The sequence below is a fragment of the Neoarius graeffei genome, chromosome 4 (genome assembly GCF_027579695.1).
Source record: "Neoarius graeffei isolate fNeoGra1 chromosome 4, fNeoGra1.pri, whole genome shotgun sequence".
In the NCBI taxonomy this organism is placed as follows: domain Eukaryota; kingdom Metazoa; phylum Chordata; class Actinopteri; order Siluriformes; family Ariidae; genus Neoarius; species Neoarius graeffei.
In genome coordinates, this window is record NC_083572.1 from 113819745 (window position 1) to 113891833 (window position 72089).

General features: G+C 41.1%; 1 pseudogene; it reads right to left on the reverse strand.

The window, feature by feature from the left end:
• Positions 1–1593: 1593 nt before the first annotated feature.
• On the reverse strand, positions 1594–45455 carry LOC132885516 (intermediate filament protein ON3-like; annotated as a pseudogene).
• Between the last annotated feature and the right edge of the window lie 26634 nt (positions 45456–72089).

The following is a 72089-nucleotide window of genomic DNA, read 5'->3' on the forward strand; positions in this document are numbered from 1 at the left end:
GGTGAATGTGTCCATGTTCTGTTTGCTGTGCACACTGTGACATGCATTTTCCAGTCTGGAGATTGCATTAACATCCATGCTTTCTTTAATATTCACCTTAACAGCTCCAGTTTCACCAAATGTCTTTACATGTTTTTGGCACAATTCACTTGCATGGCAAACCTTGATGGCTCCTTCTAATATCAGCTCTGCGTCCCTTAGCAGTCTTTCTCTAATCTTTTTATCTTCTATGCCGAACACTATTTGGTCCCTTATCATAGAGTCCCTCAGTGTTCCAAAGTTGCATGGCTGTGCTTTTATTTTCAGGTCCGTCAGAAAACTATCAAAACTCTCTCCTTGCTGCTGCATTCTAGAGCGGAACACACATCTTTCATATATCTCATTTTTCATTGGAGGGCAGTGAGCCTCAAACTTCCTTAGTACTTTATCCAGTTTTGTAAGTGTCACCCTCCTCATCAAAAATGAAAGTATTACTTTCACGGCTTGCAGACCAGCTATTGTGAGCAGTAATGCTACCTTTCTAGCAGCCTCCATGTACAGTCGAAACTGCTGCTTGAAAGTGCGCCAATTGCTGTCGACATTCCCGGTCAACGTCAGGTGCTCCAGCGGCTTCAGTCCGTCCATCATGTCGCTCGTCACAATCTGCTTCACTCTTCAGATTCTGTGTTCGCAGTAGTTTTACTCCTGGTACCATGTTTTGTTCTCTTCAATAAAGAACTTCATTTCTTGCATTTTGGGCGGCACGGTGGTGTAGTGGTTAGCGCTGTCGCCTCACAGCAAGAAGGTCCTGGGTTCGAGCCCCGTGGCCGGCGAGGGCCTTTCTGTGCGGAGTTTGCATGTTCTCCCCGTGTCCGCGTGGGTTTCCTCCGGGTGCTCCGGTTTCCCCCACAGTCCAAAGACATGCAGGTTAGGTTAACTGGTGACTCTAAATTGAGCGTAGGTGTGAATGTGAGTGTGAATGGTTGTCTGTGTCTATGTGTCAGCCCTGTGATGACCTGGCGACTTGTCCAGGGTGTACCCCGCCTTTCGCCCGTAGTCAGCTGGGATAGGCTCCAGCTTGCCTGCGACCCTGTAGAAGGATAAAGCGGCTAGAGATAATGAGATGAGATTTCTTGCATTTTCTTAATTTATTAACAAGAAGGTTTAACTTAACATTGTACTTCCATGCTTTATTCTACATGTTCTTCTTCTACTACATTCTTACTGTCCTAACTCCTGTCTGCCGATACGACAATACTGTCACCTGTGGTCTGGAGCAGAATACCACAAATCATCACACGCCCTACAGCTGCAATACCGTATCTGCCAGAGGTCCTTCCAAGCTAGAACAGGGCTACGGCGTCATAGAGCACACAAGAGACAAGATGGGAAAGGTCACTGTCGAGCTGATGGACAACCACAACTAGTTACCGTAAACCACTGTATATACATGCACTGTGGTTTCTACTGCAGCTGTCTTGATCGTGATCTGAAATACAGGCTTGATCTCATTCATCCTAGAAACTCGGATTTCCTGTGGGACCTTTATTGCCATCTGGAGGTAAGATGATCATCATTAAGAAGACATGTAAAATGATTATTACAGAAGTCCCTCTAATAAACTAATCAAATCCAAATAGGACTTTATACTAAATTAATCATAAGTAACTAATATTACCCAGTTTGCTAACATTGCCATAGTTTTAACCAGCTTCCACTTTATTGTTTCACACCAAGAAGACATACAGGAATCTTCACTTCAGTCATTTTTTGTAAGACATTTTTTGTGCCGGTGTAAGGCTATGGTCACACTACAGCTTGTGATGGGTTTGCGAATACTTGAAGAGAAATTGGTAGCATCACCACCAATCGTGCGATGCACAATTAATGTACTTCAAGCTGCACAAGTTGTTTTTTGGTGTGTCTCTGCCTCATGAGTAGCCAAAAACATCACAAAAAACTTCAATGCATGCATTGAAAATTGGTGGTGATGTTTGCGTCAGCAAACTAAGCAGCAAGTACTTGGAGATGGGTTTGGAAATACTTCCTGAAGCTCGGGGAAGCATCACCATCAAACATTTAATTTTCATCCATAACCCAATGCAAAGCACCACGAGCTGTAGTGTGACCATAGCCTAAGTAGCTAATGAGTGCTTAAAAAGTTACTAAATTACATTATATACTCATTTACATATGGATTACATCACCAGGATTATTTCCATATTAAAATGTTACATGAAATTGAAAGATTTCCTGCAGACAGAATAGAAAATATCCTGAATTGATGATAACTGTCTTATAGAAATACATATTCTTATGGACCACAAATCCAGCAGGCCATAATTTGGACACCCTGCTTTGAGAGATCATTTATTACTTGGAAATACTATATGGAAAGTAAAAATTCCAGGTAGGAATGTATTGATTTTATTATCCACGTGTTGAATATGATCATTTCTTTAGGTCTTCGGTTCTTCTTCCCAGTCTTGTGGAGACCCTGTCTTGCTCTTAAGACCAGGACTGTAGGGGTTGAATTGGTGTGAATGAAAGCCCTCTCATTGCTTATACCAGCACCACAAGCAATGGGGGACATGATGATGATGCTGTCCAGCAGATGAGGCTGTTTAAGCTATCACTGAGAGAAAACGTGAAAGTGATATCACAATTTAATATCACAAAAATATCAAGTTTAAACAGCACAAAGAGGTTTAGAGAGAAATATACACTGACACTCACAGGTCTGTCTGGAGATACTGACCGACTTGACTCTACGCACCAATCTGTGGGGAAAGTAGTTTATTTTTTTAATAACACATTTTTAAAGTATAATATTCAAGACTTGAAATAATGATTAACCCTAAATTCAGACTAACAAGTTTCAGGTTGCTCATATCACTTGTACTTTGTCTCTTCTGAGTGTGTAACAACCGCTACTGTCACAGGCATGGCCTGTCCACAATTTTGTTTTTATTTCAGATGAAAATAATTGTGGCTGTACATTAACTCTTACTGGTAAAACAGAGTAAACAATGCTCTAACCAGTGTGGAAATTGGTTGCTTGATTTATATAATTAGCTTCATTGGTAGATTTAGATGAGCAATTGGTGATCTCTACTACTTCCTTCCAAGCTTTATTTTTCTTTGGAATGTCTTTAAAGGCATTTAATGAAAAGTCATACAGTATATATGACAAAATAAAACCATGATGATAAGTTTGTATTGCATTTTTGCAAATCAGACTACTGTTGTAGAACTGGAGACTGGTCTCAAGACAACTTTTTGAAGGTCTCGGCCTCGTCTCAGAATCCACCGCATTTTTACTCGGTCTTGAATATAAACACTCGATTTTATTTCAAGACCAATCAAGACCACAGCTATGGGGATTTCAGTAAATTACCTGTACATTGTCTGATTTATTTGTTAACATCATTACTGTGACAAATTGGATGTAAAACTTCCTGCTTCAAATGCAACCTGTTCTTCGTTTGCACATGACATCATAGCTAATTACGGATGAGGCTTTGAACCGGAAGTGGGCCATGTTGGAGGATATACACAAACTCACATGGTGCACATTTACTATAGAAGATATACCCGAGAGGTTGTTATGCTCAAGAATTCCTTTAGTTTCTTTGCTATGCCGACTCTGTGTTGTAAGTGGATGTGGGCACAACTCTATTTGAGACAAGGGGACTTATGTTCTTTAGAATTCCAGCAATTATAAATAAATCAAGGAGAAAAAAAAAAAAAAAAAAAAGTTGTCCACGGAGCGTAGACGTCACTGACTGTCCAACATAAACTGGGCTGATCTAAGCCATGAGAAAGCAAAACCACATGGAGTCTGCAGTGAACATTTTATCAATGGTAAGTGCTACAAACAAGTTATTAATGAAAGATCGTAATATATAAGAAATATTGTTTGTTTGATCTGTAACCGCTTATCCTTGTGGGGTCGCAGGGCAAGCTGGAGCCTATCCCAGCTGACCACTGGCAAGAGGCAGGGTACACCCTGGACAAGTCGCCAGCTCATTGCAGGGCTGACACACACACACAACCATTCACACTCATGGTCAATTTAGAGCCACCAATTAACCTAATATGCATATCTTTGGACTGTGGGAGGAAACCCATGCAGACATGGGGAGAACACGCAAACTCCACACAGAAAGGCCCTCGTTGGCCGCTGGGTTCGAACCCAGAACCTTGCTGCGAGGTGACAGTGCTAACCACTACACCACCGTGCTGCCATATAAGAAATACTGAATCGTTTAATACCCTGGTCGTGTCGAAACTGACCGCTGTCAAATGTGTCAAAGTCATGATCATTGAGTGTGTGAGCCAACAATCAAATACAAATTATTTCATTTTAAAAACAGCTGTATGTAATTTTTGATACTGCTGCTTTTATTTTGCTTTTTCTGTCCATTAGGGAAACCAGCTGATCTTTTCAAGTTTACGGATCCAGACGGGACTCCAACACAAAATACAGGCCACAACAAAATCAAAGATGGTACTAAAGCAGTAGCTCGAAATGCTCGGCTTACAGAGTGCAGAAAGAAATGCAAAATTATTGAAGAATCTTCCCAAATGATCACAGAGTCAATTGAACAAGATTCATGTCAATCCACTACCTCACACCCTGCAGCCTCGTCACCCGGTGAGGGCTCGTTTATCACTAAATATATGTTATATAATGTGTTAGATACCGATCTTTTGAAGCAGTCAAAATGATTGTTTTTAAACAGATCTGAGAAATGACTACAAGCTTCTAAATGTAACTCTTGGAAAAGCCATCGAGTGAGTTAAAATAAGTCGAATAAGTTATCTTATCACTTAGAACACTGTTTACAGACACTATATTATTTGATTGTATATCCTCCAACATGGAGGATATCTTCCAGTCTGTACTCTTACCACTGTGTCTCTATACAGGGTGTCCCAAAAAAAAAAAAAAAACTACTCACATTTTGACTCCTCATAATTTAAAGAGTGAGTAATATTTTTGGACACCCTGTATATATAGTATATTGTATATCCTCCAACATGGCAGCGGTCAATGCCGCAAGCAGTTTTGGTCACATAGTTGCAAACAAAGAATAACGTGACTCATTGCTAATTAAAAATTTTTTTCTTCCTGTTAATGGCTGTCACCCCTCCTCCAGACACACTGGTCTCGCCCTGGTCTTGATTTGACCTCAAGCCCTCAAAGTCTTGATTTTGGTCATGACTTGCTTTCAGTTTAGGTGGTCTTGACTACAACACTAAATCGAACAGCAAATTATTTTTTTTGTTAAACTTGTAAGCGCCATTATGGCTGTATGAACTCGACTGCTCCAGCTTTTTTCTTATTTTTCATGGCAGCTATATCTTTTTTTTTTTTTTTAGCTGATTTGAGGTTATATTTTCAAAACTTATTTATTTTTCCTTTCTTGGATGGTGGAGTATTTTAAATTTTGGATACTTTTGGAAGAAATAATTTTTTTGGTCTGGTCATCTAATCATGCCTGATTGTACCTATGGTTTTAATTATTCAAGCCTTGTCCAAGAGTCACTACAGCCCCATTCTGGTCTCTCTTCAATGTCTACATTAAGTGTGTCCTGGTTTAAGCTGTTTGCTAGTAATCGTAGAGGAAAAAGAGCTGGTTTGAAGGTGAAGAGAAATTGCTAGTAGAAACAATATACATCCTATTGTTACGCTACATGAGCAGAGGCCATTTCAACATCAAAGAGGTGTGAATCAAAATAAATTAGTGCAGATTCAACTGAATCCACCACCGGCTAAATCGACGCTAAACGAGGAAATTCTACTTGTAGCATTAGTGAATAGTCATTAGCTGAACAAAAATGGTATTAGAGTAAAAGATCATGTCGTGGAACATGGTTGTGATCTAGTAGCGATAACTGAAACCTGGCTGCCCCGTAATGAAACATTAGCTAACCAAATCGTTGGTGACTTATGTCCAAGAGGATATAAAATGTCACACATTCCTCGTGATAATGGTCAACGAGGTGGTGGAGTTGGCATTTTGTACAAGAATTGCCTTGATGTTCGCAGTGTCTCTAGAGATTGAGACTGTGCTTCATTCGAATACACTGAACGTCTTTTAAAATCTTTTAAAACATCTTCGTGAACCAGAATAATTGTCATCTATCGTCCTCCACCCTCTACAGCCAACGGTCTGACTGTTGCGCAGTTTTTCAACGAGTTCTCTTTCTTAAGCATTTAGTTCTACTACCTGCTGAAATGCTTATCCTAGGTGACTTTAACTTTCACGTTGACAATACGGCTGATCGCAATGCTTGTGATTTTACTCATCTTCTGGACACTTTCAATTTGGTACAATACGTGTCAGGCTCAACACACAGATCAAACCATACTCTGGATCTCCTGACAAGACAAAATTCCTTCCTTGTTAGAGATATTGATGTTTTTCCTGCTTGAATATCTGATCGTTGTTTGATACAAGCTTCTATCAACACAGCAAAAGCAAAGTCTACTGTGAAAAGTGTTACTTACAGGAAGTGGAAGGACATTGATGCAGACAAGTTTGGGCAGGATTTGACTGAAATTACTGCTAAGTTGGACTCATACAGCTCTGTTAATGACCTAATCACTGGCTACAATGAGTTGTTCCAAGATCTTGCTGTTAAACAGGCCCCCATCAAGCAACAGAAAATAATATCACATCCCCATGCAGAATGGTTTACATCTGACTTGCAGTTGCAAAAGCGGGAGAAAAGGAATCTTGAAATGGATCTACAGACGTATGAAATCAGCTGAGGATGCCAAGCGGTTTAAAGAACACTGAGTTTTACAATGACAAAATTCAGTCATGTGCTGGAGATCAGCAGGCCGTCTTTAACGTGCTTAATAAGTTGCTTCATCATAACGCTGAAACTCGGCTTCCAGTGCATGACTCTTCAACTGAGTTAGCAAATAGATTTGCAACTTTCTTTATGGAGAAGATCGATGGGATTTGTGCTGGATTCAGTAATGCTTGTTCATCCACCTTGGTTCCTGATGAGAACTGTTGTATTGCCAAGCTGGAAAATTTCACATTCATCAGTCAAGACGATGTAAAGCAAATTATACAATCAGCCAATAACAAATCATGCAGACTTTATCTTATACCAACACGTATTTTGAAGCAGCATTTGTCACTCTTGCCAGTTATTACCAAGGCTAATAATAATTATAATAATAATTAATGTCATTGAATGAAGCTACCATGCCAGCTCTCTTTAAAGAAGCTATTTTAACACCAATTTTGAAGAAACCATCATTGAACCCGGAGGTTCTGAAGAATTTCAGGCCAGTATCTAATCTTCCCTTTATATCAAAGCTGATCGAGAAAGTTATTGACAATCAGATCTCGAAACATATACAGATTAACGACTTGGATGAAAAGATGCAGACTGCTTATAAACATCATTCTACTGAAACTGCTTGGGTCTGTCTTCATAATGACATTTTACTCGCGTTAGATGACAAGGCTGTACTGTTGGTCTGTTTGGATATCAGCTCTGCCTTTGATACCATTGACCATGGTATTCTTTTGCACCGACTCGAACATCGGTTGGGTATCACTGGCAAGTGCCTCCAATGGTTTGACTCTTATCTGTTGGAAAGGAAGTTCAGAGTTGCAGTTGGTGGAGAGTTTTCTGAGCTTAAACATCTGAGATATGGCATGCCACAGGGCTCAGGTGTTGGGCCCAAAGCTGTTTACGTTATATATGCTGCCTCTTGGGGATTTGGCTCGTCAACATGGAGTTGATTTTCACTTGTACGCTGATGATTCCCAACTGTACATTGCTTTTAAGAGAAACAACTACTTGATGACTGCATCAAAGATAGAATTACTCATTAATGACATTAGATCATGGATGACCTACAACAAGCTTAAATTAAATGATGAGAAATCTGAGATCATTGTTTTGAATGGCGCTCAAAGGCCCGACATCGATTTCCCTCCATTTAAGATAGGAACTGAATCTCTTTTGACATCAAACTCAACTACTCTCCTTGGTGTGGTGCTTGACAGTAATACATGCCTTAAAAATCACATTCGCAATGTGGCAAAAGGAGGTTTCTACAAGCTTCAAAACTTGTTTAAGATCAGAAGGTGCATTACGGAAGATGCTGCTAAGATCATGGTCCACTCAATTATTACATCAAAACTGGACTATTGTAATGCTATCTTTTTTGGTTTACCAGATTGTACCCTTAAGAGCTTATCATCTGTCCAGAGGACTGCCGCAAGGTTAATAACAGGAACCCGAAAGTATGATCATATCACTCCCATTATGCACAAACTGCACTGGCTACCAATCAGAAGAAGGATAGAGTTCAAGATTCTATTGCTGACCTTTAAGTGCATTCATGGTATTGCTCTTTTCTACCTTACAGAACTGATTCACAAGCATCCCGACAAAGGAACAAGAGGGGATGGGAAGAACTCTCTTAATATTCCAAGTGTAAAGAAGAAATAATTTGGGGGAAGAACATTTAGTTTCTCGTCTCCAAAACTCTGGAATGACTTAACAGAAACCGATGCATCATTTAAAGAAAAAAAATTAGGTGATTTTAAAAAGTCATTTAAAAAAGGACTCAAAATATTTTTATGTAGTAAATAATAATTTAATTATTATATAATACATATGGGGCATTCCACCGAATGGGTGCCATTTGCTTGTTGTACCACTCCCAAATTAAACTTAATTTGTTATATCTTTTCAACACCGATTATAATAACACACATATTTAACTATTCAAAATGTGTATTGGTCAACCTCAGGCTACGTTTTTTTTTTTTTTACAAGGTTTGGAAGTCAAAGATGGCTGCATACTCTTTATATGAGTAACAGGACTGAAAGTAACATGACTGAGTTTTTAGCCTAGGATTAGCTAATACATGGAATTAAGCCACATGGCGTCATCGCTAATAGCATGACCACACTTAGCACATTCTAGTGATTTACCAAAAATCTGTATTTTTAAAATAAACAAATATCTAAGAAATAATTTAAGTAACAGGACAGTATGTTGACATTGACCTTATCAGTCAAAAAAAAATCATCAAATATACAGAAAAATAAATGAGAGAACTAACTTTTGGTCTTCCCATGGCCTTCAGAAGGCATGACTGATGTAACTTCCTGTTGAGCATATGATTTATGGAATGTTCCAGATTTGTCAGATGGGGTAATATGTTTGGGTAACAGGACTGAGTGAAAACCCAGGGACACGACTAAAATGTGTATTTTAACTAAGATATTGTGGATTTCTTATGAAAAAAATATATTTAAACCATGGATAGGATATGGAGTCACACAACAGTGCAAAAGAAATACTGTTTCTGAAGGATTTTAATCATAATATTTCATAGTTAAGTATAAAGTTAGAGTTCAGGGACAGGTAACACGCTATTTTTCAGTGTTTTAGGTAGTTTTTATTAATCCTTACAATTATATATCTTAAATTTGAAATTGGATCAATGTGCAGGACAATCTGCGTAATAAGGAAATGTATTTTAAAGTACATTTTTATGTGCATTTATACATATAACTTTCTAGGGACGGAAATGGCACCGATTCAGTGGAATGGCTCATATGATATATTTGATGGTTTTTAGGAATTTTGTACAAGTTTTTTTTTCTTCTCCCTTCAATTTTATTGGAAAGTGCCTTAGAGTACTGTATATAAGTGCATTCTAGAAATAAAGTCTTAGTAGTAGTAAATGAGAATAAACTGCAGGTAGGAAGTAAAGTGTGGAACCGAAGAGATGTCAGACCACACGTGTCATGATTGGTCTGAGGAACCATTTGAGCTGATCACATGGACCATGTCATACGTAACGTGTTTTCAAATATCATTTATCATACTGTTGCTTTTTCCACTTATCCCTGTAATCATAGCTTCTTGTTGTGCCTGAATGGTCACTTGTCACTGTCAACTTTTCATATCATTCCACTCCCCAGTATATCTGATCAATGGTGGAAAACTGAAAGCATCCCACAGCATACAAATGATATAACAATGCCAGTAAGAGAGAATAAAATGATAATCAGTGCAATGTATTCAGATAAATAAACCTATGCATCTATGAATCAAATAAGCATCTGTGCAAAAGTGATCATAACTAAATAAAAATATAAACAGAGCTTTAAATTGTATTGATAATTTTCTGATTAAACAGAACATGCTGAGAAGGCCACATGCTCCATCCTACCTGCTTTCCTCTCCCTCCAGCAGTTTCCTGTAGGTGGCGATCTCAATGTCCAGGGCCAGTTTGATGTTCATGAGTGACTGGTACTCGCGCACTTGTCAGGCCATGTCATGTTTAGCTCTCTGAAGAGCCTCCTCGAGCTCCTGTATACGGAGTTTCGCCTCCTTCATTGCCGCTTCACCTCGTTCCTCGGCCTCCTTCACCTGAAGCTCCTGATTCGTGCGCTGGAACCACATGGAAAGAAATCATGTCATATAATAGGAAAAAAGATTCACGTTCTGCATTGAAGCTTTGCATTTAACATCAGAGCTGCTATGAGTTCACACTAATAACATGTCAAAAGACCAGTTAATAAAAACAGTAAAAAGTAGATGAGCCAATCAACTTAAGTTGCGTTGGTGTTTCGAACTCTCCGATATTAACTGACCCCTGAAAGCCTGATGCCCTTCCCCTCATCTAATATAACATTTCGGCTGGTGCTCTTGCAACAACTCAATTTTCCCGCTTGAAAGATGTGCAATTTATTTCTGTCATGGTACGTCGACAAAGCTTTGTGCTCATTAATGTGAAATAAAATCGATGTAAGTTTGACTTAGCCAACAATAAACAAGTATATTGCTAATGTCACCTAATGACTATGCCCCTCTTGAGTCTCTTCATAGATGCATTGACCAAATTAACAAATGGATGTCTCACAATTTTCTTCAGCTGAACAGATAAAACTGAAGCAATTATATTTGGCAAAAAGGAGGAAAGGCTTAGGATTGCCACTGTTCTTGAAACTAAGGGGCTTAAAACAAAGGATACTGTCAAAAACCTTGGTGTCCTTATTGACAGCGAACTTAACTTCAACAGTCATATGAAAGTGGAAAAAAGTCTGCATTCTATCACCTAAAAAACATTTCTAAACTCAGGGGTCTCATGTCAAAACATGATCTAGAAAAACTTATTCATGCTTTCATCTCCAGTAGGGTTGATTACTGCAATAGCCTTTTCACAGGTCTTCCAAAAAAGACCATCAAAGAGCTTCAACTAATCCAAAATGCAGCAGCAAGGGTTCTTACAAGAACAAAAAGGGTCGTCCATATCACTCCAATCCTAAGGTCTCTGCACTGGCTCCCAGTGAGCTATAGAATTGACTTTAAAGCATTACTTCTATTTAAAACATTAAATGGGATGGGACCCAGCTACCTACTGGATATGTTTCAATTATATGCACCAACTAGGTCTCTAAGACCACAGGAGAAAAACTTGCTAGTAATACCAGCTGTCAAAACGAAGTGTGGTGAAGCAGCCTTTAGTTGCTGTGCTGCTAAGCTTTGGAACCAACTTCCAGATGAGATCAAAAATGTTCCGACTGTTGTTAGTTTTAAATCCAGGCTCAAGACAAAGCTGTTTTCAGATGCTTTCACTTGATTAATTTTTACCTAAAGGTTAATTAATTTCCTTTAATATAATTTCTTTTAATTTTGATTTTAATGATTTTACTTTATTTTAATTTCTTTTTAATCTTGGATTTTAATGATTTTACTTTAATTCTTTGTTACTGTTCTTATGCTTTTATTTTTTATGAAGCACATTGAATTGCCTGTGTGTATGAAATGCGTTATACATAGTTTAACTTGCCTTGCCTAAATATGCTTGTTAAAAATGCCACAAAAAATTATCTGCCAAAAAGTGCTCAAAGACAGCAAGTTTTTGTCTGAAAGAGAAAAAAGTATTATTAATTATAATTAAACTATTAAATGTAATTGAAGTAATATAATTAAACTGGCCAATTAATGAATTGTCAAATTTAACTCTTTACAAATAATATTGTTAATGATCATCAGGAGGGCAAACCCCATCCTGTATTTCAAACATAAAAGAAAAATAAACAGACAGTTTCATATTTTGTTCATCTACATCTTATCTGCAGTTAACACGTTTTATTTAACAATTATTCACCAAAAGTGAAGTGAATATCGGTGAATAATAACCAAGAGAAAGTCAAGGTTGAGGTTATTATTCACCGATAATCACTCAGCCTCAGGTGGATAATTGTTTTAGTATAAATACACAGTTGATTTTTTTTTAAATCATATTTAAAAAAATAATTTATTCCAAACTTGTCACTTATCTGCGCTAACTCAAAATACTTTGTTTTGAAATGGATAAATCACAATTCCACCTTCCCTTTAAATAGTTTAGGCCAAACTTCAGAGCATCTTTAGTGCTTTTCGGAAAAGCATTTTCTTTCATCATTTGTAATTCTTCCTCACTTACAGTGACGAAGCAACTGGCCGCCATTTTGCTGACTCATTCGAGGTGATTATCGAGAAATGGTCTGAATTTCTTGACCAATCAGCACGATTTTCTATAATCATGTGTGTATTTATTACTAATGAGGATTATTTGTGATTTGTTTGAAACCGAGTGTAACAGAACCATGAGCGCTCGGACAAAAACACACAGTGATGTGAAGCGAAGCTGTGGGCTAACTGTACTGAGCCCAGTGATGGACGTTCATGCAGACAATCAGCAACAATTGTGCCATGTGACTACACAGTTTCTGAGCTCCACTGAGTGAATATACTCAAGTCCATTTGGTGATATTTCCGTTACGGACTCAGTCACAGATGGAATGAGCATGAATGGAGGGGATTATTTACTCTATCGTTATTTTCTGCTAAAAATGATTTCTGTTTAGAGGAGAAACTGAGAGTTGATAGACTGAGCAAAAGTTATCTAATCAAAGTACAAATTACACAAAAGTTGTAAATTGTGTGTGTGTGTGGGGGGGGGGGGGGGGGGTTTGAATAAAAGGTTTACAACTTTTCTATGTCCTGTGTTTGTTATTCAGAGGAAGTGCAGTTCCTAGCAGTTGCTCAGTGGGGGAAAAAAAAAAAAAAAAAGTGCTGCTAGTCTACTGTAGACACGAGAAACATTTATACACACACACACACACACACACTCATTAAAGCTGTACTGACTTTCAGATTTTAAGTGTAGTTCATAAAAAGAATTTTCCCGACACCCAATTACTTTTGTTTAGTGACCAAAAGCTACTGAGTTCAAATCACAGACTTCCAATTTCATTAGTTTTTTTTTTTAAACAGAACAATTGATGAGTTTAGAATCACATGGCTTTAAATTCATTATTTTTTTCCTGCTTCACCATGACCCAATTCAAGATACTGCGTCATGCATCACGTGGTGGGCTTTCCTGTTCACGCAAGGCATTGTGGGATACAAATTTGAAACAGGAGAGAAAAATGGAGGATGTGAGTGTGCGAATGAAATGTGAAAGACCGACTACAGTAATGGAAAACGAGAAAGAAAAAGATGTTATATATGAAGGAAAGGAAACGCAGGACCAAACTAATAAATATGGGCACTCAGCGAGCACCTCGGTGTGATCAGCTGTTCGTTTAGCGACAGAATGATGGAACTGTCAGTGCACGCTCAAAGGGAAACTTGTAGATGGCAGTAATGCAACACTGTGGATGCCAGCTGCTGTAAAACCCAAAAGAAGGAGAAGAAGAAGAAGGGGGGGGACTTCCGGTTGGTGAGCGGAATGGAGTAGTGGTGTTTTTCTAGGCTCCTGCCACACACTTTCTATTTTGACCACTATTCACTCAAATTATCACAACTAGTGACTGCGACATACTAAACAGTGTCTTAAAGAGTTTTGCCAGCCAGCATGACATCCAAGCCAGGTAAACCGGATAAGAAAAGACAAGAACAAGCTGCTGCTGCTAACCCCACTATCAATAATGCTACCTTGGCTAGCATGCTAGCTGACCTAAGAGCGGACCTGTTGACTAAACCTGACTCTCTTTCTGTAAGATTTGAAAATAAGCTTGCTGCCATCGATACAAAGTTAGACGCGATACAGTCCACAGTGAACAACCATGAGCAATGTATTTGTGATGTGGAATCTGGGCTGAGCCAATTGCAGCTACTAGAAACACAGGTAACCTCTATGGCTGAAGATAATGCAAAGCTGAGAGCTAGGCTCACAGACCTAGAGGGGAGAAGTAGACGGTGTAATGTGCGTCTCATAGGAGTGCCTGAAGCAATAGAGGGTGCAGGGCCAATGATGTTTTTTTTCTAAACTCTTGGTTGATGTACTGGGAAAAGACATGCTACCTTCTCCTCCAGAACTCGAGAGAGCCCATTGTGCACTCAAACCCAAACCAGCTGAGGGAGAAATGCTCAGAGCAGTGATCATCTGTTTTCATAAGTTTCAAACTAAGGACACTAATTTGTGCTGCCCATCGGAAACAAGGCGAGTTAAAGTATGATGGTAAGCCAATCTACATATACGAAGGTTACTGCCCTGAAGTGCTAGACCAGCGTGCTGAGTACAAAGAGGTAATGCACCGGCTCTACACTCTCTAACTCAAGCCCTCACTGCTATACCCGGCGTGGCTGTTTATCAAGGCTGACGACGGGGGTAGACAGCGACTGTCATCGGTGAAAGCAGCTCAGCAGTTTTTGGCCACGTACCAGAAACCTACCTCACCAATAGATGACTGACTCAAGTTAAGGACGGCTGTCACAGGTTCATCTTTTCTTGCATGTTACTAGTTTTTTTCTTTTTCTTTGGTATTGATATGGACAAAAATGAATGCAGGGTAACAGAGTTATTGCTAATCTTGCCTATGGCCTGGAAGGACTGTGAGCTGTAGCCTGCATCGGTATATTATATCGTTGCGTGTTATTCTCTACAACCCCGATTCAAAAAAGTTGGAACAAAGTACAAATTGTAAATAAAAATGGAATGCAATGATGTGGAAGTTTCAAAATTCCAGATTTCATTCAGAATAGAACAGAGATGACATATCAAATGTTTAAACTGAGAAAATGTATCATTTAAAGAGAAAAATTAGGTGATTTTAAATTTCATGACAACACATCTCAAAAAAGTTGGGACAAGGCCATGTTTCCCACTGTGAGACATCCCCTTTTCTCTTTACAACAGTCTGTAAACGTCTGGGGACTGAGGAGACAAGTTGCTCAAGTTTAGCAATAGGAATGTTAACCCATTCTTGTCTAATGTAGGATTCTAGTTGCTCAACTGTCTTAGGTCTTTTTTGTCGTATCTTCCGTTTTATGATGCACCAAATGTTTTCTATGGATGAAAGATCTGGACTGCAGGCTGGCCAGTTCAGTACCCAGACCCTTCTTCTATGCAGCCATGATGCTGTAATTGATGCAGTATGTGGTTTGGCATTGTCATGTTGGAAAATGCAAGGTCTTCCCTGAAAGAGACGTCATCTGGATGGGAGCATATGTTGCTCTAGAACCTGGATATACCTTTCAGCATTTATGGTGTCTTTCCAGATGTGTAAGCTGCCCATTCCACACGCACTAACGCAACCCCATACCATCAGAGATGCAGGCTTCTGAACTGAGCGCTGATAACTTGGGCCGTCCTTCTCCTCTTTAGTCCGAATGACACTGCGTCCCTGATTTCCATAAAGAACTTCAAATTTTGATTTGTCTGACCACAGAACAGTTTTCCACTTTGCCACAGTCCATTTTAAATGAGCCTTGGCCCAGAGAAGACGTCTGCGCTTCTGGATCATGTTTAGATACAGCTTCTTCTTTGAACTATAGAGTTTTAGCTGGCAACGGCGGATGGCACGGTGAATTGTGTTCACAGATAATGTTCTCTGGAAATATTCCTGAGCCCATTTTGTGATTTCCAATACAGAAGCATGCCTGTATGTGATGCAGTGCCGTCTAAGGGCCCGAAGATCACGGGCACCCAGTATGGTTTTCCGGCCTTGACCCTTACGCACAGAGATTCTTCCAGATTCTCTGAATCTTTTGATGATATTATGCACTGTAGATGATATGTTCAAACTTTGAAATTTTACACACTGTCAAACTCCTTTCTGATATTGCTCCACTATTTGTCAGCCAGAATTAGGGGGATTGGTGATCCTCTTCCCATCTTTACTTCTGAGAGCCACTGCCACTCCAAGATGCTCTTTTTATACCCAGTCATGTTAATGACCTATTGCCAATTGACCTAATGAGTTGTAATTTGGTCCTCCAGCTGTTCCTTTTTTGTACCTTTATCTTTTCCGGCCTCTTATTGCCCCTGTCCCAACTTTTTTGAGATGTGTTGCTGTCATGAAATTTCAAATGAGCCAATATTTGGCATGAAATTTCAAAATGTCTCACTTTCGACATTTGATATGTTGTCTATGTTCTATTGTGAATACAATATCAGTTTTTGAGATTTGTAAATTATTGCATTCCGTTTTTATTTACAATTTGTACTTTGTCCCAACTTTTTTGGACTCGGGGTTGTATTTTTTTTGCTTTACTTTACTCACGTGCCATTGAGTGGCGCAGCTGCTAAAGATGAGGCTGTTTTGTTAACCGAGCTTGTTAATTGTTCATTGGTGCTATAAGATACTTAAAGTTAGCCTCTGTGGCGTGGAAAGCTGGGCTCACTGATGTTTTTTTTTCCTCTGTCTGCAAGACTGCTCTGTTCAGTTTAGTTGTCATTTTAAGGTTTGCCTGTTGAGCCCCTCTAGGTTCGTCATGCGTAGAATAATGGGTATTACTGTTCAGCAGTGTACTGTATTGATACAGATTGTGGTTGTTTTATTAATACTTAGACAATGTGTGGCAGGGTAGAAGACGAGAGGATAGGAGCCCTGGGAGAATGACAACACCTCCCACTTGACCTCCTGGTTCTTCAACCCAAGAAGGTGACACCAGTTGCATAATGTACTGGATTCACTTGTTCCATTTTCAATTTTGTTGCTGCTCTTCAGCTGGAAGCAGGACAACTATCCATCTGACATCCCTGTGAAGAACTGTTGCAGGTATTTTGGTTGATGGTATCTTCACCTTTTGAGTGAGTTTCACAGAAGAGACTGGGTTTCACAGTAGAGACTGAGTAACTGAGGAAGGTTCTGACATGCACATCCCTTACAATTCCTTTCTTGTCAGTGTTAACAATGACCTTGGAAAGCCTGAACTGATCTCTCAGAGTGTTTTGGTCAGCCAGCCAGACAACATCTGCAACGGCCACATTCCTTTGGGCTGTGTGCCACTTGGACCTGATGAACAGCTCTATTCTGTGCCGTGTTTGGAGGCTTCATTTTCAAGCGTTGACTTTTCCAGTTGGTCCAGAAACATGTAGAGCTCTTTGAGGGCAGGTCTGGCTCCAACAAAGTTCTTTCCAGGATCCGACCAGAGTTTCCGTGGATGCCCTCTCAGTGCTGTAAACCATTGGTAGGCTAACAAGAAGCCTTCAGCTGACTGGTCACTGACAAGGTCTGTGTGCATAGCTCTGGATGCCATGCAGCAGAAGACAGTTCCCCACACTTTGAGCTTCACCTTCTTTCTCACCTCATCCTTTACTTCATAAGGTCCAAATAAGTCCATTGTTGTGTACTCGAATGGATTGGCTGGTGTTATTCTTTCAGGTGGAAGTTCACTCATGATCTGCTGGCATCTTCTGGCCTTCGCTTTTCTGCATGTCACACAGTTATCAACAATCTTTTGAGCTAGTCTTGCCCCCTTACCACCCAGGCTTTCCTTCTCATCTGGAGGAGTGTACCTACCACTTCATGATTTGTGTTGTGGGCTTCTTGAGCTAGAAGAATAGATATCCATGATGTGCAAGGTAAGATTGGCACTGCAGTTTTTTCTTCGTTAAAGATTTGGAACCTTCCTCCACAGAGCAAAAGTCCAGTTTTTTCATCCCTTACCACAGCAAGTCTGTGGAGTGTGGTGTTTGGAAAGGTTACCTCCTCCTGAGCTGCAAGGAAGAGGTCCCTGAGTGCATCTTCACACTCCCTGATGGTAAGTGCAGCTTCTTTGGCTCTGGACCTGATCTTTTGGGCTGAAGGAATTCTCTCCCCCTTTGGTTTACTTGTGGTTGAGGTTCTGGCCAGCACTTTTCTCCACTTTGTGGCAGCTCTCCACACCCAGGCAATGACTCCAGTCAGCTTGGTTAAACTACTGAATCTGCTGATGTCAAGGATTTTCCTCACTGCAGAACCAGCAGGTGGTCTCCAGACTTGGATTTGGTGTTCTTCTCCACTAGGGCCACTTTGCAAGTCCTTGCTTTGGTCAGTCTCGACTGGAGCAGAGGTTGGAAACATTTTCACCTGTGCTCGGGTTAGTGCTGCCGTGAAACATTTCCTTTGGAGCTTGTTTATACCTTCTTTGGCCTGTGCAGCAATGTCTTTGGCTGACTTTGTCAGCCATTCTTCCACAGGTCGTTTCAGAAAATCTGGTCCATTTTGCCACACAGAGCCCTCCTTGAGGTCTTCTGGGGTTGCTCTTCTTGTTATGAGATCAGCAATGTTTTGCTCACCTGGAATCCATCTCCAATAGATGTGGTCTTCTGGATCTCTCAAACTCTGTTTGCGAAAAAGGTCCAGAACCCATAGCTCTCTCTTTGGATTGCTCCCAGCACGGTTTGACTGTCCAACAAATGGAGCCAACGTTCAACTTGCATTCGACCGTGCTTTTCAATGCATCTTCTGAGTCTTGCAGCGTAGACAGCACCACAGACCTCAGCCTTCACTGGTTCTCCCTTCTGGTCAAGTGGTGTGAGCTTTGCTTTGGACTTGACCAACCAGACCAGGATCCCTTGTTCAGTCTTCCATCTGAAGTATGCAACAGCTCCATAGCTCTGGTCACTTCCATCAGAGAATGTTATCCCCCAGGGTCCTCCAATCCTTTTAACTGGTGTGAGGCTTCTGTGGAAGGTTATTTGGTTGAGCCACGTACACTTGTGTTCAAAATAATAGCAGTCCAACACGACTAACCAGATCAATCACTGTTTTTGGTGGAAATTATATTACTACATGGCAAATAATTTACCAGTAGGTGTAGTAGAGTCATAGAAAACCAACAGACCCAACATTCATTATATGCATGCTCCCGAGTCTGTGTAATTGAATAATTAAGTGAAAGGGACATGTTCAAAATAATAGCAGTATGGAGTTTAATTAGTGAGATCATTCATTCTGTGAAAAAACAGATGTCAGTCAGGTGGCCCTAATTTAAGGATGAAGCCAGCACATGTTGTACATCCATTTCTCTCTGAAAACCTGAGAAACATGGGTCGTTCCAGACATTGTTCAGAAGAACAGCGTGCTTTGATTAAAACGTTGATTGGAGAGGGGAAAACGTATACTGTAAAGAAGTGCAGAAAATGATGGGCTGCTCAGCTAAAATGATCTCCAGTGCTTTTAAAATGGACAGCAAAACCAGAGAGACATGGAAGAAAACAGAAGACTACCATTCGAATGGATCAAAGAATAGCCAGAATGTCAAAGACTCAGCCAATGATCAGCTCCAGGGTGATCAAAGATGGTCTGAAGTTACCTGTGAGTACTGTGACAATTAGGTGCCTGTGTGAAGCTAATCTATTGGCAAGAAGCTCCTGCAAAGTTTAAAAAAAAAAAAAAAAAAAATGCTGAAGAGGATACAATTTGCCAAAGAACACATCGACTGGCCTAAAGAGAAATGGAAAAACATTTTGTGGACTGATGAAAGTAAAATTGTTCTTTTTGGGTCCAAGAGCTGCAGAGAGTTTTTCAGACGACCCCCAAACACTGAATTCAAGCCACAGTCCACTCTGAAGACAGTAAAGCATGGTGGTGCAAGCATCATGATATGGGGATGTTTCTCTTACTGTGGTGTTGGGCCCATTTATCGCATACCAGGGATCATGGATCAGTTTGCATATATCAAAATACTTGAAGAGGTCATGTTGCCTTATGCTGAAGAGGAAATGCCCTTGAAATGGGTGTTTCAACAAGACAACGACCCCAAACACACCAGCAAGCGAGCAGCATCAGGGTTCAAGACCAACAAAATGAAAGTTATGGAGTGGCCAGCCCAATCCCCGGACCTTAATCCGATAGAAAACTTGGGTGACATCAAAAATGCTGTTTCTGAGGCAAAACCAAGAAATGCAGAGGAATTGTGGAATGTTGTCAAATCATCCTGGACTGGAATACCTGTTCACAGGTGCCAGAAGTTCTCAGAAACTGTGGTTATACAACTAAATATTAGTTTACTGATTCACAGGAATACTAAATCCTTAAGATTTTTTCAGTTTATACAGTAAATATTTGGAGTTTGTAATGAAAAATGCAGACACTGCTATTTTTTGGAACAGCCCAATGTTCATTTTTCTTCATTTTCTGTCAAGTAATTAAAATATTGATACATATTTCTTCATGTTTTGATGTAGAATATAATGTGCATTGTTCCCAATGCATGGAAATAAAAACTATAAGGATTTTGAGCTTTACTCACGTTTTTAAACACACTGCTATTATTTTGAACACAACTGTATATTCCTCAAACAGGCGGATGGCGGCTTCTCTCAGTCTTTCAGACAGAGGTTTGTCCCATGTGTCTTGTGCCAGAGTTTTACCTCCAGCTTCTTGAAAAGCTCTTCTGACTAGAATGGCTCCCTTTTATTTGGCAGGTGTTGCAAGACCTATTGGGTCATACAAGCTAGCTACTTGGCTAAGCAGTTGTCTCCTAGTCAGTAGGTTTGGAGTTTTTTCTCTCACCTCTTCTCCAAGGAGATTTTGGCTAACTCTCATCTTTTTTCTCTTTGAGAAGTTGATTGAGGTCATGAGGTACAGTTTATCCGATTCGACCAGGTAGCCAACTCCAAGGGCTTTGTTGTCTCCTTCTCTCATTTGGTTGGGAAGAATGAAGACTTGATCTGACGATGCTGGATCTTGTGCTGCATCCTTCTGCCTCCCCGGACCCATGGCTTGAGGAAGAATCCGCCTGCCTTTAGGATTTCTTCAACTGTTTTGGTGGTTCTGTCTAGCTTCTCCAGGTCATTGTGGGATGTCAGGATGTCCTCTACATAAGAATCCTCTTCAAGGATCCTACGCTCCTCCTCCAGGTGAGTGAACATGGGCAGTTTTGTTGTCTCTCTCATGGCCAGTTGTGCGATGTACTCTGCTGGTCTATCGCCAATGTTGACTCTGGTGATGGCATATTCCTCAATTTTTCCATCTTCACTGTATCTCCAGAGAAATCTGTGGAGGTGCATCTCCAGGTCTTCAAGCCACACAGAATTATACATTTTCTTGATATCGCCAAGGGCAGCATGGACTCCTCTCCTGAACCTTAGTAGCACTGCTCGGATGGGATTGAGGACATCAGGCCCTTTCAGAAGGAGGTCATTCATGCTAAACCCTTTAAACTTCTGGCTGCTGTTCCATACCAGTCACACAGGTGTTGTAATAGTGTGGGTTTGGCGCCACCAAGTGGCTGACGTACCAACTGGAAAGGCTCAGTATGGCGATGGTCTCCTTGGTGAGTTTCTTTGCTGCTTTCCTCTCCACCATCTCATGGAATTGAGTTGTGTATGCCACACGCCACTCTAGTTCTTTCTTGAACTGTCTCTTTGTCCTCAGAAAGATGGCCTCCACTGCACTTCTGTTGTTGGGCAGGGAACTTGGATCTTCAACCCAGGGATCTTTTGTGTCCCAGTGAGGCTTCTGACTGTGAGCATCCGCTTTCACATAGGTGAGGCCTTGCCTGATAATCTCCAGCTCTCTTTCCTCACTCAGAGCCATGTCTTTGCCTCCCGGCTGACAGTTACTGCACCGGCATCCTCCACACATGGGTTTGCAGGCTGCCCCAATGCTGTCCCATTTCCACCAGTCTAAGAACTCTCTGCCAGCAACTGTGCCTTTGGTTTCAGCTTTGAACTCTTGCATCTCAGCAATTTCTTGATACTTCACTGCTGTGGTTCTCATTGATCGTGCAAAGTGAGTCTCAGAATTGTGCAGAGCCATGTCCACTACTTCACAGAGGTCTGGATGCGCTCCGCCAACAGTTTTTCCTAAAGGGCCATCCCAAAGGACGAGATCTCCTACTAACTTTACTCTTTGTGGAGCGAGTCTTCCTTCACGGTGGCTGAGAAGCTCAACATGCTCTGGTCTTCCAGGTTGGTGCCGGGGAAGAACTTCTTGAGCTGATGTGGTTTGATTACTCTCTGCACTTTGGCAATTTCATTCAAGCCATAGCAGATAAGCTCATGAGCTCTCTCCGTGCCTCTAGGTGTCTTGACTCTCACCTTGAGTAAGTATCTTTACCTTCATGGCCATGCCTCCAACTCCATGGACAGCAAGCGTGATCTTTTCACTCCGTAGCTTCAGTCTCCTGGCAGCTCTGTGAGTGATGTAGTTGGTATCTGATGCCAAGTCAATGAGAGTTTCAATTTTCTGGCCTGCATTGGCAGTTACTTCCAGAAGCATAAGAATAACTGGTAACTCACATGTATTTGAGTCCATCACTCCAGGTAGGTTCTTTTCAGTGCAGTGTGATTTTGCAGCCATGTTGGAGAAAGCGCTCCTGAATTTTTCTGCCATGTCTGGGGTGAGTCCAGATATTCATCTCTCTTGTTCCTCTGAGTGCTTGCCTTCTGGTGCTGGGTTTTCCCACTTTTTCAGATTCTTTCCCTTTGAATCCTCCTTTCAGGCAAAGAAAGAAATGGTGGTCTGAGGAGCTCCCTTTCTTGCAGTCCCTGTTCCTGCACAGGTAAGTGTCCATACATTCCTCATCCTCTGCATGACACATGAGGAATCTTCTGCATTCTCCCAGCTTTTCAACAGCATTTAGCTTCTCGCTAGGCTTTAGTTCTTTGAACCTCTTGCAAAAGAAGATCTTACAATGCCTTTCATCTCCACAGACAACACATCCTCCTTTCCTTGTGGACTTTGTGGAAGCATACTTCTCCTGGTAAGTAGGCTTTTTTCAGATCTTTCACTTACACCCAGTTGGTCTAGTTTCTCTAGAATGTCCTCCTGAGTCTTTAAGAATGTGAGAAGGCTGTCAAAGTGGTTGTCCGGTGTGACTCCACTTCTTGGATTGACCATGAATGTGAGCCAGTCCCTCTTCATATTGTCTGGCAGTTTGCTCTCTATGGATCTGATCACCATGGGATTCTTGATGGCTCCAGTGCTCTCAAGCTCGATGAGGTCATTCAGGGCCTTTTCTACAGCTTGAATTAGGTCAATCACCTTCCTTGGCTGGTGTGACTTTACAGGGGCCATCCTCTCCAGGTCCTCAATTATTTCCAAGGCGATTGCTGGCTTGTTTCCATACCTGTTTTGAAGTACTCTAAATATGTTTTCAGCACTGTTGCATGTTGACAAGCGCAGGTCTCTGCATGTCCTCTCATCCACACTATCAAGGAGTTGGAACTTCTTCACCTCCACTGAGCCAGTCAGCTCTCCCTGCCTTTGCAGGCTTTCCCAGTCTCTCCTCCATCTGTGGAAATTCCTCTTGAACCCAGTGAATTTAGGTAGGCTGGTTAGCTTTATCCTCACCACTGGTTGTGGAACTGCCATAAGTTGAGGCTCTTTTTCTCTTCTTTCGTCCTCTGTGATTCATTTTGCAGTGAGGAATTCTGCCCTTCTGGCTTCGAGGTTGTTGCCAAATGCCCACAGGTCCTTTACTCTGCCCTCCAAGTGTGCTGTCTGATCAGGTGGGATCCATCTTTCCCAGTCTTTCAGGCTTGCAATTGCATCATGGACAAGTCTTCTCACTCCTTCCAGCTGCAGTTCATAGCCATCTCTATTGATAGCAGTGATGGGGCTTGCATGAGCTCTTTCACAGGCTATCACTGCTTCTTGGATTGCAGATATTACCTCCTTTTCGCCGTACCTTTGCCAGAGGTTGGGTTGGACTGCTTTCCAGACTTCATCCAGTTTTGCATCACACTCTTCCATTGTCTTTTCAAGCTCATCCTGCTGGTGCTTGCCAAGCTTGACTTCTTCACCCTCACCAGTTCCAGCTTCATCATCTGCCAGTAGGCCAGCCCTGTATTCCTCATTTGCATTGCTGACATGCCTTGCCAGGGAACTGAGCTTGCTGAACTCCTCTTGTAGCTCATGCTTGATCATGCCATTTGCAGCTCTGCTCAGGTAGTTCACTTGCTTGGCGAAGGCAGTTTTAGCTACAGTCCTCTCTTGCTTCAGTTGCTTGACTGTTTTCCCAAGAGTTTCCTTCACCATGGTGAAGAGTTTCCAGTCAATTCTTCCTTCCTTTGCGTCGACAGCTTGTCTTTAGGCCTTTGATCCTAGTCATCACTGCCATGCTGGTTATCAACTGTCAAGTTCTGTGCTTTTTGTGACCACAACTCTGCCCAAACTTGAAAAACTGCCTGATCAACCGTTGAAGGATATGATGGACAACTCAATTCTTCTTATTCCTTGGTTTTTTATTTTCTTGAAGAGGGTTTTGGTTTCAGTGGACATAATCAAATGATGAAATTGGATAAGATAGAATAGGTTGATAACCTTCAAGGTAAGCAAAAAAAACAAGTATCTCAAAATGAATGAAATAATAAACATTTTCCCCTCAAACAAGGTAAATCTTCAACAATAAGTTTAAATTAGCATAACCAAAATTATCCAATTTAAACTGCATTTACTTAATAATTAACAAACAAACAGTCATGATAAAACGTGACCTCATCGCATCTTCCATGTTTTAAGGGTTTTTTTTTTTCCTACCAGTTGTGTTTTGAGGTTGATCTGGAGTTGTGGTCATTCCATATTTCCAGGAGCAGGTGAAAGACTAACTGGGCTTTGTCCAAACATTTCCTACCATGCTTTCCCAGTGGGTGCGCAGGTAAATATAGTCCCTCTAAAACACTTGCTGAGGGTTTGGGTTCCACCTCTATCTTGTGCGTAGTCCCCCCCTGTTGGTTTGGAGTGCCTTGTGAGTGCTCATGAGAAATGAATTGAAATCTGACAACAATAATCCATCACTTGTATGGAAAGTAAAAAAAAAGTGAATAATATCCGTTTCATATCATGGAATGTAAAGGGGGCAAACCAAGCTACTAAAATAAATATGATTATATCTCACATTCAGGGGCTGAGAGGAGACGTGGTGTTTATGCAGGAGACACACCTGCATAGTGATGAGATTTTGCGCATTAAAAGGGGCAGGTTTAGTCATTTGTATCATTCGAAGTTCAGTGCTAGAGCTAGGGGAGCTGCAATTTTGATTCAAAGCCACATTCCATTTGAGCCAGAAAAAGTTGTAGCTGACTCATCTGATAGGTTTGTTATAGTGTCAGGGAGGCTGTGCAATACCCCAGTTATCTTAGCTAGTGTTTATGCACCAAATTGGGATGATGAACTGTTCATATCCAGGTTTTTCACCTCCATTCCCAATATTGAAACATACCACATAATTATAGGGGGGGGATTTCAATTTTGTTCAAGATGCTGATTTAGACAGATTCTCTTCTAGACCGTATTCCCTTACAAACTTGGCCAAACTATTAACTTCCACTGCAACAGAGCTGGGTTTATTAGACCCATGGAGGTCTAAATTCCCAGATAAAAAATCCTTTTCTTTTTTTCACATGTCCATCATTCCTACTCTAGAATAGACTTTTTCTTTTAGATAACAGATTACGCTCCAATATACACGCATGCGATTACCATAGCATTATAATTTCAGACCATGCTCCCACATCATTAGACATACATTTTCCTACTTACAGACGTCCTCTAAAACCATGGGGATTCAACTCACATCTACTAGCTAATGACCCCTTTGTTGATTCCTGAAGATCCATCATACAGTTATTTTTTTTTAATTAATGGACACCCCAGACGTGTCCAAAGGCACCTTATGGGAAACTTACAAGGCATATCTAAGAGGTCACATAATTTCCTACACAGCTCATCTTAGAAAATTGACTATGTCCAGACAGTTAGAACTAACACAACAGCTCCTGGAAGTTGATGACAATTACTCTAATAACCCAGACCCCACACTCCACAAAAGGCACCTGCAGCTTCAATTGAAGTTAAATATTTTAACTACAAATGAAGCAGAACTGCAATTGCTCAAATCTAGACAACGGATTTTTGAATCAGGGGACAAGGCTGGCAAACTCCTTGCCCAGCAAGCTAGAGCTACAGCTGCCTCTAGGCTTATTCCAAGTGTTAAGTCACCATCAGGCATCACTCTGACAGACCCAAAACATATAAATGAAATATTTGCCAAATTTTATTCTGATCTATATGCATCAGATCATCCTCAGATTAATATGGTCAATATGCTCAACACTATTGAATTTCCCAGAATAGATGAGGAGTTGGTAGAAAATTTAGCCAGCCCAATTTCACCAATGGAGGTTACGAGTGCTATTAGGGCTTTACAAAGTGGCAAATCACCAGGTCTTGATGGATTCACAGTAGAATTTTATAAGAAAATTTGCCCCACTTCTCTCCACGGTCCTAAGTATTGTATATAATGAGGCACTGTCTATTGGCCGACTCCCCCCAACCCTGACTAATGCTACTATTTCTCTTCTTCTAAAAAAAGATAAAGATCCTTTATTATGCAGTAGTTTTAGACCCATATCACTGTTAAATGTTGATTACAAAATTCTTGCCAAAATTTTATCCCTCCATCTTCAGCAAGTTCTACCAGGGATCATTTCATCAGATCAAACAGGCTTCATGTTGGGAAGACGCTCATTTCACAACACCAGAAGACTTTTCAATATACTTAACATGCCCAGCTCCAGCACCCTAGAGGCTGTGGTGTCACTGGATGCTGAGAAAGCTTTTGACAGGGTGGAATGGGACTTTCTCTTTGAAGTAATGGACAGATTTGGGTTAGGCTCAGGTTTTATTTCATGGGTGAAATTGCTATATTCATCTCCAGTAGCATCTGTACAAACAAACTATATAGTCTCACCCCCCTTTCAACTCCACCATGGCACAAGACTGGGGTGTCCACTATCCCCTTTATTGTTTGCCATAGCTATTGAACCTCTAGCCATTTGGCTAAGACCCTGAAATCTTGGTTCAGATATTTCACCAAGGAACTGTACACAAGCTATCACTGTATGTGGATGATTTACTCCTTTACATATCAAATCGTTCCACAACACTCCCAGTAGTCTTAGACATTCTAAAATAATATGGCCAATTGTCTGGCTATAAACTCAGTTTTGGAAAAAAAAAAAAAAAAAAGTGAGTTATTTGCAATAAACAACTTAGTTGGGGACCTTCCTACGGTGGCCGACAAGGGTCAAACAAACGGCAACGGCCCAATACATCTCAGTTCGAGAAAACAGCTTCAAGTATAGAAATGATGCAAAATTACAAACAAGTCTAAATTAGGTCTAAATGAAAAAACATGCTGCAAACAACAGACAAATGCATCATCATCAAATGCGATGCAAATAGAGAAACGATCTGCAAACCAAGAAATGATCTGCAAACGAAAAACGCTGCATTACCCGTCACTACAAAGGGAGATGCTCCAAACCTGCAGGGGGCACTCTCAGCATAACAACTCAATAGAGAGAGACACAGGATGGAGAGAGACAGAACAGCTGACTGAACCACAACGGCCCAATACGTCTCAGTTCGAGAAAACAGCTTCAAGTACAGAAACGATACAAAATCACAAACTCAAGTCTAAGCGAGGTCTCAATGAAAAAAAGTGTTGCAAAAAACAAATGCATCATCATCAAATGCGATGCAAATAGAGAAACGATCTGCAAACCAAGAAACGATCTGCAAATAAAAAACACTGCATTACCTGTCACTACAAACGGAGATGCTCCATCCCATCTGTCTCTCTATTGAGCTGTTACACAGAGCGCCCCCTGCAGGTTTGGAGCATCTCCGTTTGTAGTGACAGGTAATGCAGCGTTTTTTGTTTGCAGATTGTTTCTTGGTTTGCAGATGGTTTCTCTATTTGCATCGCGTTTGATGATGCATTTGTCTGTTTTTTGCAGCACATTTTTTCATTTAGACCTTGTTTAGACTTGTGTTTGAGTTTGTGATTTTGCATCGTTTCTGTACTTGAAGCTGTTTTCTCGAACTGAGACGTATTGGGCCGTTGCCGTCCTTTTGACCCTTGTCGGCCACCGTACCTTCCAGATAATATAGCTCGTTTTAAAAGAGCGGATAAAGGTTTTAAATACTTGGGCATATTTATCAACAGGACTCTAGCTGACACTTTCAACAAAAATTTTGTTCCCTTACTTGGTAAACTTGAGGAGGACTTTGCCAGATGGTCAACTTTACCCCTGTCTTTAGCTGGCAGGGTGAACCTCATCAAAATGACTGTTCTGCCAAAGTTCCTTTACCTTTTTCAACATATTCCTGTAGTCACCTCAAAAAAGTTCTTTGCCAAGTTGGACAAATCAGTATCAAAATTTCTTTGGGCCATTAAACCTGTGCGCATGCAAAAAAAAAAAAAAAGATATTGCAGCTCCCTAAACGGGTAGGGGGTCTTGCGCTCCCCAATTTTTTTGCACTACTACTGGGCAGGTAACATTCATAAATTGCTATTCTGGACTGACAAAGTCATTACCAATCAGCTGGCCTGGGTCCAAATTGAAATTTCTTCATCTCGGACCTCAGTGAGGGCGTGGCTGTGCGCGTCACTCTCTGTGTCAACCGCTGATGTAAGCATTAATCCAGTAGTCAACCAGTTGCTCAAAATCTGGTTGCAATTCAGGAAGCATTTTGGCCTGCAAGACTGCTCTATTTAAGCTCCAGTGTTGCACAACCACAATTTTAAGCCATCAACTATGGATTCTGCCTTTCAATTTTGGTCTGAGAGTTGCATAACTTCTATTAATGATCTTTATGACAATGGTACTTTCATGTCCTTTACTGACCTGTCGACCAGATTTAAGCTCCCCCCCACACCTTTTCCGTGTTTTTTTTTCAAATTAGACACTTTATCCAGAAAAATTATCCTGAATTCCCAAATCTCCCCACACAGACTTTGTAAGAAACTCTTCTTATGATAAACCCCAATCAGAGAGGGAATATTTCACATATTTTTAGTGCCTTGGACTACTTCAGTCTTCCCACAACAAACAAAAAAACTTTGGGAACAAGACCGAGGGCTAAATCTTGAACCAGACCAATGGGATAACATTCTTGAGTTAGTGCACAATTCCTCTATCTGTGCCTGACATGGGCTAATCCAGTGCAAACTCATACATAGGATCATAGATTGTCAAAAATCTATCCCAATATTGCAGACACTTGTAATAGATGCAACCAGTCCCCTGCCGATCTCATGCACATGTTTTGGTCATGTCCAAAACTGATAGACTTTTGGTCTAAAATATTTGATACCCTTCACATGGCCGACAATGTTGCGGCTGACCCCCATTCCCTCCCTGCCCTTTTTGGTATTCCACACACCAATACTTTATCAGCTGAAGCACAACACAGTATGGCTTTCTGTACTCTACTGGCCAGGCGTTTAATTTTGCTTAACTGGAAACACACCTTACCCCCGTCCTATAGCCGATGGGTTACGGAAGTCCTGTTCAGCTTAAAGTTGGAGAGGCTAAGGTTTCCTCTCGGAGGCTCTCTGAGGAACTTTGATAGAACCTGGAACCCCTTGCTGTCCATTAAAATAAATATTACTAAATACTCACTAAATATTACACCTGAGGAACCAGATATCTGAGTCCTTGAGCATTGCAACTATTTTTTTTTTTATTTCCCCTGTTTGTGTGTTCTTGTCCTGTGTTTTTTTTTTTTGTTTGTTTTTTTCTTCTTTTTTGGGGGGGGATTTCTGAAAAATGCAAAACTGAAAACATGAGCATTCTGTGTTTCATGTAGGGATTCCCCCCCATTTTCAATCTGTAGATCTGTATTGTTGATGCTCAATAAACATACTACAAAAAAAAGAAGGTAAACCTGTGCATGCGCACACAGACTTCCTCTGTCTGCTTGACTGCGCGAAGCAAGCGATTTCATGCCCATTATTTGCTTTAATCCCCTCAAATTAAATAACTTCCCAGCCACAGAATGGCCTGATATTTTGTGAGATATTACAAAAATAAACATCTATCACAATGACCACATTTTAGAGGGAACTAAATTTCACTGATTTTATGAAATCGAAAGGCCGTCTCGCTTTAATTGCTGTAACATCGTTTTCCTAGAAAAAGATGACAGGATTATTTGTAATGGCTTGATGATGGTTTCCCTAAAATGGAAAGAAACTGCTCTGTTTTTAAAGCAGACCTTGATGTCATGGACAGAATTTACAGCTGTAGAGGTTTACAGTGGAAACGAGGCTCTTACCAGTCCCTTCACAGAGTCAATCTCGGACTGCAGGCGAAGGATTTTGTGGTTATAGTCTGCAATTTCGGCTTTAGTGGTTCTCAGGTTTTCTCCATGTTGCGTGACTGTTACCTGCAACTCTTCATACTAACACACACACACACACACACACAAACTTTAATGAATGATGATGATTTTCACTGTTATATACCTTTTTCATGCAAACTGAGTCAATAGAATTGTTACAAGTGTGCAAGAATTTGTCACTTCTTTTAAGCAGGTTAATTTAACACTCACCCAAGTCTAAGACTTTCACAGTACTCCATATTTATTTTTGTATTTTACTGCTCCAAAAAAAAAATCAGCAGGCAAAAGTCATTTATGGTGTAACAAGCTTTAAAAAAAAAAAAAAACTCCAAAGTACAATCTCAGAAAAAAAAAAGAATATTTGATGGTTTCTTTAAATAGTTAAGGGTTCTTTGGTTACTAGAACCTTCTCTGTCACTCAGATTCTACACTGAAACACACAGTGCTTCTAGATTTAATCATGTGTCCAATAGTGTAACACAGTTTAAGGTATGGCACTAAGATGTGGATAAAAAGGCCTTCCCACCTTTTGTTTGTACCAGCTCTCAGCCTCAGCACGGTTGCAGTTAGCAATTTCCTCGTACTGCGCTTGCACTTCAGCCACAATCGCGTCCATGTCCAGGTCCCTTCTGTTGTCCATCTCCACAACCACTGATGTTTCTCCAGTCAGGGATTTCAGCTCCTTCAGCTCCTGTGAAGGGACAGAGAGCTCTAGGTTGAAGCAATAAGAAATGCTGTGTGTTTTAAAAGGCCATTTACACCACGCACTCTTGAAGTCTGGGTTCTGATTGGTCAGAAGGTGTTGATCTACATCTACATCTTTATTAAACTGGTAAAAATCATTCGACATCACACCAACTATTAAACAAAAACTACTACATAAAACCATCAAGTAAAAACCAATATATATATATATATATATATATATATATATATATATATACACACACAAATTGTAAAAATGCATTCTATAAACAAACACCACTAAAAATTTTAAAAAGTCAAAAACAGCCCCAGAACTACCATGACAAATTAATCACTTAAATATTGACAAGCCTTAACTTTAAAGCTCATAGGCAACAGTTTTAATTTTATGCACATTTGAAACTTTATATGTTAAAAAACCCTCTGTAATTTTCTTCTGATCCTAAGAAGTATTGTTAATAAATAATAATTAAAATAAGTTAGCGCGGATCACAGCGAATTTCTTTTCGGCGATTTTCGTGACCACTAGGTGCGTGACGTCATTCAGGACAAACAAACCGCTTGAGTTGAGTCCACTTCCATTTACTTACATTGCCGTTCGGCTTGAGTGCAGACGTGCGTTCAGGAATTTCCAAAGAAACCCCCCATGCCTTATTGTTGTGCAGTGAACTGTAACAACGGGACCGGTTCAGGAAGAAGTTTTTACCTTTTACTGAGAGAAGAGAAGAGGCGGAGCAAGAGGGTTGGCTTTTTCCGAAAAAGTTGAAGAGGCGGAGCGAGAGGGTTGGCTTTTTCCAAAAGAGGAGAAGAGGCGGAGCAAGAGGGTTGGCTTTTTCCAAAAGAGGAGAAGAGGCAGAGCGAGAGGGTTGGCTTTTTCCAAAAGAGGAGAAGAGGCGGAGCGAGTGGGTTGGCTTTTTCTAAAAGAGGAGAAGAGGCAGAGCAAGAGGGTTGGCTTTTTCCGAAAAAGGAGAAGAGGCAGAGCGAGAGGGTTGGCTTTTTCCAAAAGAGGAGAAGAGGCGGAGCGAGTGGGTTGGCTTTTTCCAAAAGAGAAGAAGAGGCAGAGCAAGAGGGTTGGCTTTTTCCGAAAAAGGAGAAGAGGCAGAGCGAGAGGGTTGGCTTTTTCCAAAGAGGAGAAGAGGCGGAGTGAGAGGGTTGGCTTTTTCCAAAAGAGGAGAAGAGGCGGACCGAGAGGGTTGGCTTTTTCTGAAAAAGGAGAAGAGGCGGAGCGAGAGGGTTGGCTTTTTCTGAAAAAGGAGAAGAGCCAGAGCAAGAGGGTTGGCTTTTTCCAAAAGAGGAGAAGAGGCGGAGTGAGAGGGTTGGCTTTTTCTGAAAAATAAGAGGCAGAGCGAGAGGGTTGGCTTTTTCCAAAAGAGGAGAAGAGGCGGAGAGAGTGGATTGTGCGCGTGAAGCCAGAGGGTTGTTTTTTTTTCCCGAAAGAGGAGAAGAGGCAGAGAGAGTGGATTATGCACATAAAACAAAAATCAAGCAGTCAAAGAAGAAACAGAGCAGCAACGCTCAAGCAAAAAGGAGAAGATTGGAGGGAAACATTTTTACTTTTGCTTGCAATTGACAAGTCAAGAATCCTGACGGATCCTGTACAATCATTGTGGAAATGAGACAAAGGGATATTTCCTCGCTTAGAGTCGGCTATAAATAGTATAATGCCACGGATGGCAGGCTAATGTGGCCTACCGGCACACTGTCCAGTAATCGTTCCCTATATCCACTAGGGAGGGCGGTTTAATTATTCTTCAAAAGGGCTCTTATTTAGTATTACGACGAAAGTAGGAATTTATCATAACTACCAGGATAAATCGTTTGGGCGCGAGTCTTGTTGAGGTCCGGGGTCACCGCAATCAGAGTCGGCCGAGTCGCTGTCCGATTCCGAGGCCGCACGGTCAAACCAGTGAGCCACATTCACCGATTGCTTCACAACGACCATAGGTTCATACATACATGGTTTCACCTCTCGATATTTAATTTGGAGAGTTCCTACTTCAAAATCGCTATCAGACATTTTACACAACCTTTCACAACCAAAGTCCGTACACGTGTGCTCGCTTTGCAGGTAAACACAGAACTGCCCCTGGTCTGTTTGGCTTGAATGACGTCACGACGACGGTCCCCTGGAGGTGAAAGTGTGCATAAGTGAGATGCAAACAAACCTTCGGAAATTGGGCAAAACAGTATATTTTAACCGTTTTATTCAATTTAAGGGTGCAAATTAGACACTAGGAAGATTGAATTCGCTTTTTGGGTCGTTCTTCTCGACAATAAAGTTGATATTCTACGTTTCTCCTCCGACTGTTGCCTATGACCTTTTAAAGGTCTCTAAACAACTATTTTCAACTATGTTTCTAGGCAGATGATTCCAAAAGTCTAATAGTTCTATGGAAAAAAGAACAAAAATAAACATTCTGAGTAGCCTTGTATTGTTTGGACTTAAAATTATGACTTGAATGGGTCCTGACTCCAGTATTATCATGAGGACAAGTAATTATTTACATCAATATCAACAAGTCCATGACACATCTTGTATATGAAAATTAATCTAGATAATGTCTTTCTTGACTCAAGATCTTGCATCTAAAGATTAATTTTCTATAATAGCAGCTCTGACAGTAGTGCAGCTGCACATCACAGGTTTATTTATAATTAATGTGCTCGTTCTAATACATTATTATTTCTATAGCAACAGCTATAAATACAGTCCTGTGCAAAAAGTCTTAGGCACATGTGAAAAAATGCTGTTGACCAAAAATGGCTTAAAAATAATGAAATGAAATGTTTCAACATTAAAAAAATACTATAAACAGTAATCAGTGAGCCATAATAAATGAAATAAAGTTAATATTTGGTGTGAGACGACCTTTTTCTTAAAAAAAAAAATCAAAGTCTCAGGTCCAGTGAGTGCAGTTTTATGCGGAAATGAGCTGTAGGTTTCACTGAACATCTTGCAGAACCAGCCCCAGTTCTTCTGGACACTTTGACTGTCACACTCACTTCTTCATTTTGCACCAAAACCCAGCAGCCTTCATTACATTTTCTTTTTTAATGTAAAAAGTGCTCTCTTATGGAATATGCTGCTCAGACATATTACAAACTTTTTTTCTGTAACATTTTAATTTTGTGCTGGAAAAAAAAAGAATGTTTGGAACTCTAAAATGTTTTTGTACTGACTCGATAATGTAGAAGTCAGAAAATAGAAATCTATAACAAAGTTTGTATGAAAAAAATGGGGGCTAAGACTTTTGCACAGTACTGTATACATTCAGAGGGACTTGTACAACTGATGCTTCACATAAACAGATTTTTAAAATGTGTGTAATTGTTGATACGGTGAAGTTTTCTGTCAGGAGAAATGTGTTTGTGGAATGTTTCTGGAAGGAGTCTCCAGTGTCAGCGCTGTGGAATAGTCAGACATGAAGCTGGAACTTTACGGTAAGTTTTCTGGTATCTTCAGGACAGAGGAGTTTACATGTTGCATTTAAGCGAGAACAAAGAGAGACTGGTGAGGAGATGAGCGTTTATAGCTGCTATACCATCAGTGGGAACAAGAACTAATTTGTTTTGTGGATGTCCGATTGAAATTGTTGTCAAATTTCTGAGGTATAAGAGGAATGCGACACTTGCAGATGTGCTGCTAAAGAAAACTAATCAACTCAATGTTCTACTACAAAAGAAACTCACACGTTTTATGACTCGTTTTACACACTGACCGAGTTCTTTACTATAGTAAGAAATAGGAATGCACCTGCTCATAGATCAGTGTTAGGAACTCAAACTCGTCTCTAAGGCTGTTCACTGATGTCTCCAGCTGAACTCGAGCCATGAAAGCCTGATCAACATCCTGAAACACACCCACACCACACCACACACATTCTCTGTTCAAGATCCTAATCTTCTCATTTATTCAAATGCAGACATAGTGTGCAATACACAGCAGAAATAAATGCTGTAGCTCACCTTTTTTAAGAGCACAAAGGTGTTCTCGGAGTCGGTACGTTTATTGAGCTCATCTTCATACCTGCAAGACACACTCTCAATTGAAACATACATTCAAGCAGTGGTGCTTGAAAGTTTGTGAACCCTTTAGAATTTTCTATATTTCTGCATAAATATGACCTCATGAACAAATGAGGTCATATTTATGCAGAAATATAGAAAACAAATGAGTTAAACAAATGAGACAAAAATATTATACTTCGTCATTTGTTTATTGAGGAAAATGATCCAATATTACATGTCTGTGAGTGGCAATAGTATGTGAACCTCTAGGATTAGCAGTTAATTTGAAGGTGAAATTAGAGTCAGATGTTTTCAATCAATGGGATGACAATCAGGTGTGAGTGGGCACCCTGTTTTATTTAAAGAACAGGGATCTATCAAAGTCTGATCTTCACAACACATGTTTGTGGAAGTGTATCATGGCATCAACAAAGGAGATTTCTGAGGACCTCAGAAAAACCGTTGTTGGTGCTCATCAGGCTGGAAAAGGTTATAAAACCATCTCGAAAGAGTTTGGACTCCACCAATCCACAGTCAGACAGATTGTGTACAAATGGAGGAAATTCAAGACCATTGTTACCCTCCCCAGGAGTGGTCGACCAACAAAGATCACTCCAAGAGCAAGGCATGCAATAGTTGGCAAGGTCACAAAAGACCCCAGGGTGATTTCTAAGCCACTGAAGGCCTCTCTCACGTTGGCTAATGTTAATGTTCATGAGTCCACCATCAGGAGAACACTGAACAACAATGATGTGCATGGCAGGGTTGCAAGGAGAAAGCCACTGCTCTCCAAAAAGAACATTGCTGCTCGTCTGCAGTTTGCTAAAGATCACGTGGACAAGCCAGAAGGCTATTGGAAAAACGTTTTGTGGATGGATGAGACCAAAATAGAACTTTTTGGTTTAAATGAGAAGCGTTATGTTTGGAGAAAGGAAAACACTGCATTCCAGCATAAAAACCTTATCCCATCTGTGAAACATGGTGGTGGTAGTATCATGGTTTGGGCCTGTTTTGCTGCATGTGGGCCAGGTCGGTTTGCAATCACTGATGGAACAATGAATTCTGAATTATACCAGCGAATTCTAAAGGAAAATGTCAGGACATCTGTCCATGAACTGAAGCTCAAGAGAAGGTGGGTCATGCAGCAAGACAACGACCCTAAGCACACAAGAATGTTTTACTCCCCTTAGAGAAATTGAATTACTTTCATTAATCTCTGCATCAAAAGCCTCAACTTGTGTACTAGATCCCTTACCTACACATCTATTCAAACAGATAATACCTGAAGGAATTGAACTGCTTCTAAAAATAATAAATTCTTCTCTCACGATTGGCTATATACCCAAATCCTTTAAACTAGCAGTTATCACCCCCTGATTAAAAAACCTGACCTTGATCCCCGTCGGCTGTCCATTTATCAGCCAATATCAAACCTCCCCTTTATCTCCAAGATCCTTGAAAAAGCTGTGGCACAGCAGTTATGCTCATATTTACATAGGAATAACATCCATTAAATGTATCAGTCAGGATTTAGACCTCATCATAGCACAGAGACAGCTCTGGTTAAAGTAGTAAACGACCTACTGTTGGCGTCTGATCAGGGCTGTGTCTCCCTGCTTGTGTTGTTTGACCTTAGTGCAGCATTTGATACCATTGATCATTCCATTCTTCTGGATAGACTAGAAAATGTTGTGGGAGTTAAGGGAACGGTCCTCTCCTGGCTCAGCTCTTATTTAACTGATCACTATCAGTATGTTGATGTAAATGGTGATTTTTCTAGACGTACTGAGGTAAAGTTTGGTGTTCCACAAGGTTCTGTCTTGGGTCCACTGCTTTTTTCTCTATATATGTTCCCTCTGGGTGATATTATTCATAAACATTGTATTAGTTTCCACTGTTATGCTGATGACACACAGTTGTATGTTTCTGCAAAACCTCATGAGAGACACCAGCTTAATAGAACTGAGGAATGTGTGAAGGACATTAGACACTGGATGCTTATTAACTTCCTTCTGCTTAACTCTGCCAAGACTGAAGTACTTGTACTCGGACCACATGCAGCTAGAAGTAAGCTTTCTGATTCCACAGTAACTCTGGATGGCCTTTCTGTTTCTTCACTTGCAGCAGTAAAAGACCTTGGAGTGATTATTGACCCCAGTCTTTCATTCGAAACTCACATTTATAACATTACCTGGACAGCTTTCTTTCATCTCAGAAATATTGCTAAGATAAGAAATTTAATGTCAATACATGCCGCAGAAAAACTCGTCCATGCTTTTGTTCCCTCCAGGTTGGATTATTGTAATGCCTTACTGTCTGGATGTTCCAATAAGTGCATAAACAAGCTCCAGTTAGTTCAAAATGCAGCAGCAAGAGTCCTTACTAGAACTAGAAAATATGACCACATCACCCCTGTCTTATCCACACTGCATTGGCTCCCAATCGAATTTTGTATTGATTTATAAAATACTACTATTGACCTTTAAAGCACTGAATGGTTTCGCACCACAGTACCTGAGTGAACTTGTGGTCTTTTATGACCTGCCACGCCTACTTGGATCAAAAGGTGCAGGCTATCTGCTGGTACCTCGTATAGTGAAGGCTACATCAGGGAGTGGAGCCTTTTCTTACAAAGCCCCACAGTTATGGAACAGCCTTCCAAGTAGTGTTCGGGAATCAGACACAGTCTAAGCATTTAAGTCTAGGCTGAAAACATATCTGTTTAGTCAAGCCTTTTGTTAATGGTGTTTATGAGGTAAAGGTGTAGATCTGGAGGATCCTCAGACAGAGTGTTTTGGTAAACTGGGATGTATGTGTAGCAGGTGGAATTACCTCTTACTCCGCAGTTTCCTTGAGATCTGGCTGCATTGGGAGGGGCCAGTCCAATTAATCAATGGTGTGCGTCACGAGCCTATTTATGGTAGAGTGATTTTGAACTCTGGAGGCATGACGATCCCCCCCTTGCTGTTTCCTGTCACACCCCTTCCTGTTTACCTGCGGCCGTGTATCCACTGTTTGGCTTTCCCCCGGTCTTGTCCAGCTGTGCATTTTGTGTGCAGCGACTTCCGAATGTTCTCTTGGCATCTGTATTAAGTGCAGATGACCCATGGAATTCTGTGAGCCTCACTGGGATTAGGCGAGAAGTTTTGGATCGTGTGGTGTTGCCGGTTTTGGTCCAGGTTTGCTGCTGTTCTTGCCAGCGCGTTTCTGCTAAGTGCTGTTTTCTCTGATTGGTGCAGCTGCCTGCATGAGGAGGGCTGCGAAACCACCACAGCCCTTTAACACTAGTTTTAACTTTTGTAGGGTGTGTGTGTGTGTGAGACTGTTTGTGTGCCTGATCATCATTCATTTATAATCAATGTGTGTGTTTGGAGTGTGGTATGAGGGATTTTCTTTTCTGTTAAATTGGGTATTTTTGTTTATTTGTTTTAGTCCTGCTCAGGCTTTACCTGCTGGCAGGAGGCTCTTTTTCTATAGCTGTGGATAGCCAGTGGGCTATCTTATTGGGCCTGATTTATGTTAATGCCTTTTTTATTATTTTATTTATTTTGTTTATTTGGTTTAATGCTCACGAGAGCTTATTTTATGTGAATTTGTGTGTGGCTAGTAACCACGTCTGCCAACCTTTTCTGCCGTGGCAAGCAGCCTTTGGTTGCCAATTGTATGCCAGTACTGGTGGGAGGCTATTGCAAGCTGTGGATCATCAGTGGTCCACGTAGTTCCCCTCCCTTAGTTTACATCGTGTGTGGTTGTGCATTTTAATTGGTTAGTTTGTTGTGATCTAGCTGTGTTATTTCTTTGTTTGATTCTCTCTCTTCATACCTTTTTTTCTGTTTATTTACTTTTCAGGTACTGTGTGCCCAAGGCGGGGTGGCAGTTGATTCCTTAGGTGGTGGTGTTTTCCTATTGTCCATGTGTGTTCACGTGTACCTGTGTGGAATTCTCCTTTTATGTTTTTGATTTTATTTGATTTATTTTGATTTGGTTTGTAGTGAGTGTGACACGTGGGCTTGCATGGTGTGCCTCTTTGGATCTCTTCTCCGTCTCCTGGTATCTTGCCCCCTGCTGGTAGGCCTCGGCCCTGTTAATATTGATTTTTCCCTTACCCTTGCCCCACATGCATGTTAGTTAGTCCTTTGGAGTGTGAATGAAAGTGATTGTGAAGTAAAGGAAAGAATTATTTTGTAAACATTGTAACAAAATAAAATAGCCTTTTTGTATTTTCATAACTTTGGTCTCTGGTGTCTTTAGTCAAACGAACCTTGCGTGTCAACATAGTGAAGTGTTTTCTGGTTAATATTCCTGGGGTGAAAGTCCCCTGGTGGCGTAGTCAGTAACTGCTCTTTGGCTCTGTTTAAGGTCCAATTTAGTCAACGCGTTGCTTTTCTGCCCAAGGCCACATATGGATGCTGTCAGTCTCCCACTCGCTTGCTCACTCGAGTTTGTTGACGGTGTAGTGGCTGCTGCTTTATGTCCCGGGGCTCCCTCATGCCTGTGTTACCTTCTGACCCTCTCCTTTTAGTTATGCGGTCATAGTTAATTTTGCCAGAGTCTCTGCTTGCACTCAGCGCAAAATGTATACTGTTCCTACTTATTCAGGTGACATTGGGCATACCTAACAACCTGTGTTTTCTCTCTCTTCTCCCCCCCCCATCTGTCCCTCTGAGTTACATGTCAATTCTGGGATCGAGGTGCTGAACCTCTTCTGCTCCTCAGACCTGCCTGATCCATCCTGGTGCCCTGTGTCTGGTTGGAGTCTCATCACATCGCTCCTGTGGAGGACAGCCCCATATGGACATGGACAGTTGAAAGTCACACTTGGAAGACATTCTGGACACTTACAGTAATGCTTTTGTGGCTGAGGACTACAGTTGGCTTGCTAACTTTGGGACTGCAGTTGTCATGAACAGTTTTTTGCACTCAAGTTTCCATTAATGAAGAGTTATAACATCAACAAAACTGACTTCATGTTAAAACTGTTAATGTTATAGTCATGTCTGTTGTCCAGGTGAGGATTGGTTCCCTTTTGGGTCTGGTTTCTCTCGAGGTTTCTTCCTCGTGTCGTCTGGGGGAGTTTTTCCTTGCCACCATCACCACAGGCTTTCTCATTGGGGATAGATTAGAGATAAAATTGGCTCATGTCTTGGGTCATTCAGATTCTGTAAAGCTGCTTTGGGACAATGTCTATTGTTAAAAGCGCTATACAAACAAACTTGACTTGACAAGTCATTCTACCAAAGAATGGTTAAAGAAGAATAAAGTTAATGTTTTGGAATGGCCAAGTCAAAGTCCTGACCTTAATCCAATCGAAATGTTGTGGAAGGACCTGAAGTGAGCAGTTCATGTGAGGAAACCCACCAACATCCCAAAGTTGAAGCTGTTCTGTACGGAGGAACGGGCTAAAATTCCTCCAAGCCGGTGTGCAGGACTGATCAACAGTTACCGCAAACGTTTAGCTGCAGTTATTGCTGCACAAGGGGGTCACACCAGATACTGAAAGCAAAGGTTCACATACTTTTGCCACTCACAGATATGTAATATTGGATCATTTTCCTCACTAAATAAATGACCAAGTATAATATTTTTGTCTCATTTGTTTAACTGGGTTCTCTTTATCTACTTTTAGGATTTGTGTGAAAATCTGATGATGTTTTAGGTCATATTTATGCAGAAATATAGAAAATTCTCAAGGGTTCACAAACTTTCAAGCACCACTGTATACTGTATGTAGATCATTTATATAATTTTTAAGCCAGGGTTCCCTTCTAATGTAATAGGAACAGACTCCTGATTCTAAAATAGGAGAATTTGTCTGGTAGATGTGCTGTTAAATCTGGAACCCTAAACACATTGATTGCTTACAGTAGGTATTTATTGCATGGCTCATTTGAAGACTCAATTCTGATTGGTCAGTTATCGCATTCAGCAGACTTATTTCTTTATAACAGACAGCTGTCATGGATATCAGATGTTGCTAAGGACTGTGTCATTCGCAGAAGCAATAAAATCATTTTAAAACCATTCTTCCATATGTGAAATAATGTATAGCAAGCCAAATCTGACTGTGAAATAAACTCCTTCAGGGTGATTCAAGACTCCTCTGCTTCATGTCGGGGTTCTGCATCACCATGTTGGGGTTTATTTCACAACAATGACCTGCTCTTATAGAATCTATCCCTTAGTTATAGAACCTTACAGCAGGGAGGCTTTTTTTATTACCTCAAAAAATCTCTGAGGAACTTTTTAAAATACACTTCATGCAGATACCAATGGGGAAAAAATCAAGTCCCTCAACCCTCAAAGTTTTTTTTTAAGATGTTTGAGTTCTGTTTGGATTTTTTTCTGAAAAGGAGATTCGTTGCTGTACAGTTCTTAAGCCTTGCCCCATAGGGATGAACTAGCATCCCTTTAAGGTTCTGTGTTAAAGTGTATTCATGATTGTGCTGTTAACTGTGAACATGTTTTCATACTTCTTTTTAAAGTCCTCCACCAAGCTCTTCATGTTATCCAGTTCACATTTCAGGTGCTGTTTTTCATGGCCAAGGCCATCCAAGTGTCTGCACAGTTTAGCGATGTGGTTCTCGAATATGCCATTGATTTTAGACTGTGAGGTGGTCTGTTCTTGCAGAATGCTCCACTTGGTTTCCAACCGTTTGTTCTCCTGCTCCAGAAAGCGCACCTACGATGGGGTATCAAACATTTAAATGAGCATTTACATTTATGTTTATTTATGTTCCTGATGTTATGATTCCTAAGGCTTTCCTTGGTGGCCTCGCCCACCTATTTCTGTTCAAATCCTGAAGGACGAGAAATGTGCTCAATTTGAATAATATCCAAATCACAAGATAAGAAAATGAGACTGTCAATGATGGCGTAGCTCACTCTGGCTCTAGTCCAGAAGGAACGATCTAAAGTGGGCCACCTTGCGCAATAAATGTTGCAAGCTGTATACACTATATAGAAGCGATATCCACCCTAGGAATATAGACCTATTTACCAGAAAGAATCCAAAATGGCGAGGAACTGACCGAGAAGGAGCGATTTTTGTTGAACTGCTCATTAAGGCTTAATTAGTCCATAACTTCATTAATAATTGTCATTAAGCAAATCTGGGTAGAAGTTATATGCACCCTAGGTACCCCTACCTTCATGCCAGAAAGAATCAAAATCAGTGAAGAATTGGAGAAGAAGTGATTTGTGTGGAAACTGCTCATTCCATCCATCCATCATCTGTAGCCGCTTATCCTGTTCTACAGGGTCGCAGGTGAGCTGGAGCCTATCCCAGCTGACCATGGGCGAGAGGCGGGCTACACCCTGGACAAGTTGCCAGGTTATTGCAGGGCTGACACAGAGACAACCAACCATTCACATTCACACCTACGGTCAATTTAGAGCCACCAGTTAACCTAACCTGCATGTCTTTGGACTGTGGGGGAAACTGGAGCACCCGGAGGAAACCCATGCAGACACGGGGAGAACATGCAAACTCTACACAGAAAGGCCCTCACCAGCCGCTGGACTCTAACCCAGAACCTTCTTGCTGCAAGGCAACAGTGCTAACCACTACACCACCGTGCCGCCCATGGGAACTGCTCATTAGGGCTTAATTAGTCCATAACTTCATTAATAATTGCAATTATGCAGATTTGGGTAAAAGCTATATGCACTCCAGGCAGACCTACCTTCCTGCCAAAAAGAATAAAAATCGGTGAATTGAGAGAAGAAGCGATTTTCATGAAATGTGGATGATGCCAGACAGACGACAGACAACACCTAATGGGATAAATTCATCACCTATCAACCAGATGAGCTAATAATCCTGCTTATAAATTTATAATCTATTTAATCAATAAGAATTGATGGATGATTGTTGCATCAATTCATTTCAGTCATTGCCTTTTAAATCAATGTACCAAAATCATCCACTTACACAACAGTATTTTTTTTCTCCCCATTGTAGTTTAGCCCCTTATGTAACCTACAGTATTTCTATTGTTATTTTATTGTTGTTCTATTAGGCACCATGTTTTTTAGGCATTTATTTCTTGGACAGTTTTATTTTACATACGGTTTATTTTCAGCTTGCATTGTTGTATTTTAACTTACTGTATTGTTATGGAGCAATTTCTGGCACAAGAGTTTCCTTCAGGATTAATAAAGTTTTTTTTTTTTCGCGGTGCGGTTTCCATCAAATCCTGCACTCTGATTGGCTGGTGAGCGGGTCTGTATCCACGGTACGGACCCTAGTTACGGACCCTGGTGACGGACCTCTGGCGACTCGCTTGTTCACAACAACAAACATAGTAGCATTTTTTGTCAACATTTATCTTTTTTTTAATAAGATTTATTTATAAGATTATCAAAAATCTTATAAATTTTTGCCAGCATTTCTCAGGAAAATAGCATTAATTTTACAGCATGGATAGCGATAACGACAGTCTTCACAGCGAAAGCGAGTTTTACTACCCTGAGGAAGAAGAAATAAAAGAAAGCATTTCAGGAGAAAGCTAAAAACCTCTAACTTGCTAACGCCGAGCAAAAACATGGCTGAATCCTGAATGACTCCTATTTGTAGAAATAGGGGACTACATAAGTGGTAAAATGTAGGGTTTTTTTTCCTGCCTTGGAAGTGCACTTGCATACCGAGGAGGAAGCAATTTGCATTACAGCCGTGAACGAGGATTCAAAATGGTGGCTCGACTCGAGTTTCCCTTTCGGGCGCTCTCGTTTTCTGTTAGAATTTGGTAAAGAAAAAAATAAATGTATTATTTACCAGCTTAAGGTCGGTCCGTATGGTGAAATACCGTGACCTCGGCTTTGAATGCTGACCTCGGCCCAGAGGGCCTCGCTCAGTACTTTCAAGACCTCAGTCACAGTATTTCACGATACGGACCTCCCAGCTAGTAAATAACATATCTTGTCTTATTTTATAAAACACCTCATTCATACTTTTCCCTTTTATTCCACACTTATAATCCACACATTCCTGAAGGGAGACTTCTGGACATGTTCATTCTTGTAGCCTGTTTACTCATTAACACCGAGACTGTTATCTCACAACCTTTCTGAATGGTTCGTGAGAATGGGAGTTATTTTATTGGCTAAAGGTGTGTCAGTCTTTTGAAGCTGATAACTGATGTAGTGAAGGACAAATTACTTGGAGTTTATGACTGAAAGTAATCACCACTGGCCCCTGTCAATTTCTTTTTAAAGTGTTATACACAGTTCTCACTAAGAATAACACCAACAATACTATTTTTATTATATGGTGTTCTTATTGACATTTCAGGAGTCAAATGTCTGAAAAAGTTTTTCCTTTAATCACTTCCTTCCTGTGTGAAGTGTATTTTAAGGGTATTTCAGGTATACTACAAAATAGTATGAAAAAGGACTTTACATCTTGGAGGGCGTCGCTGTCCACACCGTTGGTCCTTGTCAATTTCTTTTCTTTATAATTAAAGTGTTCTAATTCTGTATTTTATCATCATTGTGATTACCATTAAACCCAGTTACTGTTTACATTTCTGTCAAAACAGAGTTCTGCCCTGCTTGCCTTCAATGGAACCCAAGGGTAATGAAGCTCTGCCCCAATTTAACATCTCATTGCATAGTTGTGTGTTTTAGCTCAAATACAAAAAAGGCTAACTTATCATGCTAGGTAAGTGTCTTAATCGAGTTTTGAATCATAACGCAACAACCAATGGACTTATGGATACCAGGATTGCCAGATTGATGACTATTTCCAATATATTAGAAATTTTAGTATGTACAGTTATTAGAGTTTAAGCCTTGAAAAACCACACTGTATTTTTTTCCAAACCTGGAAATATCTTAATCATGACTACATGACTATGTTTATCTGGGATCTCAGACAAATTAGAGTTGAGAAGTTCCAGATAACATACTTAAGTTTGCTTGACATTGATATAACAGGGAACAAAAAGGATGCAGAAAGGACCAAAATAAAATAAAATAAAAACAGAAGAAAATGTCTTACTTTATCTATAAAGGAGGCAAATCGGTTGTTGAGAGTCTTGATCTGTTCTTTCTCCTGAACTCTGATGGCTTGGATGTTAGGGTCAATCTCTATGTTCAGCGGAGCCAGGAGACTCTTGTTGACAGTCACTGTGGTCAGTGAAGAGGACACGATGGAACCCTGACCCACACCTACTCTATGCATACGATCCAGACTTCCACCATACACTCTTGAGTTTATGAGCGGCCCTTTGACCACCCTAACCCCACCCCCGGTGCCTCCATAGAAGTTCTGCACATAGTAACTCTTGATGTCAAACCCTGGGTCAATGGAGAAGCGGCTGCCATAGGAGTTATCGGTTGATGCCCTGAGCGTCTTCTTCATGGTGGACCTATGGGTGGATGTGAATGGAGATCGACGGAGTGGCGGTGGAGATGGTCAATGTCTCACACTTCACTTACTTTTATAGGAGACGGAGAGCAGAACAAGGCGAGGTGATTTATTGGTTATAAAGGTGGTGGTGAATGTCACACATTAACCAGCTCTGAAATTATTTAGAAGAGCATCATATACACCAGTTATCTCAACTGTTACATGATTAGTCTATTTACTGTCTGTAAGCAATTGAGCGCAGCAACCTATAACTCCCATCTACAGCCCAAAATCATACAGGATATTTAAAGTGCACAGCCTCATTACAACCTAGATCACTTTATATTGTACATGCATTATTGATCTGTAAGAAGAATTATGAACATCCTCGTGAGGGAGTTATGCAAGACTGCAAATGTTCATATGTAGCTGATGTGCATTTATGGCTAAAGGATTTTACAATTCAGTAAAAAGTAAATCACACACCTTCAGTCAAGGCCATTCTACCATTGTTATGAGCATTCCAGTTTTATCAACAGGCTACACATTTCGTTTTATGGTGCCTTTTAGTCTTTTTTTCTCTACCCATTGTCTATTACTACACTGTAGACAGTGTTGTTATCTGTAGATATGAGCATGTGATGACTCTCAGCCCACAGATACTGCTGTAAAGATAACACTTGATGTCTCCTGCTCTGTTGTTTGTTTGAGGTCATAGCTGTGGCATTCATGCAAAATATATTTTGTGGAATGCTTGCAGTAATTGTACTTTATCTGCACTGTTTTAAAGTTGTCTTTAAAAGTAAACTCTCAGACAAATCATGTTAAAGGTAGACTGCCTTTCAGATTTTAAGTGTAAGTCATTGTGGCAGCGGGGGCGTGGTCAAGCGCCGGTCTGTGACAGGAGGGCGGAGTCAGGGAAGGTAAGTGGCAGAATCACTACACCTGAGAGCAATTAACCTGTGTTTGTGTGTCTTCCCAGTGACCGCGCCCTATATCAGGAGGGAGAGCGAGAGCGAAAGGAGCTCCCCCAACCCGAAGACTGGTGTGTGTGTGTGTGTGTGTGTGTGTTAGACTGGGAGAGTGCATGTTTAACGCTGAAAAGTGTAAAATAAAACAGTCTGTCAAACCTTATCTCTGTCCTGCTGTCCTCTGTGCTCCACCCACCAACACAGAATCGTTACAGTCATAAAAAGAATTTTCCTTGATACCTGATTATTTTTGTCTAGTGGACTAAAAGCTACTGAATTAGAATCACAGACTTCCAATTTTATTAGTTTTTTTTTTAATAGAACAATTAACGAGTTTAGACCCATGTGGCTCTAAATTCTCTGCTATTTTTTCCTGCTTCACCACAGGGCCGGCTCTAGGTCTTTGGCTGCCCTAGGCGAGATTGAGTTTTGGCACCCCCCCCAAGAAAAAAAACCCTCTAATAACATCTAAATAACACTTTAATCTAATCACTCTATTCTATTACTATTAAACAATGTACGGTGCATGGACAATAAACAAGAAGTCATTTTTATCTTTTTCATTATTGTTATTATTGTTATCATTATTCACATAAAGTGTCACAAAGTAAAATGACCACACAAATTCAATACATATCTCCATATAATGGGCAAAAACTCTTCCGCACCCTGTTCAAAGTGTAGTGCATGGGCAATAAACAAGAAATTATTTTTAGTTTCTTTTTTGCTATTAAAAGTTAAGTCATCTCTGAAGAATTAACAAATTAAATGAATAAAAAATTCTACAATTCTAAATTGTGCAAACTTAAGCACCCTGTTAGGACATCAATGGGCTGTATTTTCAAACAAAAGTGCTATTATGGGTACTTTGTTATTGAAGTCTATTGCTGTCTAAAATATTAATTTGCCACTATAATGGTTGATATGAGAGATTAGATCAGACTTACCTCTATACTTGGCTCTATTTGTTTCTTCCTGTAGCCTTTGTTTGCGCCCTTGCGCACCCGAGAGTTTGGATTTCTTCATTTAAGCACTTGTAGTCTGGGCTACTTTTTGCAGTGGATAGCCATTCTCATTCCCTGATGAACACCACTCCCCCCGCCCCCCTTATAACCTATCATTGTGCATTTTTAGTAGGCATAAGGAAATCACCGACCACTACTGCGTAGGTTACACTTGTTTTTCAACCTTTTTGAGCCAGGGCGCACTTTTTTCAATGAAAAAATCTCAAGGCACATCACCAATAGAAAATGTTGACTGAAACTAAAACGCTGTTGCCAATATTTACAATATACAGTCATTCTATAATTTTCCACGGTACACTTGGTGATCTCTCACGGCACACTAGTGTTCCGCGGTACTAGAGTTCAGCAGCACAGTGGTTGAAAACACTGTACACCACTGATGCACTTGGTAACATCTCCATTCAATAACTCCATCCCTCCTTTTTGGTGGGGTTTTGGTCGCCCTTGGCGCCCCTGGGCACACTTTGCGCTCTAGGCAATTGCCTAGGTCGCCTATAGCAATCGCCAGCTATGATTACATGGCCAAAACAGAGAATAGCCGCGGATGCGCACTTGCGCGCCCGAAGACACACTATAGACAGGGCGAACCATCGTTGAGCGCTTATTGTTTCATGATTAACAACCACCACCACACCCCACCCCACCCCGCTTTTTTTTTGACAAATTGCACCCTGACTACATGCTTTGCTGTACAATTAAATTAGGCTAAGACATTATAATGCTGACTCGTTTTCAGAATAGTGGAAGTCATAATTTTTCTCCACCTGTTTCTGCGCCCCTGGATGGACACAGCGCCCTTAGCATTTGCCTATATTGCCTATGCCACAGGCCGGCTCTGCTTCACCATGACCCAATTCAAGATATTATGTCATGCATCACATGGTGGGCTTTCCCCATTCGCACAAGGCATTGTGGGATACAAATTTGAAACAGAAGAGAAAAATGGAGGACGTGAGTGTGCGAATGAAACGTGAAAGACTGACTACAGTAACGGAAAGTGAGAAGAAAAGATGTTATGTTGTGAAGGAAAGGAAACACAGGGCCAAACTAATAAATATCAGCGATCAGCGGAGACAGTGGGATGATCTGAGAGTGACCAGGCTCAAGTTCGCCTCAAAAAGATACATATTTAGATTAGATAGAACTTTATTGATCCCTTTGGGAGGGTTCCCTCAGGGAAATTAAGATTCCAGCAGTATCATTACAGGATAAACAGAAAAGAAAATAGAGAAAAAAACTTCTAGATAAATTAAATTATTTACCGTACATATACAAATATAAAAAGAATAAGATATGGCGAAGAGAGGAAGGGAGGGAAGAAGGAAAAAAAGGGGCCAGCAGAAGAGATACTGCACCTTATATTACACATTATATTGCACATTGTCCAGTATTGCATATTGTTAGGCTAGGCTACTGCTCCTTCCCGTCCTCTGTCCTCCTGTTACCCCTCCTCCACCCCAGAGAGGAGTTGTACGGTCTGATGGCATGAGGGACAAAGGAGTTTTTAAGTCTGTTCATCCTGCACTTGGGAAGGAGCTTTCTGTCACTGAACAGGCTCCTCTGGTTGCTGATGATGGTGTGCAGAGGGTGACTGGCATCATCCATGATGTTCAATAGTTTGTCCATAGTCCTCTTCTCTGCCACCATCACCAGAGAGTCCAGCTTCATGCCGAACACAGAGCCGGCCCACCTGATCAGTTTGTCCAGCCTGGAGGTGTCCTTCTTGGATGTGCTGCCCCCCCAGCACACCACGGTGTAAAACAGGACACTGGCGACCACAGACTGTTAGAACATCCACAGGAGTTTCCTGCAGATGTTAAAGGACCACAGCCTCCTCAGGAAGTATAGCCTGCTCTGTCCTTTCCTGTATAAGTGATTGGTGTTGCAAGTCCAGTCCAGATTGTTGTCCAGCCACAGCTCGAGGTACTTGTAGGAATCCACAGCCTCCACCTCGACTCCCTCGATCAGAACTGGTCATGACCTTAGTCTGGACCTCCCAAAGTCAATGACCAGCTCCTTGGTCTTCGAGGTGTTGAGCTGCAGATGGTTTCTGTTGCACCACACAGCAAAGTCCCTCACCAGGCTCCTATACTCCTCCTCTCTGTCGTCACTGATACACCCAACGCTGGCTGTGTCATCGGTGAACTTCTGAATGTGACACAGCTCCGAGTTGTAGCAGAAGTCCGCGGTGTACAGGGTGAAGAGAAGAGGGGCCAGCACCATGCCCTGGGGTGCTCCGGTGCTGCTAATTACAGTGTCAGATGTGATGTCCTAAGTCTGATGTACTGCGGCCTGTCGGTAGCTGGAGATCCAGGTGACCAGGCAGGGGTCCACTCGCATCCTGTTCAGTTTGTCCTGAAGCAAAAGGGGCTGGATGGTGTTGAAGGCACTCGAGAAGTCCAAGAAGAGGATCCTCACTGTGCCATTTCCCTTATCCAGATGCGAGTGGGCTCAGTGTAGCAGGTAGAGGAAGGCGTCTTCCACACCAACACCTGCCCAGTATGCAAACTGCAGACAGTCCTGGGCATGTTGTACCTGGGGTCTGAGGAGGCTGAGGAAGAGCCACTCCAACATCTTCATCAGATGTGAAGTGAGTGCCACCGGTCGGAAGTCGTTCAGCTCACTGGGCTGATTCTTTTTGGGAACTGGAACGATGCATGATGTTTTCCAGAGGGTGGGCACTCTCCCCAGCTGCAGGCTGAGGTTGAAGGTGTGTTGGAGTGGTTCACCCAGTTCAGCAGCGCAGGTCTTCAGTAGTCGGGGACACACTTTGTCTGGGCCTGCTGCTTTCCTGGGGCGAAGCTTCCTCAGTTGACCTCTGACCTGGTCTGCAGTAATGTATGGAGGAGTCTGTGTTGAGGTGGGGGAGGAGGGGGCTGCTGCGATGACTGGAGGGAGGTGTGTTGAGGGAAGAAGGAGAGATGGCTGCAGTGAGGGAGAGGGTGGGGGGGACGTGGGCTGGTTGAACCGGTTGAAGAAGTCATTCAACTCGTTCACCCTCTCCACTGTCCCCTCAACAACTCTGGTCTTTGTATTTTGGCCTGTGATGGTTTTCACACCTTCCCAGACCTCCCTCATGCTGTTCTCCTTCAGCTTCTGCTCCACCTTTCTCCTGGAGCTGTCCTTAGCTTCCCTCATGCAGCATTTCACCTCCTGCTGTGCTGTTTTCATTGCCTCCTTGTCCCTGCTCCTGAAGGCGGCCTTCTTACTGTTGAGGACAACTTTGACTTCCTGTGTTACCCATGGCTTGTTATTAGGGTAACACTGTACAGTCTTAGCAGGGGAAACCACGTCTGCACAGAAGTTGAGACAATCCATCAGACAGTGCGTCAGCCCCTCTATGTCCTCACAGTGTGGGCTAAGCAGCACATCCCAGTCTGTGATGTCATAGCAGTCTCTGAGGGCATCTTCCATTTCAGGGGACCACCTCCTGATGGAGCTAGTTGTTGCAGGCTGCCTTTGGACCAGGGGGGTGTACTTCGGCTGTAAACAAACCAGGTTATGGTCAGACTTCCCTAGTGGGGGGAGGGGTGTGACTCTGTATGCATGCCTCACATTAGCATACAGCAAGTCAATTGTCCTGTTATTCCTTGTTGGACAATCCACAACCTGGTAAAAAGCAGCCAAATTAGAGTCCAAAGTAGCATGATTAAAGTCCCCAGAAATGATCACAAATGCCTCAGGGTGCTGTGTCTGCAGCCTTGCTGTGACAGAGTGAATCCTCTCACATGCAGTGGCTGCATCTGCCCTGGGAGGGATATAAACACAGATGGTGATCACGTGACTGAACTCCCTTGGCATATAACATGGCCCCAGGCTAACAGCTAGCATCTCCAAGTCTGGGCAACATAAAACTGTCTTTATAGAGATATGTCCTAGGTTACACCAGTGGTTGTTCACGTAAATGATGAGTCCCCCACCTTTGCTTTTCCCGCATGCTTTAGTGTCTCTGTCGGCTCTCACAGCAGTGAATCTCCGCAGGTCCATATTAGCATCCGGTACAAGGTGTGTTACCCATGTCTCCATAAAGATAAATAAGCTGCTCTCCCGATAAATCCACTAGTTGTTCAGTGCGGAAAGCTCATCGACTTTATTCGGCAGCGAGTTCACATTCCCCATGATAATGGAGGGAATGGATGTTTTGTAGTGTCACTGGTTGTCCGCTAGCCTAGCCTTTAGCTTAGCTCCGGCTTTGCAGCCCCTGGGTTTCCTCCTCAGCTCCGCTGGGATGGGGTGTCGTATTCCGGCTCGTCCCATTGTTTTCAGGGCCAGCAGCTCCTCTCTCGAATAAGCGAGAAAACTGGCTCCTGGTTGCATGTTAAAGTTAAAAATATCCATGTGATATAAGTAAAACACACTATGTCTTCGTCAGAAGAGCAGAAAAGTAAAAAAGGTGGGGAAAAAAGAGGTTTAAAGAGCTAAAAACTACAGAGCTACTAGAGAGGCAGCCGTCTCACACAGCGCCCCACTGAAGGTACCTGCTTCAATTTGGGCTAATTGCAGCATGTTATTCACTAATTAAAGCATTTATGATAGGGAGAAACATTCTAACTAGCATTTCACATGTAGGATCCATTGGCTGTGTCATCTTTTCTGTCATAACTTTAGTATTGAAGTTGCAATGCAAATGTTGTTGTGATCAGTGGTTCATCTAGTGGCAAAATGGTAACCAGGTCAGAGCGCTGTCAAAGGTAAAATTATGCATGCACACATACACTTCCTCCGTTTGCTTGACTGCACAAAACAGGAGATCTCACACACATTATTTGCTAGGGAATACCCTCAAATTAGATATGTTCCCAGTCACAGAGTGGCCTGATATTTTGTGAGATATTACAGAAATAAGCATGCATCACAATGACCACATTTCAGAGAGAACTAAATTTTAATCGATTTTATTAAATTGAAAGGCTGTCTTCCTTTAATGTGGATCAATGCTCAAAAGAGCTCTTTATTTCCCAGTAACTCCAAACAATATGTAAGTAATAATGTAAGTAATAAACCAGTGTGTGTTCCTGTTGTAGTGAAGTCCTGAGTGATAGTGTCATGAAGTAGAGTTAGTGCCATCACTACAAGGCTGATTACCCAAGTATATTATTCATTTTATAAATCACTGCAATTTGCAACAATTACAATTTTTACTTATTAAATTTTTTTTTGCATTTATGGTTATATTTCATTATTCCCACTTTCATTACAGCAACTATAATCAGTCATGCCCTCTCCAGCCTGTTGTTCTCTCTCTCTTGAATATAATATGACAAAAATATCAGCTTGTCATATTGGTGCAAACTCCTCTGTCCTGAAAATGTCTGAAAATTTAAAGTTACAACTTTATCCATAACTATTACAAACACTGGCACTGATGACTCCTTCTATAAATGCTAAATAAGTGTCTCCTTTTGAAAAAATATTCCCAATGATTAAACATGTTTTTAATCTGTTTATGTGGAGCATCTGCTGCACAAGTCCCTGCGAGTAAGCTGTTGCTATAGTAACAATAATGGATTACAATGAGCGTGTTAATATAAACCTGTGATTTGCTGCTGCGCTACCATGTAGCTTACAGTGGTGTGTTTGGGCCACTGTAGGTTAAAAAAAAAAAAAAGATCTGGGGGAGGGGGTAATATTCCGAGAAGAAAAACCCTCAAAATTTCTGAAATTAAAGTAAAAATATTTACATCACACTTTGTAACTCTTTATAACAAAACACTCATGCTTCCCAGCTGCAGGGCATTCTGGGAAATATAGTTGAAAATCTTAGCGCTTTATCCTCTTATATTGTGTGATCAAGGAGGAAAGACTGTATTTCCTATAACTCTTGGCTGAGCCATGGTGTCTGTGGTGTGACGACGATCAAACCAGTGAAGTGATCTGGTTCCTTGACCAAAAAAAAGAAAAGAAAAAAAGCTATTTTTCCAAGTTTTTTTCTCAGAAATTTGTGACTTTTTAATCTCAGAATTTCTGCCTTTTGTCATCGCAAATTTATGACTTTATAATCTCAGAGAATATCCAGGTTTTCTTTTGCAAATTTCTGACTTTAATCTCAAGATTTTTGTTGGAATATTACCCCCTCCCTCAGCTCTATATTTTTTAACCTACAATGGTTCTAATATGCCATTGTAGTAGCTTGCAGACATACCTATGCATAATGTTTAACTGAGGCAGAAACCATAGTAGCTGGTGTAGCACTTATGTCTCTGGCCAACCTTGACCCAACATCTTATGGTTGCTAACTACGAGTGTTGCAGTCAAGACCACGTCATGACCAAGACCAGAGTGTATCAAGACCAAGATTTTCTCCAAGAGGACAGGGGGGAAGCAGGGGCAGAAAAAGAGAAAGGAAGAGGGAGTAAGGGGAGAAGGGAAGGGAAAGAAAAAAGAGGGGGGTAAATAGTGGTTATCTTGAAGAATCTAAAATATTTTAACCACTTTTTGTTTATCACATAATTCCATATGTCGTTTCAGAGTTTTGATGTCTTCAGTATTATTCTGCAGTGGAGAAAATGGTCAAAATACAAAAAAAAAAAAAAACATCTATGAATGAGTAGGGGTGTACAAACTTTTGACTGGTACACTGTATATACTACAAAGCACTGGTCCTTTATGAATCACTTCAGGACTTATTTGCACTTTAAAAAACTACCTCTTCCCATTGTTCATTACACATCTTGTATTCACTGTCTGTGCACTATGGTCTTTGTCTACTGTGTTTTGTTTGGTTATACTGCATAGCCTTTGTGTTGGTATAATAAAAAACAAGACTTTTCAACCAAGGGGTTGAGATCAAGTCAAGACCAGGACCAGACCAGCGTGTGTGAAGGGGTGACGGCTGTTAACAGTCATGAAAATTTCAAAATAGCAGTGAGTCACTTTATTGGTCACATTTGAAGCAGGAATTTTTACATTCATTCAATCACAGTATCAGTGTTAACAAATAAATCAGACAATTCACAGGTAGTTTAGTGAAATCCACACAGTTATGGTCTTGACCGGTCTTGAAATGAAATCCCGAGTCCTCTGCGTCTGAGACCGAGATAAGACAGAGTAAAAATGTGATTGATTCTGAGCTGAGACTGAGACCTTCAAAAGGTGGTCTTGAGATTGGACCCAAGTCAGGGTATCTGCACATTTTTCAAGTACAAATTTAAAGACTTTTAAGACCTTTTCAAGACCTCTAAATGGAAAAATTAAGACTGTACCATGGCAAAGGAAATGATAAATACGACAACTTAAAACTGTTTTCTGCAATAGTTTTTTTTTTACTAACTTTAAAAAGAATGCACACAATTGGTGAAGAACAGGGTGCATCAATGGCAACGGTTAGACATGCAAACAGCTGAAGCAAAGTCGTGTGTTCTGGGCCTGCAGAACTACTGTAGCAGCAAGGAGAAGACTGGTGTTTACTGGAGAAAACACCATGAATCATTTCAAACATGAAAACAATAAACGGCAAGTAGAACCAGCTGAACAACCTTAGCCGGCATTATTTCAATCCCCAAAGATTATCTTTGATGATATGTGATTTTGTGTCCGACAGCAAAATCAGTCTGAGCGTCATACAGTACACAGCTGGCTGAGGAAGTTCTCGAGTATCTTCTGCATTATAGCAGGTAACAGCGTAAACCTGTTTATGCAGTCATACAATCATCAGAGCGTTACATTAAACACAGAAAAACAACTGTCACCTTTCATAACCATTATCAATATTAATCAATGTGTTGTAATAATTGTAAACTAATTATCAGTGCAATTGTTACGTATATCAATGTTCATTATTGGGCGGCACGGTGGTGTAGTGGTTAGCGCTGTCGCCTCACAGCAAGAAGGTCCGGGTTCAAGCCCCGTGGCCGGCAAGGGCCTTTCTGTGTGGAGTTTGCATGTTCTCCCCGTGTCCGCGTGGGTTTCCTCCGGGTGCTCCGGTTTCCCCCACAGTCCAAAGACATGCAGGTTAGGTTAACTGGTGACTCTAAATTGACCGTAGGTGTGAGTGTGAATGGTTGTCTGTGTCTGTGTGTCAGCCCTGTGATGACCTGGCGACTTGTCCAGGGTGAACCCCGCCTTTCGCCCGTAGTCAGCTGGGATAGGATCCAGCTCGCCTGCGACCCTGTAGAACAGGATAAAGCGGCTACAGATAATGAGATGAGATGTTCATTATTCAAAAATAATCATTATTATCTATAATCCATGAATAATTGTTTGTATTACTACTACTAATAATAATAATAATAATAAAAATAATAACTACTTTTTTTACTAATAATTTAAAAAAAATTAACTCAATTTTATAACATTTTAATAATCACTACTTATTAGCTGTATTAATTAATAATTAATAGAGTAGCAATTATAATTCAGTATTATTACTTACTACTTAATTAATAAGCAGTGATTATCAAAATGTAATTTAATAATAAGTAGTAATTATCAACTACTAAATTATACTAATAAATAATAAGTAGTGATTATTAAAATGCTATAGAATTGAGTTATAAGATTAGTTAAAATTATTATTTAAAAAGTAGTAATTATTATTATTATTATTATTATTATTATTATTATCATCATTTGTAGTAGTAGTAGTAGTAATACAAACAATTATTCATGGATTATAGATAATTTGTTTTTAATAGTGAACATTGATAACAATTGAACTGATAATAATAATAACATTAACAAGTATTACTAGTAATATTATTGTTTATTATTATTAGTAGTAGTACAGTTATTTTATATCAGTGTTCACTATTTAAAAAATTATCTATAATCCATGAGTATTTGTTTGTATTCTACCAATTACTACTTTTTAATAATTTGTAATAATTTTTAATAACTTAATTTTATAACATTTAATAATCCCTAGTACTTATTAATCACTCATTCATAAGTAGTAATGATTAATAATCAATAATAATTACTATTACTACTAATTATTATTAGTGGTTGTTAATATTATTCTTATTATATTAAAAACACTGTTGTAGATGATAAGTAATAAAACAAACTTTTTGTACAAATTATTTATATTGTACTATATTTAGAATTATTGTATTTTCTGGAGTTCTTTTTAATTGAGTTTTGAAATAAAGGTTGTTTATATATTTATATTAAACTTAGTACAATAAACAATGTTAATTATGTAAAAAAATGATGCTAATCATTATTATTTCCTATAAGCCCCATTTTCAACCTGACTCCTGTGCGCATGCGCGAACCCCCCTGCGTTTCACTCCGGAGCGCTTGACCGCTAACACACGCGCGCGCCTCGTGTCCGTGAAAAGCCAGTTTCCCAGTCCGCTGTATCCCCAGCGCTGCATTATCGTCTTTACACACATTTGTGCGATCCAGCGCTTTTTATCGCAAATGATTCTTCTCCTTATTTTGGGGGTATTTGTCATCCCCCAACCACTTGTCGTTAAACAGACATCTTTCCATAATTATCAAAGCTTTCTTGCGCCCGCGTAACCTACCCGCGCATCTCTCACTCTTCACAACCACCGCACCACACCACACCCACCGCACCACACCACACTTCCTCCAGTAGCCTCCTAACGTTAGTTCTTGATCTATGGAACGCACAGAACCGATGCTGCCCCCAAAAGGTGCGCTGGTCACTTTTAAAATTACAGTTAAAAAAATACCCCAAACCAGATGGAGACATTTCACTCGTTCGGTCCAATATTAAATTTAATACCTCCCTTTCAAAAATTCCAGTCATTCCAAACAATTTAAGATGTTTTTAGGCCTTGAAAACCGAAAGTTGTATTTAAGACTTTTTAAGGACCCGCGGGAACCCTGCAAGTACTACAACCACTGTTGTAGTCAAGTCACTAAACCTCGAGTCTGAGCCCAGTCTCGAGTCCCCAATGTTCAAGTCCGAGTCAAGTCCAAGTCATTAAAGAGCATTTCGAGTTGAGTCCAACACACGCCCCGCTATCAACAGGGCAAGTAACATGAGAGAGGGTTAACACTAGCTAGTTCATCGCTCAGCAAGCAAGCCCCGCCCACTATCAACAGAGCAATGAGCATAGCGTGTCACTTCCTTCTCTGGGTGGAGTCTCAAATGAGCCCCTAAGAACCAGGGTGGGCCATCCCACATTTTTGAAAAAAAAATGAGTTAGAGGGTCTATGAGGTGGGGCATACAAGTGTAATTCATAAAAATTTTACCTTTACTAGTGATGTCTTTCTATTCTAGTTTTTGTTAAATTCTGTACTTCAGAGATGCAAAAAAACAAACTTTAAATTGAAATTTCTCTAAATCAAAAAAATGTGGGATGGCCCACCCTGGTTCTTAGGGGCTCAAATGATGATTGAAGTTCGAGGTTGTCCCCGTCGTCTCCCCGATAATTCTACATATGGAACACACAGCAGTGCATTTTCCCACTGCATGAGAAGTCTGTATAAGCAAAGCGGACAATCTTAGCGGCGTCTCTCCAGGCATTTTAGGGCCGTTAATATTAGTTTGTTCCTCAACATGATGTATGAACAGGTGAATGTGCTTCTCTTACACAAAATTAGCATAAAAATAAATGTAGATATAAATATCTTATGCCAAATCATTATGGCATGTTACAAAAATTAAGGAAAAAAACCTAGTCCTCGTCAGCGAATTACGAGTCCGAGTCCAAGTCTGAGTCAGTGCTCAAGTCCTTAAAATTAGGGAACGAGTCCAGCACTACAAGCCTGACTACAACACTACTAACTCCATTACTCACGATTAACAGCTGACTGTTTTGCTTTGTGCTTGAGCCATTGGCTGTTCACTGGTTTTGAGCTCTGGGTTTGTTTGATGGTTATTCTTTTAATAAAGCAAGTTGCATTTGCATTCATCTGTCTGTGACTCGTGACAGAAGACCTCATCACTTTTTTTTTTTTTTGCTTTTAGGGAAGACTAAAATTCTTACTCTCTACATTTCAGTTCAGCAATTCAGTATGAAGCCATGATGCTATTTAAACTGGTCTGCGAAACTCCAAAAACACAAGAAAAGGATTCAAAGCATGCAAATATTTAATGGTATCCTTTATATATAAAGAGACACTGGAAGTAAGGATGTAAAGCTTCTGGATTTTATTGAACATTTCAAATAAAGCGGAAATGCAAAAAGTAAATTATATTTAACTTATCTTTAAAATGCGTAAGGAGTAAATCAAAATGAAATAACGTAATGGTTAATTGCACACAGTTTGTTAAAAGTACAAATTCCTTTAAAATACTTTTATATTATATACACAGCCTTGGGCACCCTGTTTTTTGTGCAAACTTTATTGTAGATATTTAATTTCTGACTTCTACATTATCGAGTCAGCCCAAAAACATTTTTAGATTAGTTTTCCAGGCCAAAATTAAAATGTTACAGAAATGTTTTATATGTCAGTAAAGAAAGCAGCAAATTACACAAGAGATACTTTTTTCGGACAAAAAAAACATAATGAAGGCTGCTGGGTTTTGGTTTAAAATTACGAAGTAAGTGTGAGTCAAAGTGTCCAGAAGAACTGAGACTGGTTCTGCAAGATGCTCAGTAAAATCTACAACTCATTTCCTTATAAAGCTCAACACACTGTAGCTGAGGCTACTAAAAGGGTCATCGTACCAAATATTGACTTCAGTTAATGTTCACAATGTTCAAGCATCAAAATGGGGAAAATTGTGATCTCACAGTGTGACTTTCTCTCACTGTGGTATGGGTGTTGGTTTGATCCAGATGGACTGGTTTGAGTATTTCAGAAGCTGCTGATCTCCTGGGGTTTTCACACACAACAGTCTCTAGAGTTTACACAGAATGGTGCAGAAAACAAAAAACACTGAGTGAGTGAGCGACAGTTCTGTGGGTGGAAACAAACGCCTTGTTGATAAGAGAGGGTCAGAGGGAAATGGACAGATTGGTTCAAGCTTTTTTGCCAGGAACGATATACCGTAGTAATTCACTTAACAACCGTGGTGAGCAGAAAAGCATCTCAGGATGCAATAACAGAACACCACATTGGGTTCCATTCCTGCCGCCAAGAACAAAGATCTTAGAATCAACAACAAGTGCCTGAGTGGCTAGTCGATGTATTAGCTGATGAAACTGATTAATGCACTGCAAATGTTAAGCCACTAGATGGAAGTAGAGCTAAGCTGACCTTCTCCAAACATGTTCAAGTGGCTTCCCTGTGATGTTGGATGAAATTGAACACTGCTAAATCACCCAAACAACAAACATTCTTCATCACAGCAATGAATGCGCATCACGCATGTTTAATTTAATCAGACCCACTGCTAATATAATTATATTGTTTTCAGTTGTTAAAAATATCAACTAATTAAAAACAGATATAAAGAAAGAAATATATAATGGTTTGCATTACAAAAAAGGACTGTTAGCTATCTCATTTGTATAAAGGTTTACTTTAATTAGATAAGCATGCTTACAAACCAGACAAGAACATTGTGGAATAAATCTCTACCAGAAAAACCTGGCCATTCTCATGCCTGCTCTAGAAAAGGACACTGGAGGTGCTGTCAGTTCAGTTTTCTATGTGTTTATGTGTGAAAATTTCAGATGTAACCAGAAAGACTTATTTCTCCTGACTCACGTGTTGATGTACAAAAGCTTTTTTTTTTTAATTGTTGTTGTTTGTGGGCATGTATCATCACTTAATCAGGAATGAGATTTTTTTGGTGGTTGTTGTAGGTACCAGTATACAGGAAATTATGTCACTTCCTTGCCAGTCTTGTGCTGCAGCTCTTTTCAACTGTTGACCTGAAAACTGCATACTTCGTGTGTGTGTGTGTGGTCTAAGACTCCATCCTCGTCTCAAGGCAGAATTCTGTAAAACAGGGAATAGGACAAAATGACCACATGACCATACCATTAACAGAATCCGCTCTCAAGTAAAATTCAGTGTACACGAACCTTGTTGACACAATCACTTGCCATATTTTAGGTTCACCTTCCATACAGTGCAGTCCTGATTGTGGCACGGTGTACTGTCTGATGGATTTTTAAGCACTTTGTATACTTGCTGAACTTTCTTTTGGTGCTTTCACATGTACAGTGTTTGGTCCATTTGAATGAACCCTGGAGAGTTCTCTCCATCTTCGACAGGTTACAACACAAGTCACACTCAAGTGCAGACCAAAATAACTGGTCTGAGAGCGTCTGAGTAAAATGATCTTGGTCCACTTTCAATTGAACTCTGGTATGGTTTGATTGCAGTGAGAAAGTGATTCAACTCTGAATCGACCCAGTGGTAGCAAGTAGATCCATCCAAACCAAACAGCAAACAAAACAATAATATCAGATTCACTTTGGCGGCACAGCGATGTAAGTGGTTAGCACTGTTGCCTCACAGCAAGAAGGTTCTGGGTTCGAGCCCAGCAGCTGACGGGGGCCTTTCTGTGTGGAGTTTGTATGTTCACCCCGTGTCTACATAGGTTTCCTCCGGGTGCTCCGATTTCCCCCACAGTCGAAAGACATGCAGTTAGGCTAACATGGGACAGCCTTGGGCTGAAGTGCCCAAGAGTGTTGGTGCACACGTATGCAGCGGCTTTGCTCTCCTGTGATGAACTAAATTTCGTTGTACATTTGTGTGCAGTGACAATAAAGGCATTCTGTGTCGTCACAAAGTCCTTATAGGCAAGTTTTACCACACTATAGGCAACCATCTTAGTAACACACCTGGGCAGTTATTTCAGGCTGGGGGTTAAGGATCACTGAAGGAGCAGCACCTTTTCTAGTGGCCAAACAGGTGTCCTAGACTGGTCTCCCTACATCCAGCACCTTGTGAAGTGCAACACATGATCACTGATCACACTAGCCTCTCCAAGTTGAAGACCGACCACATGTCCTACTCATGGTGCCCCTGTTACCATCGCAAAACATGGTGGATCTAGGGGAGGAGGAACCCCGAAATCAAACCCACCACCTATTTCATAGGAGGTTTAACAAAAAATTCCCAACACAGTGACCTCATTGGGTCCCGTTGCCTTGTGGGTTGCTAGGGATAGCGAAAGGCTAAGGGAAACAACCCTAACAGAAACATTGGAGTCACTGGCGGCTCGTTAATAGGGGCGATTTGGGCAATGCACTCCCAAACAGGGAGATTTTTTTTTTTTTATCTACTCCTACTACCATGGCAACAGTAATGTCATCGTCCAATCAGGCTAAGGTCGCGCCTGGTGTAGCCACGCCCTTTTGGTGCGATTTCTGTCAGGTTCAGATTTGCCCCAAAATCTCCCATTGACAGTAATGGTACGTACGTTTTTTTTTTTGAAAAATCATGCTCCCAATGCATTTTCTATTAGGTTTTATGTGCTAGCACAAGCAGTGTGCTTTCGTCATACGCCTGTTGCGCGGGAAATGTGTGGACATTCTATGAAGATGGCGGCAAGTGTTGAGTGCAACAATACGATAGCGTCTCTGAAAGAAGTTCCCTTTAGTCGTCGTACCAATGAGGAGAAAACGGCAATCAAACAGCTAGGACCTCCTAGACCGAATTTAAACATCAAGCAAGTGTCTACAAAGGGGGAGAAGACCTACTCAAGAGGTTTTAACAAAAACTTGGCTAGCTGGCTGTGATGTAGTCAATGCTCTTTTTTGCTACCCTTGCGTTCTCTTCCACCCTGGAAGTAGCACAGCAGACTGTACAGTGATATCTGATATTTGAATTTACTAGGCAAAAGTTTGTTTTTTTTTTTTGTGTGTGTGTGTGTGTGTGCGTGTTACCAATGGCAGTTATTTTACCAATGGCAGTTTAACATTGCCATGCTTGGAATATTTCAGTAGCCTCAAGTTCTCTCTGACTTGGTGTAAATTAAGCATATTTTCAGTTTTTATATATTGTACAGTATGTGTTCATTGGAGCCAGCAGCACCTTTTTTCCAACTTGTTAAGCCAAGTTGCACTGACTACAAAACCTTGTGTAACCTTGTGTGTATAGCTAAATAACTAAAGCCTTTTGTGTTCATTGACATGCTTGTAATACTTTAAATTTCCTTTTAAGGCATGGCTTTCTGGAGGAATTCTTGGGGGAAAAAACTGCATAATTTATTTAGAATTATTTATTATTTGTTGTTAAAATGGTGCAATTCCATAAAAAAACCCACATAATTAAGCTGCACATGTTTGTTTGATGGTTATGCTTTTCTTCATCTTTTTCAAAACTTAAATAAACACTTGTTTTGGATTTATATCCTGCCACTTTAATTGCATTCTTTAGAATGAAGAAATTAGAATATGTTCATAATTAAGAATTTGTGTCTACTTATTATAGAATACTGGAAAAATATGAGAAAATAAATGAGTAATGTAATATTAATTGATTGTGATGCCAAATGTTTTGCTTTGAAGGCTTCACAATGAATCTTCCTTAGTTTTAGCCTGGCAAGCCAGACTAAATGTGAATATTTAGTCTGGTCTCAGTCGTAGACATTTCCAAAGGGTGTGGGTAGGAACAACCCGTTGTCTTTCAAACTGTCTCTGTGCGTAGAGGCCAACACTCTGACCAATCAGCGCAACAGTGACTGTGACGTAGTCAGAGCGACAGAAAGCGGAGCCAGCTGGTAGATCAGACTTTTGCCATAGCCGGTCAGCAAAACAGCGAAAACGTCCTTCTTGAAAAGGAATGAGCGGAGAGCCTCTTCTTGCTCATGTTTCAACGAAAACTCCAAGTCTAATTCTTCTAAAACTGATTCCAAAGCGGAGTCAAACTAGTGCTGTTCAATAGCCGTAGCCATCTTTCCTGTTGTGCTTTCTCCAGGGTCGCACAGCCTTGTCGTCACTCCTGCAAAAGCCCGCCCAAAGAATCCAAACAAAAACCTTGCGTTGTGATTGGCGGGCACGATTTGACGCCCGGGGTGTGTTGTTGATATGGTCCGAGGCTAGACCCATTCGTAGGCAAAAATATTTTTGGCCGCTAGGCGGGTGGGTCTAGTTTACTAGGCTACCTTAGTTTGCCACCTTTAACTTGTTCAGTGTTGCCACCTAGTGGAGAGAAGAGATATTGTCTATATTGATATCTGAATTTACCAGGCAAAAACAAGTTCGGCCAATTGACTTGCTACCTAGGTCAATTTACTTCAATCCTGTGGACATTTATGGTCCGTGTAGACATAACGGGGGAAAATTGCCTCCCCTGAAAAAAAATTCAGGAGCCGCCACTGATTGGAGTGGAACCCCGTAGCTGGTACCTGTCCCAATTCGGCAAGTCCCTGGCAACTCCTGCATCTGGATTCATCCCCAGCCGTCTCAACTATGTCCTGCCACTGGACGTCGCTAGACGAGAGAGTGCAGATGATGCCGCGCAAGTCCTCCTCACTTTAAACCAATTTACGTGCAAGTCATTACATCATCGAGTGGTTGTAACTTTTAAAACTCCATTTTTAAGTCCTGTGGCGATGGGGGAGCGACGAAGCAGCAGGTGTTGGATACACTAGGAGCTGTAGCCGGGAACCTGCACACAGGTGGCTCAGGACTTTCATCGTCTTTCACTGACAGAAGCAGCGGTGGAACCCGGCAGCATCCTGAGTGACTGAGCAGCCCTCTTTAGGATTGCACTGCTCACCTCCTAAGCCTGAGGAAGGGGCTAGAAAATGTGCCCTAAACAATGCCTGCTTCATCATACCTGGGCCAGCTTACCATGGCTGGCAGGGATCCCCATCTCGCGGTCGAAATAATAGAAATCACAGAAGTTATAGTAATCAAATCACTAAAAGGTGACACTGCTTACCCTCGGAACATGGAACGTGTGGACTCTCCTTGACAACCCTAAAGCATGCAGACCTGTAAGATGTACAGCTCTAGTAGCATGGGAGCTAGATTGATACAACGTGGACATTGCAGTTTTTTCGGAAACTCGTCTAGCGGGGGAAGGACAGCTCACAGAGGACAAAGGAGGCTACACATTCTTCTGGAATGGACACAGTACTGATGAACGCCGCGACTCAGGTGTTGGCTTCACTATCAAAACCAAACTGGTGCATAATCTGACCACCTTGCCTAAAGGCATCAATGATCGCCTCATGAAACTGCATCTGCCCATCGGGAAAAAGCAACATGCCACTCTGATAAGTGCATACACTCCCACGATGACCAACCTGGACAACATCAAGGATAAGTTCTACCAAGAGTTAGACTGTCTCATCTCAGGTGTTCCCAAGGAAGGGAAGCTCTTTAACCTTGGAGACTTTAATGCCAGAGTTGGAGCTGACCACCAAACCTGGGAAGGTGCTATAGGCAGAAATGGCTTGAGCAAGTGCAACAGCAATGGTCTTAACCTGCTCATGACCTGCATCAAACACGATCTGTTGATCACCAACACTATTTCATCAAGCTAATCGGATCAAAACCACCTGGATGCACCCAAGATCCAAGCACTGGCACCTCATTGACTCATCACTAGAAAGATCGACAGGCAGGATGTACTGATCATGAAGGCCATGCGTGGTGCAGAATGCTGGACCGACCATAGACTTGTCATCTCCAAGCTCAACCTCCACATTCAGGCTAAATGTCAACCTCAGGGTAAAAAGACATTGAAGCACATTGATGTCTCAAAGCTGAAAGTAGATTATAACATTGCCGTTCTCATCAATGGCCTCCATACTAAACTTGCTGATCTGCAATTTGGCAGATCAAATGCTGAGGATGATTGGTTGGTTTTCAAGGATACAGTTTATTCTACCTCACTAGAAATTCTTAGTCACACTACAAGGAAGCATCAGGATTGGTTCGATGAGAATGACACCTCAATATGTGCTTTACTCCTGGAAAAGCACAAGGCCCACCTGGCTTACCAACAGGATCCTAGCTCAGCACCCAAGAAAGCAGCTTTCTCAAGCATCCGTCGAGCTGTACAATCAAAGCTATGCACCATGTGGGACAACTGGCTTAGATGCAAATCTATGGAGATCCAAATATTTGCTGATATGTATGATTCTAAGCACTTTTATGATGCCTTAAAAGCGGTGTACAGACCTCAGTTCTCTGTCAAATCCCCACTCCTGAGTGCTGACAAATCTATCCTGATCACTGAGTGTGCCAAGATCCTGGACAGATGGGCTGAGCACTTTCAATCAGTTCTAAACTGCCCTTCCTTTATCAATGAAGAGGTGATCACCTGCCTACCTCAAGTAAAGATCAATGACACCCTCAACAGCACACCTTCCATCTGTGAAGTGGAAAAAGCCATCAAGCAACTTGCTTGTGGTAAAGCTCCAGCTGCTGATGCCATACCTCCTGAAATCTACAAAGATGGTGGGCCTACATTAACTCAGAAGCTACACAAACTGTTCTTATCCTTTTGGGACAAGGGTACATTACCACAGGATTTCAAGGACACGTCCATTGTGCACCTTTACAAGCGGAAAGGAAACAGGCAGTGTTGCAATAACTATAGGAGGAATATTTCTCCTCAGTATCGCTGGAAAGATCTTTGCCAGACTGCTGCTTAACCACCTAAATGCACATTTGGAAGATGGTTTACTTCCTGAAAGTCAATGTGGTTTCGTGCTGGCTGTGGCACAGCAGATATGATTTTTGCTGCCAGGCAACTCCACGAGAAATGTCAAGAACATCATCAGGACCTGTACACCACATTTGTGGACCTAACAGAGGCCTTCGACTCTGTCTGCTGAGATAGACTGTGGAAGATAATGGCCAAATTTGGATGTCCCGATCAGTTCATCACTATAGTACACCAGTTCCATCATGGTATGATGGCTCACATTTTAGACGACGGTGAGGCATGCCCTGATTTTACAGTGTGCAATGGCGTCAAGCAAGGTTGTGTTTTAGCCCCAACACTGTTCAGTATAAAAGTTCTCTACCATATTGACTGATGCTTTTAAGCAGGCTGACCCAGGAATCAGCATCAGATACCAAACAAATGGGAAGCTTTTCAATTCATGATGTCTGAATGCTGTGACCGAGGTAAAATCTTCCATCATCCGAGACTTGCTCTTTGCTGATGACTGTGCCAAAAATGCTGATTCAGAATCCAACATACAGCAAATCATAGATCAGTTTTCTCATGCTTGTGACAACTTTGGGTTAACCATCAATATAAAGAAGACTGAAGTAATGCATCAGCCAGCTCCAGGAAAACTGTATGCTAAACTCTCGATTCAAGTGCATGGATCGAACCTCAAAGTGGTGGAAAAATTCACTTATCTAGGTAGTACCCTGTCAAGGGTTCTACACACAGATGATGAAGTCAACTGAAAAATAGCAAAGGCAAGTGTTGCCTTTGGCCGACAACGCTCTAAAGTTTGGGAGCGTAGAGGCATCCGCCTATCAACAAAGTTATTAGTGTACAAGGCAGTTGTCGTCACCACCCTGTTGTATGCCTGTGAAACCTGGACTGTCTATGCCAGACATGCTAAAAAAATTTATCATTTCACATGATTTGCCTTTGCCGGCTGCTGAATATTAAATGGCAAGACAAAGTTCCAGACACTGAAGTCCTGTCATGTATTCCATCAATCTATTCCATCCTGCAGTTGACTCAGGTTTGCTGGGTGGGCCATATTTGTTGCATGTCTGATTCACGACTCCCCAGACAGCTTCTTTATGGTGAACTGTCATCTGGAAAAAGATCCATTGGAGGTCAGTGGAAAAGATTCAAAGACAATCTCAAGGTGTCTCTGAAACAATTTGGAATTTGCACCGACTCGTGGGAAAGCCTCACACAAGACCGCCCTTCCTGGAGTGCTGCCATAAATAAAGGCTTTAATGATGCCGAGTCTTCACACTTGGCAGAGTGTAGGAGGAAATGTGAAGTCCGTAGGATGAGGGCGGCAGGCACCTCATTAGTTATTACTGAACATTTGTGCCCAACATGTGGCCGATACTTTCGTGCTTGACTTGGCCCCATCAGTCATTTTCGGACACACAGAACCTAATCAACTACTCTGATGTAATGGTCATCTTCGCACTGGCAATGGACGAACATTATTATTATTTCGGGCTAACAAGATCAGACCGATATCTAAATCAATGGCAAGAGCCATAACTGCATTTCCAGTGGCCACTGGGACATAAAAACTGCATAAAATCACCAGTCAAATCTGATAATAACTGCTTAAAACGTTGGTGATTTTGACCCAATCCATCCATCCATTATCCATAACCACTTATCCTGTGCAGGGTCGCAGGCAAGCTGGAGCCTATCCCAGTTGACTATGGGCAAGAGGCAGGGTGCACCCTGGACAAGTCACCAGATAATCGCAGGGCTATTGCTCACTTACGTATACCCCCGCTCTCGCTTATATCAGAATGCAAGCAATCGAAGGAATAGGACACTTATTATGAATGTTGACTTCAACAAATAATTAACCCTGAAACAAGTAAGTAAAGAGCAGTGTTCTCCCCAGATATTTCAAATAGCATCCAGGTAAACTGTCATTTTGAAATGGCATTTTGCTTCTTGAAATAGCGTCAAAATCCACCCTATGTTTCGTAAATGCATTCAGTCGGTAAACAGGAAGTCGATGTATGACAGACCTGAAAACGGTATACACAGTATAGAACCACAAGCTGAAGCTCGGTACCAAACATCAAGCAGTTGTGATTTGTAGTTGCTGAGAAAAATGTTACGAAAATTTTGTAAATGGGCAATTCCATGTAAATGTCAACCTCACCATGCAAAAATAAAGCAACATGTATTACATCAAAACCACTCCCAGAGATATCACTTAGGCCTGTATTTTACAGATGTGAACAAGCTGAACCAATTTGTAACCAACCTAATATGTCACTGTCAGTCTTTCTTTCTTATAATGTAAACCCCAAGCTAAAATCAACTTTGATCATGTACAATTCTATATTATTGCCACAAGCCACAGAAATGTATGCTAAAATCCACAAAACAGCAAAACAATAGCCATCCTAAATATTATTTAAGAACTTTGATAGTTTTAGCTGATATTTAGAGAGTTTTTCAAAGGGTTATGGTGGTTAAATTGCTGATTTTCTAAACATATGCCATGTCTATTTCAGACGCGTCACATCCATAACGGAATTTCGTCACATCCATAACGCTGACTTTTCCTTCCGAAACTCTGCATGAAATACAAAATATTTTAAACAAAGATTTTTTAATATTCACCTTGGACCCCTCTATCAAATGGATATCTCCATTTCGACATTAGGTTTACAATTTCACAGAGTTTGATAAAAATGTACAGTCACCCAAGAAAAGTGATACTTTTTCTGTCACATCCATAACGCATCTTTTATTGGCGTTTTCTGGCATGCCCTAGATGTACTATGGGAATTGTTCTTGTTCTATCACTTCTCCAGTATGGTACAGCCTTAAAATATGCAACACCTGTTTAAATACTGGGAGACAATAAAACATGCACTGGGTCATTTGTTGCCATTTTAAGTTCAAGTGTCACGTCCATAACGCTGGAATTGCTCAAATCCATGCTATATGTTTCATAAATGCATTTAGTTGGTAAACAGAAGGTTGATGTGCGACAGACCTGAAAACAGTATACATGGTATAGAACCCCAAGCTGAAGTTTGGTATCAAGTACCAAGTGGCTATAATTTGTGGTTGCTGAGAAAAAGGGTGTTTCAGACAGACGGAAATATGGACGGACAGACAGAGGTAAACCAGTATGCCCTCCCTCCTTCAGAGCAGGGGTATAACAACCATTCAAACCTACAGTCAATTTAGAGCCACCAATTAGCCTAACCTGCATGTCTTTGGACTGTGAGGGAAAACCAGAGGACCCGGAGGAAACTCTATACATGTCAACCTTTGGTCAATCAAACCTGTATAACCAACCTCCAAAATCCGTATTTCCCTTATAAAATCCGTATAAGATGCAAATTAAAATAATTTACCTAAAATTTGAATGATAATTAACAATGATATATCCCAGTTACTTTTTATTCAATATTAATAACAATAAACCTTCAGAATGAATACAAAGCGCCAATGTTTGACAAAAACACAAAGTGTTATCAACGTAGTTACGAAGGAAATACTTCGTTGTTTGGAGACAGGTTTCACCGAGCGGCTATTATGCGCGAGACTTCATATTAGCCACAAAGTCAGGAAAATCTGTTCGTAAAATTATGTTATAATGACCAAATACAATGAAAAGTATTTTTCCAGTCTCACCTGTGAAAGGTAATCCCATGTGATCTCGTTTGGACGGTAAACCTGTTGGTACAGTTAAACGCAGCACATGAATGAGGCATCTTTATTCTCAGAATCGCCACTTTGCCACATCCAATTTGGCGGCGAGGATGACGTATGATTCTACGCAGAAGGCGGCGTCTATGTTTATGTCTATGACTTCCGGGTTGGCGGGATTCTCGCAATGCGGTGTGCGCATGATCAAAAGTGGAATGAAGTCTCGCTACCACAAGATAACGCGTGATTTCATAAGACTCTTTACTGGCTGTCGTGGGAATTGATTATAACTCTAAACAAATATTGAAGTTTTTTTAAAGAATCCGTATAACTTTATTTATACGCCCATATACTACGTTTATTGAATCAAATCTGTATAAAATACGGACATTCCATATAGGTTGACATGTATGAAACTCACACATACCCCTTTTCCACCAAATCAGTTCCAGGGCTGGTTCGGGGCCAGTGCTGGTGCTGGTTCACAACTTGTTCAACTTGCGAGCCAGCAGAGAACCAGTTTGCTTTTCCATAGCTCGCGGTGCTAAGGGGAGCCACATCATTACGTCATTGTATACGTCAGTTACGTCGCTGTATACGTCAGTTACGTCACTGCGTTTGCATAAACTTTGGCGTGAACATCGAAGCAACAACACGGAGAAGCAGCAGCAGCAACAACAACAACAACGGATGACTTCGCGTTTGTACAGCTGCTGCTGCTTGTCGCTTAAAAATGGTGACCTTTTGCGGTCTTGCGATTGTTGTTGGTCTTAACAACTCCACCCCCCCGCTGACGTAAGCAGTTCTTTCCTCTGGCCCAGCAAGAGTTGGTGCTAGCCTGGAACCAGTTTTTCTGGCCCAGAGCCAGTTCTTTGTTCAGTGGAAACAGAAAACCCGGTTCCAAACTAAGCACTGGCCCCGAACCAGCCCTGGAACTGCTTTAGTGGAAAAGGGGCATCAGACACAGAGAACATGCAAACTCCACACAAAAATGATCCCCGTCAGCCACTGGGCTCAAACCCAGAACCTTCTTGCTGTGAGGTGACTGTGCTAACCACTACACCACCTCCTGGCCCCAATATAAAGTATACTTTTTTTTTTTTGCAACAAGATCACTATACTATGCATGCGCAATTGTGCACTTTTGTCAGTGCAACAACATGATCGGCTTATTATGTTCCTGAGTTTGGCAGATGATTGGCTTTTGGGGGAGGGGTAGGATATCTGCATACAACCTCCATCTTTGGCATTACAGACTTTTCCCCTGTAGATTTCTGTTCAGGATTCTGTAAATGGTTTGTCTCCTTTATAACATCTCTGGTCAGCAGATGGACTAATTCTGAGGTCACACACAGCCAGTTGGTCCATGAGAACCATGGCTGGGGCTTAATTGTGGCCATTCTGGCAGATTTTGGAGGTGATCCATCGCAAAAATTTGGGTGAATTAAATATGTAAATGAAGCCACGGTAGCGATGGAAAATGCCAGTAAAACCAATGGTGGCAACAACCTACAGTGATGTATGGTCTTACGGCAGCGACAGCAGCGTGTACAGTTTTCACAACTGTAGTATGGCATAGCCATGGGAAGACGAAATAAGTCATGCCCCCTAGGCAAACTTTTCACTTTCTGCAGAACGTTGTTCCATAAACATTGAGCTCTACGATTGTGAAAGGAATGCTACGGTTATCCCTGGTAGCCCACGTATGCCTCAAGGATGCCTTCAGGGTTGCAACTGGTGAATTCATCTGATGCTTGACCCATGGCAATTTTCAACATGATGAAACTTTCCAGAGATGGAAGCCACACCCTCCCAGCCATCAAGGTAGCTCCTGGCTCTCATGTATTCTGACAGGTGTATCATGTATCCTGGAACGCATGCCGGTTGACTCCCAGAAGGCTCAAAATCGTCTACTGGTGTCTACTGTGAAGTGATTTTGGCTATGTGAGACCTTAGCACTACAGATGTGAAAGTCCCCAAGACATGTGTACCTGGTGAATTCACCTTTGTCCAGTCAAAAACTAAAGCTCATCTTTTTCCATGTGCAATAATTTCAAGGTCAAGGTTCTTTATTGTCATTTGCATGTTTCACATGCAAATTTGGGGTGGCACGGTAGTGTAGTGGTTAGCGCTGTTGCTTCACAGCAAGAAGGTCCGGGTTCGAGCCCCATGGCCAGCGAGGGCCTTTCTGTGCGGAGTTTGCATGTTCTCACCGTGTCCACGTGGGTTTCCTCTGGGTGCGCCGGCTTCCCCCACAGTCCAAAGACATGCAGGTTAGGTTAACTGGTGACGCTAAATTGACTGTAGATGTGAATGGTTGTCTGTGCCTATGTATCAGCACTGTGATGACCTGGTGACTTGTCCAGGGTGTACTACAAACGTAGTAGCATTTTTTGTCAATGTTTATTTTCGCATTTCTCAGGAAAATAGCATTAATTTTACAGCATGGATAGCGATAATGACAGTGTTCACAATGAAAGTGAGTTTTACTACCCTGAGGAAGAAGAAATAAAAGAAAACA